Source organism: Cetorhinus maximus, chromosome 1 (assembly GCF_964194155.1).
Source record: "Cetorhinus maximus chromosome 1, sCetMax3.hap1.1, whole genome shotgun sequence".
NCBI lineage: Eukaryota > Metazoa > Chordata > Chondrichthyes > Lamniformes > Cetorhinidae > Cetorhinus > Cetorhinus maximus.
Window position 1 is genome coordinate 169,782,965 of NC_135879.1, and position 72,089 is coordinate 169,855,053.

The 72,089-nt window shown below is 44.2% G+C and overlaps 1 protein-coding gene across 1 annotated transcript; it reads right to left on the reverse strand.

The window, feature by feature from the left end:
* Window positions 1–11,233: 11,233 nt before the first annotated feature.
* LOC144690133 (granzyme K-like) lies at window positions 11,234–40,574 on the reverse strand. The gene is made up of 5 exons (XM_078557624.1): window positions 40,481–40,574; window positions 31,453–31,615; window positions 23,736–23,877; window positions 13,915–14,190; window positions 11,234–11,545 (listed from the first exon to the last, which is right to left on the reverse strand). The coding sequence occupies exons 1-5, from the start codon at window positions 40,539–40,541 to the stop codon at window positions 11,363–11,365; spliced, it is 825 nt and encodes a 274-aa protein (XP_078413750.1). The 5' UTR covers window positions 40,542–40,574; the 3' UTR covers window positions 11,234–11,362.
* Between the last annotated feature and the right edge of the window lie 31,515 nt (window positions 40,575–72,089).

Sequence of the window (72,089 nt, forward strand, 5' to 3'; positions counted from 1 at the left end):
AGAAGGTCCTCAGCACCTCAGTTGTGAACCTCATGGCACTCAACTTAGATGAATGCCACCACGTTACTCATTGCTGCGCCAAGGGGAAATGTTGCCTTCTGGTCACTCGGTCTATGCCCCTCCTTACAGAACGAAGGGCAATAATACGACCTCTCAATCTCCTGAGTTCGGCGGAAAATGACAGAACTGTTTGAAATGTTTCCTCAGCAGCGCAACTATCCAGGCAACAATGCATCCACATCAGATACCTCTGCACTCTCCCCACTCCTTTGGTTCTTTACAAGCCATGTGCCATTCATGAGGCCATCTAACCAGCCTGTTTGCATGTGCGTTTAATGCTTGGGGCTCGTCTTGACTCATTTGGAACTCACCAATGTTCTTCGTTTAAGGGTCTTTAAGGGTGAGCTACTTATGAGGGTGGGGGGAAAAGGATGAAAGGTTGAACTGACTGTACGCTAACTGATGGACTGTCCTTGTTGTTAATTTCAGCATCACCACCAAAGTGACCCGCACGTCCTCAACACAGCCCTCCCTCCACACCCGAGGGGCAACATGTGCAACTTGTGGCACATCATTTCAGCCAGCCAGGCACCAGCGCAGACACACACACCTTGGTGGGGACTTTACCGTCGGCTAGTGTCCCGGGTCACAGTGGAGAGGGCACATCACAGTTGCGGCAGAGAGTGCGCCGATGGCTCCAGCAGCCGGAGGGCTGTAGAGGACGAGGCACAAGCTGAGTCCGGCACTGATGACGTGCCTCTGGAGTTGTCCCCTTTACAGCAGCTGCACGACAAGCGGCAGGAAGCACGTTTGCATCTGGCAGGGTTGCATGAGGGTATGCTTCAGTTGCTCTCTGCGACGGAGGAGTCTAGGCAGAATGCACGTGAAGAATCTGCCCTCAGGGCAGAGCATCAGGATTCTTTCAATGAGCGACTGGTGACTCTCATAAAGAGGGCCTTCCACCAAATGGATCAAAATATAATTGGGTTACGCTCTGATCTGAAGCCCTCACAGCGGTTCTGGCCACAGGTGGTGTTTTCCATTGTGGGAGATGTTGTGGACACCAAGTGCCGGCACTCGGTGCCCATGCATATGCGGTGAGCAGGGAGGTAGATTTGGACCTCACGTCGGCGCAGCAGCTGCCTGTCGTCGCTGCGAGCTCTCTCTCAGGGAGCTCCAGATGAGGGCAGCAGCTCCTCCACCCCTCTGCCAGTCAACGTTGCTTCCGTTGAGGCTGCGACAACTGGGGAGGTGCCAGTTTTAGAACTGGCCACTCCCTCCCAGGCGGGGCCAGCACAGGCTCCACGGGCCAAAGGACGGCCGCCAAGGTCATCGAGGCCAATAGGACAGCAGAGTCAGCAGGCTATCTCTCAAGCCACTCCGAGCAATGGGGCGGCCCCTAGACGTAGAACCCGCAAACGTAAGCATAAGGCACGTTAGGCACTCCACGGGTATGTCACTGGTGATTTTGTGTTGGCCTTAGAATAGGGACCCCTTTTTGTAACATTGTCGAATAATCATGTGGGCTTTAATTGTGGACAGAATAAAGTCCACCTTTGTTACCATGGCAGAGCGTCTTTTCATTGTGGTACTTTTTTCATTTTGACAAAATTATCATGAGTGTGAGAGTGGAGATTGATGTTTCTGTACCAAAGTCTTATTTGTAGCTGATCAGGTGCAAGAGGTGGCACCTAAGTGCCACGTGTGGAAGTTCCAGGCAATGCTGCTCCTGCTGATCCATGTGTGTGGAGCTAGCTGAAGGTTCTTTGGATTAAATTGTCCCGGGTATCCCTGCCTCCTTGGTGTAAACGCGGGTCATCGTTGTGGCCCTCATCTTCGCCCTGTGCTTCCTCATCCTCTGAGCCATTGCTGGATTCATCATGTGGAGCCTCATCCAGGGCATCAAGGTCTTCATCATCAATTGCATCCCCCCTTTCCAGTGCAAGATTGCGCAGGGCACAGCAGACTACCATGATCAGAGGGACTTGATCTGGGGGGTACTGGAGTGCGCCCCCTGAGCGATCCAGGCAATGGAAATGCATCTTGAGAAGACCGATGGCTCTCTCCACCACAGTCCTTGTGGTGCCATGGCTCCTATTGTACCGCTGCTCAGCTTTTGTCCTTGGATGGTGGAGAGGCGTCATGAACCACCTTCGCAGGGGATAGCCCTTGTCACCCACCAGCCAACCATCCAGCTGAGCCAGAGCACTGAAGAGCCCCGGCACCTGGGAGTGTCTGAGGATGTAAGCGTCATGGGAGCTGCCCGGGTACCTTGCACAAACTTGTAGAATCTGCATCCTGTGGTCACACACTATCTGCACGTTCATGGAGTGGAAGCTCTTCCTGTTGACAAAGGCACCGGGCTCACCTGCTGGCGCCTTGATGGCCACATGTGTACAGTCTATAGCACCCTGGACACGGGGGAAGCCAGCAATGGCCGCGAAGCCTCTGGCTCGCTGTGCCTGACTGGCCTGGTTGCAGTAGAAGTGGATAAAGGTGGATACCCATCTGAACAGAGCATCTGTAACCTGCTTGACACAAGTGTGGACAGCTGATTGGGAGACACCGCAAAGATCACCCACCGAGCCCTGGAAGGAGCCAGAGGCATAGAAGTGGAGGGCAACTGTGAGCTTTAGAGCCACTGGCATGGGGTGTCCACCCACACAGTTAAGGGAGATCTCAGGGCCAATCATCTGACAGATATAGTTGACTGTCTCCCTTGAGAGTCGGAGTCGGAGCCTCATTCGGCACTGCGCCTCAGTCATATTGTGGAAGCTGCTTCGCCGCCTGTATACCCTGGCAGCAGGATAGTGGCATCTTCTGCAGTCCCTTGCACCTTGGACAACCTCTTGGCCCTGCGCCCCTTGTGCCTGCGCCTGGACACCCAAAGGTGTCTCCCTTGTCCAGTTCTGGCCTCCTCCTGATTCTATCCCCCCCTTCCTCCTCAGGGGAGCTGCCTCCACTGGAGAGGTCAGAACCCATAGCCCCAGGCTAAATGGAGGCCTCCGGAAAGCTGCAAGGCTGAAAAAGAATGCTGCCTGCAGACTGGTTTCAAATTACACAAAAACCTCTTGGACATCGATGAGAACTACTAACAATCACACAGGTATGTTTTAAACACTTTCAGCAATTATAACTTCGTGAAAAACATGAACAACCCCTCTGAGTCCACATATCCCGACATTGCAAAAGTTTTCTTAAATAATCTCCTACCTGCCTTCCCGTTGGGCCCATGCGCCGACCCAAAGTTCGCACGGGCCCCTCAAAATCGTACACAATTGGCAAGTTAAGGGGCTTAACGAACCCTTCAATTAATGGCGGGTGAACTGATCGCGGCTGCCCACTGAAATATCGTGATGGCGTGCGCTGACGTCGGCACGCTCGCGCGACATCAGCGCACGTCATTTTAAATGCTGACGTGCGGGCTACACCATCCACACGTCAGCCGGAAAATTCTGGCCTATGTGTTTGTGCTAAAATTCAAGCGTAATGTGTGGCTGAATTTCTGGTATGTGCCATTTGGCATATCACACTACAGCCATGCTGTTCATTTCCTTTATAATTTACTAAGGATCATACCAGACTCTCACCAGTCCCCCTCTCTCTCCATCTCTGGATGTGGATTTTTCAGTCGCCCTCTCTCAGTGACCTTTCAATCCTCCAACCCCATTTCCCAGTCACCCTTTCTGCTCCTGACTCCCGACTCCTTGCCCAACGCTTAAATTCCATGCGCCCTGATTGTCCCAGCTCTCTGTGGCAGTGGGTGTGGTGGTGAGGATGAGTGGAGGAAGACATCGGTGAGGAGGAGGGTTTCTGACAGTGGCAGTTGATGATGTGACAGAGTAAGGGGCCACCACTGCAATGGGAAATTTGAAGAGCAAAGATCTCCCAAACTCTGAACTCAGGATGATTGGCAATCCTGAGATTGCACCTACCTATCATGAAGATGATGCATATCCTCCATAACCCTGTGAACCTGGGAGAATTGATATTGTGGCTGCTCCCAGTCTATCTCGCATTACATAAGGTCCAGATGTTTCCAATGCCCCGTAGGCTTTTGGAGGATTTTTAACCCCCAAAATGGTTATAAAACTGCTGTTGTTGTCAGGGCCAGCTTCTATTCAAAAGTTCAATAAGATTTACATGATTCTTTAATGTAGGATCTATTAGATTCTATATTAGGCAGGACTGTATATAATAAACAACAGACCTGCCGTTACTAAAATTTCACATGAAGAACTTACCTACCAGGGCTGTTTGACTCATCTTCACACTTCATTGTTTCCAGGATTGTCAGCAACCTCATTTCCTCTGGAGATCTTCTCTCTACAGCCTCCCACCTCATCCAACCCTGTACAGCCCACTTCTACCTCCTTTCCAAAATGCACAAACAGAACTGTCCTGGTAGACCCATCATTTTAGCCTGTTCCTGCCCCACTGAACTTATTTATTCCTGTGTTAATGCTATTTTCTCTCCGTTTGTCCAGTCTGTTTCCATCCATATTTGTGATTCTTCTGACGGCCTGTGCCATTTCAACAAATTCCAGTTTTCTGGCCCTAACTACCTTCTCTTCAATATGGACGTCCAATCCCTCCATATCTCCATCCCCCACCAGGATGGTCTGGGGATCCTATCATTGAACAGAGGGCCAACCAAACCCCATCCACTGACCATAGCACCATGGTACAGGAGGCCATCCAAGCGGGGAGAGCAAAAAGGAATGTAATGGTAGTAGGTGGCAGTATAGTGAGGGGGATTGACACTGATCTCTGCAGCAAAATAAAGAGTCTAGATGGCTTTGTTGCCTGTCCCTTGCCAAGGTTCAGGACATCTGTTCAGGGCTGGAAAGGAACTTACAGTGGGGGGAGGATCCAATTGTTGTGGTCCATGTAGGTACCAATGACACAGGTAGAACTAGGAAAGAGGCTCTGCATAGAGAATATGAGGAACTAGGCACTATATTAAAAACCTCAAAGGTTATAATCTCTGGATTATTACCTGAGCCACTTGAAAATTGACGTAGGGTACACAAAATTAGAGAGATGAATATGTGGCTCAAAGACTGATGCGGGAGAAGTGGGTTTCAGTTTGTGGGGCACTGGCACCAATACTGGGGAAAGTTGGGGCTGCACCTCTGGGACGGTCTACACCTGAACCGAGCTGGGACCAGTAGTTCTAGTGAACCATGTAACCAGGAAAGTAGAGAGGGTTTTAAACTGAATAGTGGAGGCAAGGGATCAAATGTGGGAAGATGTGGCATATCAAAGAGTGGAGACAAGACAGGAAGGTATTAATATGGGAAATGATAAACAGACTGTGACAGGAAGGGACAGAGAGTACAAATCTGAGAGTAAATCAACAGATAAGGCTAGACACTACAAAAATGATGAAGGGACAAAACTTAAGTCTCTGCATCTGAATGCACATAGCATTCAAAACAAAACAAAAGAACTGAAAGCGCAAATAGAGATTAATGAGCACAATCTAATAGTCATTACAGAGACATGGCTGCAGGATAACATAGATCTGGACCTGAATATTGAAGGGTGTGTGACTTTTAGGAAGGATAGGAAGTTAGGACAATGTGGAGGGGTGTTTCTGTTAAATAAAGATAACATTAGCACGTTAGAGAGGGGTGACCTAAGTTCGGGAAACCAGGACACAGAAGTGGTTTGGGTAGAAAAGAGGAATGATAAAGGCAAGAAGTCACTTGTGGGACTGGTGTACAGGCTCCCTAAGAGTAATCACACAGTAGGACAGGGTATCAAAGTAGAAACAACGGGAGCTTGTCAGAAAGGTGCACCAATTATCATGGGGGATTTTAATCTACATGTAGACTGGAATAATCAGATGGTCAAACCTAAAGCAAATGACGAATTCATAGAATGTTTTCAGGATAATTTCTTAGGTCAGCACATTCTGGAGCCAACCAGGAAGCAGGCTATACTAGACCTGGTATTGTGCAATGAGATAGGATAATTAATTATCTCATAGTCAAGACGCCCCTAAGTAGCCATGATTACACTATGATTGAATTTTACCTTCAGTTTGAAGGAGAGAAGAGTGGGTCTAAGACTGGTATTTTAAACTTAAATAAGGGTAATTATGAGGGCATGAAAGCAGAACTAGCGAAAGTGAACTGCCAATTTAGGTTAGGAATAGTGATGCAGTGGCAGATATTTAAGGGAATATTTCAGAATACACAGAATAGATACATTCCAACCAGAAAGAAAGATTCCAATGGGAGGATCCATCATTTGTGGTTAACCAAAAAAGTTGAAGACAGTATCAAACCTAAATAAAAAGCATATAATTGCACAAAGATGTGTGGCAGGTCAGAAGATTAGACAGAATATAAAAAAAACAGCAAAGAATGACTAAAGATTAATAAGAAGAGAAAAATTAGGGTACATGAGAAAGCTAGTTAGAAATATAAAGACTGATAGTAAGGCCAGAATTTTTCACTCTTTGGGCAGGCATGTATCCGACCAGAATAAACATAAAGTGACGTGCGATGACGTGTGGCGAACATCCCAATGTCATTGCGCGCTTGTGCGATATTTCGGTCGGCAGGCCATGCGGGGGAGTCGGCGGCAGCCTGCCGACAATTAGCAGGCCTATTAAGGCCATTAAAGATCTAACTGAATTACATTTTTTGCTGCCTGTCCAACCTTACGGTTGGCGGGCAGGCGAAAAGGCCAAGCGGCCTTTGGATGTTTTGCGAATCCTCATCCACAGTTGGGGTAAGGTTTCGATCCATCATCAAAAATAAAATTTTCAAACTAATTTCTAACATGTCCCTGCTCATGTGACATGGGGGCATTTTATTAACATTTTTAAAATCCTTGTTTCCTATTTTTCAAAATCTTCATCTCCCCGAGGCAGTTCAGTGCCTCAGTGAGCTTTCCCTGTGCGCACCTGTGAGTGTGCGCATTCGCCCTCTCACCGCCCGCCACCCCCCCACCCCCCCTCCCCCCACACAGACAGTACTGAGCACTGCAGCGTATGCTTCATGCCGGGCAGGCCTTAATTGGCCTCCAGTGTGAAATCACGGTCGGGCCCCGATCACGGATGGCGGATGTCTTCCTGACTGCTCCTGCTCGCCCCTGCCGAGCCCGCCCAACGAGGGCAAAATCCTGGCCTAAGAGTTTCTATAGATATTTAAAAAAGAGGAGTTAACAAAATGAATGTTGCTCCTATAGAAAGTGAGGCTGGGGAGTTAATAGAAAATTAAGAGATGACAGATGAATTGAACAAGTATTTTGCATCGGTCTTCACAATAGAGGATACCAGTAACATCCCAGAAATAGCAGTAAATCAGGAATTGGAAGCAAGGGAAGAACCTAAGAAAACTACAATCGCCAGGGAAGTGGTACTAACCAAATTGTTGGGACTGCGGGCTGACGAATCCCTGGGTCTTGATGGATTTCGCAACAGAGCCTTAAAGGAAGTGGCTAGTGAGATAGTTGATGCGCTGGTTTTAATTTTCCAAAATTCACAGTATTTGGGGAAGGTTCCATTAGATTGGAAAATGGCTAATTTAACTCCTCTATTCAAAAAGGGAGGGAGACAGAAAGCAGGAAACTATAGGCCAGTTAGCTTAACATCTGTCAGAGGGAAAATGTTAGAAGTTATCATTAACAATGTTATAGCAGGGCACTTGGATAAATTCAAGTTAATCAGGCAGAGTGAACATGGTTTTGTGAAAGGGAAGTCATGGGGAGGATTTTTCCCTCGTTGGGTGGGACCGGTCATAACAGTAACATATTAGCATGGATAGAAGATTGGCAAGCTAACAGGAAACAGAGAGTTGGCATAAATGGCTCACTTTCTGGTTGGCAGGATGTGACGAGTGGTGTGCCACTGGGATCAGTGCTGGAGCCTCAACTCTTTACAATTCATATAAATGAATAGGATGAAGGGGCTAGTGGTATGGTTGCTAAATTTGTGATGACACAAAGATGTACAGGCAAGTAAGTTGTGAAGAAGGTGACTACAAAAGGATATAGATAGGTTTGATGAGTGGGCAAAGATCTGGCAAATATAGTATAATGTGGGAAAATGTGAGGCTGTCCATTTTGGCAGGATGAATAAAAAAGAAACATATTATCTAAATGATGACAGACTGTAGAGCTCCGAGATGCAGAGGGACCTGGGTGTCCTAGTTAATGAATTGCAAAAGATTAGTATGCAGATGCAGCAAGCAATTACAAAAGCTAATTAAATGTTATAATTTATTGTGAGGGGAATTGACAACAAGATTTGGGAGGTTATGCTTCAGTTGTACAGGGCATTGGTGAGATCACATCTGGAGTACTGTGTACAGTATTCATCTCCTTGTTTAAGGAAATATGTAAATGCATGGGAAGCAGTTCAGGGAAGGCTCATTAGACTAATACCAGGAATGGGTGGGTTGTCTTATGAGGAAAGGCTGGACAGGCTAGGCTTATATCCAATGGAGTTTAGAAGAGCAACTTGATTGAAACATATAAGATCCTGAGGGGTGTTGACAGGGTGGATGTGGAGAGGATATTTCCTCTTGTGGGACAATCTGGAACTAGGGGTTACTGTTTAAAAATAAGGGGTCGCCCATTTAAGACAGCAATGAGAAAATTTTTTTCTCTCAGAGGGTTGTGGGACTTTGGAATTCTCATTTTCAAAAGGTGGTTGAGGCAAAGTCCTTGAATATCTTTAAGGCAGATGTAGATAGATTCTTGATAAGCAAAGGGGTGAAAGGTTATCAGGGGTAGGCAGGAATGTGAAGTTGAGATTAAAATCAGATCAGCCATGATCTTAATGAATGGCACAGCGGGCTCGAGGGGCCAAGTGGCCTACTCCTGCTCCTAATTCATATGTTCGTATATATGTTCACCACAACCCTCTTTTGCCTGGCTGAACTTGTTCTCTCATTGAACAATTCCTCCTTTAACTCATCTCACTTCCACCAAGTAAAAGGTGTTGCTATGGGTACCTGCATGGGCCCTAGCTATGTCTCTCTTTTTGCTGGGTATGTGGAAAATTCCTTGTTCCAGGCCTACTCAGGGGCTCCTCCCATAACTTTTTTTCTAGTACATAGATGACCTTTGGTGCAATTTCCTGCTCTCTCCCGGAACTGGAAAACTTCATCAACTTTGCTTTCAATTTCCACCCTTCCCTCAACTTCAGATGGTCCATCTCTGATACTTCCCTTCCCTTCCTTGATTTTTTCTGTCTCCATTTCTGGTGATAGATGGTCTAATACTCATTATAAGCTCATGGACTCCCACAGCTACCTCAACTAAACTTCCTCACATCCTGCTTGCTGTAAGGCCTCTGTTCTATTCTCCCGGTTTCTCCGTCTACATTGCATCTATTCCAAAGATATAATCTTCCACAACAGCACTTCTGATATGTTTTCTTTTTTCCTCAACTGAGGATTCCCACACAACTTGGTTGACAGGGCCCATTTTCCACCCCAGAATCCTCCATATTCATAGGATCACACTGCACAATCTTTGCACCTCCAGCATGATGCCCCCACCAAACCTATCTTCCCCCCAGTCCCCTGTCAGCATTCTGAAGAGACCATTATCTGCACGATACCCTGGTCCACTCCTCTATCGACCCCAACACCCCTTTCCCTTCCCATGGCACCTTCCCATACAATCACAGGGGTGCAACACCTGCTCTTGTACCTCATCCCTTCTTACCATCTAAGGCCTCAAGCACTCCTTCCACATGAAACAGTGATTTATTTGCTCTTTGTTCAATTTTTATATGTTGTATTTGCTGCTCACAATGCGGAATCCTCTACATTGGAGAGACTAAAGGTGGAATTTTGCCCTTGGCAGGCAGGTTTGACGGGGGCGGGTGGGGGCAGTCGGGGAGCCAATCACTGCCTGCGAGCGGGGCCAGACCACGATTTCACGCTGGCAGGCCAATGAAGGCCCACCCAGCGTGAAATACGAGTGGCAGCGTTCAGTGCTGCCTGTATGGGGTAGGGGGAAGGAGGGCGAGTAGGGCGAGTGCAAACTTCGGACATGTGTGCGATTGAGCACAGAGTTGCCTCAGGGGGATAAAGCATTTTTGTTAAAAAATGGTTTGAAAAATGTAATAAAACATGTCCCCTCATGTGACTCTGGCACATGAGCAGGAACATGTTATTAATTCAATTTTAAAACTTTAGAAAAAATTTTATTTGCTTTTGGAAACCTCATCCTGCCCGTGGATGAGGTTTCCAAAAAAAATGCAAAAGGCCATTTGGCTTTTTCACCTGTCCGCCAACCATGAGGTTGGAGGGGCAGTGAAAAGTTTAAGTTAATTTATTGTTTAATGGCCTTAACAGGCCTTTTAAATGTCGGCGGGTGCACTGATGCCCCCGCCGACCACACTATTGCGCGACTGTGCGTTGACTGTGCACACTCGGCCGACGTCAATGGGCGACATTTAACACTTGAGTAGGTCGGGCGTGTGCCTGCCCGCCGAGCTAAAGATTTTGCCCCAAATGTAACTTGGGTGACCACTTTGTGGAAGACATCTGTTTAGTCTACAAGTGTAACACCGAGCTTCTGGTTATTTGCCATTTTAATTCGCCACTTGCTCTCACACTCACATTTATGTCTTCAACCTGCAATGTACCAGTAAGGAATGACACAAGCTTGAGGAACAGCACTCGTCTTTTGATTAAGCATTTTGCAGCCTTTTGTATTCAACATTAAGTGCAACAATTTCAGACCATAAACTCTGTCCCCCGTTTTATCCTTTTTTTTTTGTCATGTGCTGGCCTGAATCCTGATTTTCATAGGGTGGATTTTATGGGGATGGATTACCCACCCCAACTTAAAAGTTGGTTGGCACCTCACTGACGTGAAATGCAGCTGCCGGGCAGCGATAATACTCAGGGGCAGTCTATATTGGTGCAGGACGTTTTGTTTCTTTGCTACAACGATTATCACTCCTATTGCCTTTTGTTCCACTTTGTCATTTAATCTCTCCTGTCACCTACCCTATCCCTGACCTCTTTTGTTCTTCCTCCCCATCCGCCATTCAATGACATAAAACCCATTACATTTCTACTTTCCTTCAATTTTGAAGAAGAGTCATTTTTGACTTGAAATGATAACTGTTTCTCTCCACAGGTCCTGCCAAACCTGAGTATTTTCAGCAGTTTTTCATTTCACAATTCATAACCCTGGCTGAGGATTTAGTTAATGAAACGTGACACATTTCACATTAAGAATTTCACATTTCAGGTTTTTATTATATTTTGTAATAAATGCTGCACAATGTACTAAAGGTATGGGTAAAAGCATGCTGGTCTTTCTCTGAGCAAAGCAATTCAGCAAGTTATTAAAGCAACACAGAATGGCAGTGAGACAATGCTCAGTAAAATCCTTCAGTCGTCATATTGTAAGTTTGGATGCCAATTATTTTCTGAATCCAGTCAAGGTATTTCTTCGATATGAGAGTGTAAATCCCAGGCTTTTTGGCAGTTGGCTTTCTAGGGCCGTATGACACAATCCCTTTGAATTTACTGTCGCATATTAAAGGACCACCTGAATCACCCTGGAAGAAAAATGAAAAGGACAATAATTAAGTGGAATTGGCTACATTTGAACCTGTTCAGTTTGCAATATATTCATGCCAAATTGACCTGTACTCAGTATTTATGCACGCGTTAAGACTTTCAAGAATGTCAGAATGTAGACATCTAGAAAACACCATTGCAATTATTCTGACTAGTACAGGAAACACCATATGCCATGATTACCTCTTCTATCCCTCCATCAAATATACTATCCAGTCATTAACCAACCCACTCTTGAATTTGTTGCTATAATCAGCTCTTACCACCTAACAGTCCATTCCTCTCTTTGTTAATGTAGTTAAAAATAAATAATTTTTACACCACCAGAAGGCTGCTTCTAGAAATAGGAAAAAAAAGGCTTTTGTTTACAAAATTGCAATTCAGTAGAAGAACTTCCTCTATGATCTGGGCTATCATGAAGCCTCCTATCTCTCTCCATTAACAATGGTTTTTGTCCACAACCATTGTGTCCCTGCATTTGCACTTTCCACAGTACCAGCAGCCTCTGAAAGCATGTAGTACTTTTAAAAATTTGCTCACAGGGTTTGGGCATCAAAACTACATCACATGTCCATCCTTAGTTGGTCTGAGAAGATGGTGAGTTTGCATTTGGGAGCAAATTATTATCTCATTTTGTGTGTTCAAACACATGCTCATAATTGAATTCAGGAGAAGGTATTTTAAGTAGAGGAAAAATTTGAAATATTCATTTAATTGCTGTCTGGAAAACATCATAAATAAACGCAAGACATACTAAAAATAAAAGTCATAACTGTTACAAACTCATCAACACTTGTCATTTCATGGAATCATAGAAACTTACAACATAGGAGGAGGTCATTTGGTCTGTTACATCTTTGAAAGAGGTCCCTAGCTGCTTTTGGCCAGTTATCCTCTAACTTCCTCAACCTCAAATAACTCTCTAACTCGCTTTCAAAATTATTCATGGAATCAGCTTTCACGATCTTTTCAGGTAGAACATTCCAGATCCCAACAACTCTCTGAATGAAAGACATTCTCCCCTCTTGATCTATTGTCAATGATTGTGAATTTATGACCTATGGCTATTGGCCTACTCATTCTACAACTATCCTCAGCAAGATCGACTATATTTGCAAGTTTCGTACTTTCTGCAAACTTTATCATGTGCCTTCCTATGCACTTTAATCTAGGTCATCTATAAATCTTAACAAGAGCAAAGGATTCAAAGCTAACCTTTGGGAATGCCATTGTAGACCACCTCCCAGTCTGAAAAACATCGCACCACTTTTTCTTCCTGTTACTAAATCAATTCCATATCCATCCTGTCACTCTCCCCTTAATCCCATGGGTTTCTAACTTCTTAACAAATCTCCTGAGAGGCACTTTTTTGAATGCCTTCTTTAAGGGTTTAAGGCTGTCTTCCCTGCTCAACTCTATGACGCTCTTCAGTAGTAGGTGTCACTTAGTCTTGGCTTGAGAGCTGAGCTGGGGCCATTTGAAACAGTTGAACCTCTGGGCCCTGCTACAAGATCAGAAACATTCCCCCGCCTCAGCAAAACATTTGTCGGAATTTTACGCTGGTGGGATTTTATGGTCACGCTGAAGGCAATGGACTTTTGAATGGCTCTCTGCATTTTATGGCTCCACGCCTGCTGAGATGGGGCTGTAAAATTCTGCCCATTAAGAATTATCTTAATTATTAAAGGGTTTTTTTTTAAGCTTTTAATCACTTACAGCCTGTAAATAAATTACTTTGAACAAAGTCACAAACAATCTAGATCACCGGACCTCTCCTATGGTGTTTCGAACCTAATACTGGAATCTAATACTGCTACCAGTGGCAGAATTTAATGGTATCCAAAACTTGGAAAGTCACGTTACTATAGCGATAAGGAACCAACTTGATACAGGGCATAGACATGAAATTCTAGAAAGTTACATGAGCTATATGAAAGATGGCTCCTCCATGATTAGTGTATCCACACATGTAACACTGCGGACCATTCACTACACATCGTTTTATCAGTTTTTAAATTAATTCTTGGGGTGTGGGTATTGCTTGCAAGGCCAGCATTTACTGCTCGTGCCTAGATGCCCTGAGAGGGTGGTGATGGTGAGCGGCCTTCTTGAAATATTTTGGCGAGTTTTATATCTATTTTGTCATAGCTGTGTGGCTTAAGACCACTTGACGGGCAGTCAAGGGTCAACCTCCATGATGAGAGCTTGGAGCTACACATAGGCCAGACCAGGTTAGGACAACATGTTTCCTTCAATAATATATGTTAATGAACCCATGGGTTTTTACAGAAATTCTAAAAGTTTCAAGGTTACTTTCACTGTTAGCAGCTAACCCAATGCCACTCACCTTGGCTGCATCTTCTCTACCTTTGCTGTCACTAGCACAGATCATGTCCTTGGTTACGACAGGTTTACGATTGTAATAATCCTTACTGTTGCATGTTTTACGATCTATCACATTTAGCATCACTTCTCGAAGTGTGTCAGATGGAGAATTAGATTTTGCAGTTCTTACTCCCCATCCTGCCACTGTACAACGTGTTCCGGGTTTCACATCTGCATCCTTATCTTTTGGTAGTTGGAGCAGTTTCACATCTTTGTTGATCTTTGCATCATTGGACAGCTGTGGTACAATAAGAATAAATTAATATTTTTGCTCCTCAAAACATGAAGATTTTACAGTATTGATCTATTCCAAAGGAGGACAGTAATTTTCTCCTTGTAAGGAACCTGCCTCAAAAATGCTTCCCTTCTTGGACTGAATACTCTGACCTGGATCAGGCAACGGTTCCATGGGCACTGACCACCCTCTGCTATGGCTCTCCAGATGTTGTTCATCATGTATGGACCGTGAAGAAAAGGAATTTGTGGAATGTTTACGAGATGGCTTTTTGGAGCAGTTTGTGGTGGAGCCCACTAGGGAACAGGCAATTCTAGATTTAGGGATGTGTAATGAGGCAGATTTGATAAGGGAGCTTAAGGTGAAGGAACCCTTAGGAGGAAGTGACCATAATATGATAGAATTTACCCTGCAATTTGAGAGGAAAATGCTGGAATCAGATGTAATGGTATTACAGTTGAATAAAGGCAACTACAGAGGCATGAGGGAGGAGCTGGCCAGAATTGACTGGGAGATGAGCCTAGCAGGAAAGACAGTGGAACAGCAATGGCAGGAGTTTCTGGGAGTAATTTGGGAGACACAGCAAAAATTCATCCCTAGGAAGAAGAAGCATACTGAAAGGAGGACGAGGCAACCATGGCTGACAAAGGAAGTCAGGGACAGCATAAAAGCTAAAGAGAAAGCATACAATGCAGCAAAGAGCAGTGGGAAACCAGGGGATTGGGAAGCCTACAAAGACCAACAGAGGACAACTTAAAAAGAAATAAGGAGAGAGAAGATTAAATATGAGGGTAAGCTAGCCAGTAATATGAGAGAAGAATGCAAAAGTTTTTTTTAGATATATAAAGGGGAAGAGAGAGGCAAAAGTGGACATTGGGCCGCTGGAAAATGACACTGGAGAAGTACTAGTGAGGAACAAAGAAATGGCGGAGGAACTGAATAGGTACTTTGCGTCAGTCTTCACAGTGGAAGACACGAGTGACATCTCCAAAGTTCAATACAGTTGGGAGGCAGAGGTGAGTATGGTGGCCATTACCAAGGAGAAGGTGCTAGGAAAACTGAAAGGTCTGAAGATGGATAAATCACCTGGACTAGATGGATTACACCCCAGAGTTCTGAAGGAGATAGCTGAAGAGATAGTGGAGGCGTTAGTGGTGATCTTTCAGGAATCACTGGAGTCAGGGAGGGCCCCAGAGGAATGGAAAATCGTTAATGTAACCCCCCTGTTTAATAAGGGAGTGAGGCAAAAGACAGGAAATTAGCCTGACCTCGGTCGTTGGTAAGATTTTAGAGTCCATTATTAAGGATGAGATTTCAGAATACTTGGAAGTGCATGGTAAAATCGGGCAAAGTCAGCATGGTTTCATCAAGGGGAGGTCATGCCTGACAAATCTGTTAGAATTCTTTGAGGAGGTAACGAGTAGGTTAGACAAAGGAGAGCCAATGGATGTTATCTACTTGGACTTCCAGAAGGCCTTTGACAAGGTCCGCACAGGAGGCTGCTCAGTAAGATAAGAGCCCATGGTGTTAGAGGCAAAGTACTAGCATGGATAGAAGATTGGCTGTCTGGCAGGAGGCAGAGAGTGGGGATAAGGGGGCCCTTCTCAGGATGGTGGCCAGTGACTAGTGGAGTTCCGCAGGGGTCAGTGTTGGGGCCACAACTTTCCACTTTATACATTAATGATCTAGATGAAGGAACTGAGGGCATCCTGGCTAAGTTTGCAGATGATACAAAGATAGGTGGAGGGACAGGTAGTATTGAGGAGGCAGGGAGGCTGCAGAAGGATTTGGACAGGTTAGGAGAATGGGCAAAGAAGTGGCAGATGGAATACAACGTGGGGAAGTGTGAGGTCATGCACTTTGGTAGGAAGAATAGAGGCATAGACTATTTTCTAAATGGGGAGAGAATTCAGGAATCTGGAGTGCAAAGGGACTTGGGAGTCCTAGTCCAGGATTCTCTTAAGGTTAACTTGCAGGTTGTGTCGGTAGTTAGGAAGGCAAATGCAATGTTGGAATTTATTTCGAGAGGACTAGAATATAAAAGCAGGGATGTGCTGATGAGGCTTTATAAGGCTCTGATCAGACCACATTTAGAATATTGTGAGCAATTTTGGGCCCCATATTCAGGAAGGATGTGCTGGCCCTGGAGAGGGTCCAGAGGAGGTTCACGAGAATGATCCCAGGAATGAAAGGCTTAACATATGAGGAACGTTTGAAGACTCTGGGTCTATACTCGATGGAGTTTAGAAGGATGAGGGGGGATCTGATTGAAACTTACAGAATACTGAAAGGCCTGGATAGACTGGACGTGGGGAAGATGTTTCTATTAGTAGGAGAGACTAGGACCCGAGGGCACAGCCTCAGAGTAAAGGGAAGACCTTTTAGAATAGAGATGAGGAGAAACTTCTTTAGCCAGAGAGTGGTGAATCTATGGGATTCATTGCCACAGAAGGCTGTGGAGGCCAGGTCATTGAGTGTATTTAAGAGGGAGATAGATAGGTTCTTGATTGGTAAGGGGATCAAAGGTTACGGGGAGAAGGCGGGAGAATGGGGTTGAGAAACTTATCAGCCATGATTGAATGGCAGAGCAGACTCGATGGGCCGAATGGCCTAATTTCTGCTCCTTTGTCTTATGGTGATGGTGGTTGTTGCTATCTGGAGTATCACAACACAGCCCAACCCAATTCTCATCAAACATCTGCAGAGCAGGAAGCACTGGCCAATCTGGAGCAGGATTCCCAGTTGATTATTTTTCAAAGGGTGCTTGAAGCCATTTATAGGTTACCAACCACTGTCCCAGCTGGCAGTAATGAACTTGAACCTGGACTGTTCCTGATCTGTATGTGTGATGTATTTAGTCTTTTCATCCACATGTATATGAATTTTAACATCAATCTTTGGCTCTCCTTTGACATTACATTTGATAGTTTGGAATATATATGATTTTCTAATTATTTTTAGAAAACCAAACACGGGATGCAGGAATCTGGGAAAAAGCATTCAATAGAATTCAATGTTGATTAAGTGCCAAGTGCTATGTTTTGGCTTAAAAAAACTTGTGGGAACTATCCAGACACAAAGCTGTGGGAGAATGGAAGGATATGGTTCACCTGGCATGACATGTCTTTGGGTAATATTGATAAAATGCTTAAAAAAGTTGATGGAATTCTAGGTCTTATCACAAGCGGTATAAAACTAAAAGCCAAGGGGTAATAATAAGTCAACATAAGACCTTGATGAGGCTTCAATTAGAGATGCAGAATTGAGCTTTTTTAAAATTCATTTTGTGGGATGTGGGCTTCGCTGGCTGGGCCAGCATTTATTGCCCCTCCCTAATTGCCCTTGGGAAGGTGTTGGTGAGCTGCCTTCTTGAACCGCTGCAGATCATGTCCACAATATAGGAAGGATATTGAGCCTTTGGAAAGGGTACAATGTGGAAACATATTATAAAACATCCAGTGGAAGAATAATAGGACGGAATTTTCCGAGCCCGTTGGCAGCAGGTGTGATAGGCGGCGTGCGCGGAAAATATGGCGTGATCTGTTTCACAACGGGAAGGCAGGTCATGATTGTCTGCTCAGCCCGCCGACGGCAGGTCACGTTTCCTGCCATAGGTCAGTGGGGAGCTAATTGTAATACATTAGCATATAACTAAAAGGTCATCCCACCAGGCTCTTGGAACCCCGCTGTATCGTCCGTCCACGTTGGCGGGAAAGCACACCGATGTGTTTCACAACAGCACGCAGGCGACGTGCACTTGGCGGCCTTCACTTTGGGGGAACTGAGGCGAGTGAGCAGCGGCGTTCTCCACAGCTCGTCCATTGTTTACAGGCCACAGGGTAGCTGGGGGGCGGGGGCAACTGATGCCTGGCCCCGGAGGCAATTGCTGGGGGTGGGGTTGTTGGGGGTAGTGTCCGGGTGAAAGTGCTGGCCAGCCTCGGAGATGACCATTGTCGGTGGGGGGGGGGGTCGAGTGCTGCCCTGGTGCTGCATCCGCGCACAGGTGATCGAGATGGAGGGGGAGGGTAAGCGAAGGAAATGGCCACGCATTAGGGACACCTGTATAAACTGACCATGCCTTTGCAACTAAGACAGATCAGGCACAGTGATATGATTGGGGTCGGGCTCCTAGCCTGCCCACTCATACAAGCAATGCAGAGGCATCGAAGAATCACCAAGCTCTCCATACCTTACCACCCCCCCGCCCCCCGTCCCCACTACCACCCCACCACCCCTCTGGCACCGACTTCGAGAACACTACCACTTTATTGGACTGCGGAGCAGTTGGACTGCACACGTTGTACAATCTCCTTGCCAACGCTGGCCATGTTGCAGTCACTGCTGGAGGTGCTCACAGCCCCTTGCAATCTCAGCATCCTGGTTTGGACCAATGTCCGCCATGTCGCAGGCTGACAGGGCAGCCATGCAGCGCACTCATCTCTGGCCATCCAAGGGGTGACCAGCACTCTCCGGGAAGCATTAAGGGGTGGTCACACAGGGTCAGGAAAGGTGCTAAGTACACCTATGATAACCACGTCTCTCTCTCTTTCATGCTGCAGGAGGACCACGTCAGGATCGTGGATCTTGGTGACCTAGCTGTATGCCTGATGGCCAACAGAGACCATAGAAGATGGAGGAGAAAGCAACTGAGGCTCCTGGCTGCGCAAAGACAGGAGCAGCAACCTCATGAAGAAGGGGCAACAGGGCTCCCGCACACGCTGCCCAGGAGTGACAGTGAGCCATGGCTGGTCGGCGCCTAGCGACACCCAGGGTCCATAGATGCCGCCTGCCATTCCTGCAGATGACTGAGAGCCAGTGTCGCTGACGACTGCGCATGTCTAGGGACTTGGTGACTCACATCTACCACTTACTGCAGGACTTGGTGCCAAGGGGACATTGGGAGCATCCACTGCCAGTGGCTATGAAAGTGACCACAGCGCTTAATTTCTGTGCCAGTGGCTCCTTTCAGTACTCCACAGGTGACCTCTGTGGGATTTCACAAGCCACCACCCACAAATATATCCATGAGGTCATGGATGCCATCTTCTCCATGGCGCACAACTTCGTGCATTGCACCCGGGACTGGAACAGCCAGGATGCAAGGGCCATTGGATTCGCCCTGATCTCGGGATTCCCACAGATGCAGGGTGCGATTGACTGAACTCATGTGGTGCTCAGGTCTCTGTTGCTGAACTCAGTGGATTTCATCAACCACAAGGGCTTCCACTCACTGAACGTGCAGCTGGTATGCGACCACCAGAAATGCATCCTGCAGGTGTGCACAAGGCCTACATCCTGAGTTGCTCACATATCCCTGCAGTCTTCCAGGGTCCACAGAAGCTGCAGGGTTGGCTCCTTGGGGACAAGGGCTACCCGCAGAGGCCGAGGCTGATGACACCGTGTGGTGGCCTCAGACTGCAGCAGAGCGACGCTATAATGAGGCTCATGCAGCAGCTCGCAACTTGATGGAGTAGACCATTGGGATGCTGAAGACACGGTTCTGGTGCCTGGACCGGTCTGGGGGAGCTCTGTAATACAGCCCGCAGAGGGTGTCACGCATCATCATCACCGTCTGCTGCGCCCTTTACAACCTGGCGCTGCAACGGGGAAAGGAGCTGCATGTCTCCTCCAATGAGGAGAACACCTCCCCCCACCACCCGCACAGGCAGCACTCAGCGCCGCCGCTCACAGATCATGCTGGGCAGGCCTTAATTGGCCCGCCAGCATGAAATTGCGGTGCGCTGTCTAACGCGGGCAGCAGTCAGCTTCCTGACCGCCCCCGCCAATCCCGCAGGCCAAGGGCAAAATTCTGCCCATAGAAACTCTTACTTTGTGTTTTTATGTTTCTGTCTAGCTTTCTTTCGTGCTCTAACTTTTCTCTCCTTATTAATCTTTTAGTCATCCTTTGCTGTTCCTTATATTCTGTCCTATCTTCTGGCCTTCCACCTATCTTGGCATAATTATATACTTTTTCTTTAAGTTTGATACATCTTTAAACTTTCCAGTTAATCACGGATGGTGTGTCCGAACCTAGGGCTTTTTCTTATTCGTTGGAATGTATCTATTTGGTGTATTCTGAAATATCCCCCTAAATGTTTGCCACAGCATCTCTATTGACCAATCCCTTTGCCTAATTTGCCAATTCACTTTATTGGGCCTTGGTATAAAACTGCACTAAGAAGCATCACAAATTTTCTTGATCTTTGGCACTGAAGTCAGTATAATGCCATACCTAATGATGTTGCACTGAAAACTTTGTGGAAATTCCATGATGGGGCTGTGCTGACATGAGTTAGTTTGGTTAAATGATCTGTTCTGTGCTGTAAGTTCTAAATATTTCTACAATTCTGTGAGGAAGCCCTGATAGCAATCATTGGAGCAGAGCAAGAGATCCTATAATGCCTCTCTTCTTGCATCTTGGTCTCATCCATACTGCAGCTCTTCTTCCGCTAATCCTCTCCCAGCATCAGAATATCCTTCTCGCTCCCTATTCTCTTTCCTGAACAACTCTTTCTTTTCAAACGGATTTTGATTGCTTCTTCCTTTTCCCTTATTGAATGGTGGAGCAGGCTCAAAGGGCCAAATGGCCTACTCCTGCTCCTATATTCCTATGTTCCTTAGCCCTGGAAAGCTGTTACTCCTTCTTTCTATCACCCTCAATTGTTTCCAAAACAAACTCAATCTGTCCTTTTCTCTTCCCAAATCACCTTCTCCCCTGAGTAGCACAAGGTCTGCTGCCAAGAGGGAGTCAGAGGTCATTGGGCAGGGCGTCAGTGGAAATATCTACAAAGCACCCTGAATAGCAGTAAGAACCTTAAAGAGCAAAGCTCCCCTCTACTTGGGCCCCTTCCTCCATTTGAGAACATCGACATCTTTGCTGCCACCAAAACAGTCCTGAGGAGTGGTGGTAACCGGGTGAAAAGCAGTGAAGTGCAATAGGTGGCTTGGTCATGTTCCCTTCCAGAATCCTTTGCACTGGGTGGGAAGGGGGTGACCAGCAATGATCTTGGAATGAGTAATGGAGAGAAATTTAAGTCAGGGTGGGAATGTGACAGAGAACCACAAAGAGAGAGAGAGACAAGAATTTTCATTGCTAACCAGTCATGGAGATTGTGTTATTGAAGAATTTTCTGATTATGAGCATAGCCAAACTAATTTAAAGATTTTAAACTACATGATTGATAAACAAAGAAAGTAAAATTCTTAAATGGAAAGATGAAAATCAGAGGCTTATCCGATAAGCAAGAAAAAAAAAAACAATATGGGCCCAAAGAAAATATGAATGTATGCCATATTCCTTCTCTGAATTCCCTTTTATGTATAAAGATTAAAGTTATGAAGCCACTAAACCATCATATATGCACATTAGGCACAGGAAGTTGGAGAAAATTCAATAATGGAAACTTTAACATGGCATTTTTATACTGCCAAAATGTTGATAACATTGAGGAGAAATACAGAAAACACTTAAAATATCACCATAAAACACCATAAATATTTTGGGCATAAATTCATATCTTGCTCGAAACAACTGGAATTGCGGGAAGCTCTCGTTCTCGAGTCTTTTGCGTGAGGGTGAAACTATGTTAATGAGCAGCAGAGGGCTGTGATGGAAGTTTTTCAGTTTCATTGTAAAAGCTGAAAGTAACAAGTCCAGTTTATAAACTGTAGCACATTTGCACAAATTTTCTTAACATTCGGAACTGAAAATTGACGTAACGCCATAGTTACATTGTTGTTGCACTGAAAAATGTAAGCAAATAGCGGGAAATGCTGTCATGGACTGGTTAGGCTGAATGGCCTGTTTCCATGTTGTAACTTCCAAATATTTCTACAATCTTGCTAAGGGAGCCCTGATAGCAATCCTAGCAGCAGAGCAAGAGGTCTTGGAACTTGTTTATTCTTGCATTTTGTTCTCTTCTATGCTTTAGCATTGTCTCTCCCTCCACCATTCTTCTCTCAGCAACAGAGTACCCTTCTCTCTCCCTGCTCAACAGCATTTTTCTCTCTTTTTTTCCCTGTTTGCCTCTTTATTTTCCCCTAACCCCTAAAAAGCGTTCACTCTTTCTTTCCATCATCTCTCAATTGTTTGCAACCAAAAGAACCTCAACCTGTCTTTTCGTCTTCCCCCCCATTTCCTTGGCTCGTCATGGCAGAAATCCTGCTGCCAAGAATGAGCCAAAGAATATTGGGAAGGTCTTCAGTGAGAATGAATGACAACCCAGAATGGCAACAAGAATCTTAAAGGGGAAAATTGCTTCTGCCTTCACGGAGCTCTCTCACAGCGCTCAACTGCACTAGTGGTGACATCATCACCCACCCTCTTCCTGCCTCCATCTGGCAGCGCTGAGCTTTTCAGCTGGCCAGCCAGCGTGAAATTGTAGTCGGAGTCCGATTGCGGTTGGCGGTCTGTATCCCGGCCGATCCCGGGCCCGCCGATTGCACCCGCCCACCAAAGGTAAAATTCAGGTCCATGTTATTTAAGAATCTTTTGGTAGACTGTCTTTAGGAGCATAGCTAAATTAGTTGAAAGATTTTTTAGCAATATGATTATAAAAGAAGTAAACAGGAAATAAAATTTACCAAAATGAAAGGTGTCAAACCGAAGCTTAACCAATGAGCAAGAAAATCAGTCAGAATGATTATTGCGTGGATGGTGATAAGATGCTCAAGATGAACACAAAAGACTCCATTGTAAAGGTTCTTTTCCTTCTTGCTACCTAACTCTTTCTTCACTGATTCTAGGAATCCTGTGATGAATAACTCACCTCCTGACTCCCCAAAGCCTGTCCACCATCTACAAGGTACAAGTCAGGAGTGTGATGGAATACTCCCCACTGGCCTGGATGAGTGCAGCTCTAACAACGGTCAAGAAGCTTGATTGGCACCACATCCACAAACAATCACTCACTCCACCATTGATGCACAGTAGCTGCAGTGTGTACCATCTACAAGATGCACTGCAGGAATTCACCAAGGCTCCTTACACAGCATCTTTCAAACCCATGACCACAACTATCTAGAAGGACAGGGCAGCAGATAGATGGGACCACCACCACCACCTGGAAGTTCCCCTCCAAGATACTCATCATCCTGACTTGGAAATATATCGCCGTTCCTTCACTGTCACTGGGTCAAAATCCTGGAACTCCCTTCCTAACAGCACTGTGGATGTACCTACACCACATGGACTGCAGCTCCCCACCACCTTCTCAAGGGCAATTAGGGATGGGCATTAAATGCTGGCCCAGCCAACGAAGCCCACATCCCGTGAATGAAAAAAAAAATTCTGTTGATTTCACCTCAGAGTTACATGACATTGCATAGCAAATACTGTAATCTTGTGTGTGCCCGAGTCTCAATCTTTGGCAGTATGTGAACCAACAAAACTATTGGTGGACCTCACTAATTTTTTTTCGTAAGCTTTAGTCAAAGAGATTGAAGAGGTAAAGCTGTTATTTTTCTGTGAAATAAAAAACTTCTGTCTTTCTAAATTACAAGTTTCAAACGCCACGAACAAACCAGAATGAAAGAAATAAAATTCATACTTCAAGTAGCATGATGTCATTTTCTTTAGTTTTCTTGTTAAACTGTGGATGGGGGTGTTGCTCCTTGACCTGAAGTTTTTGTTGACTCTTCTCATTCCGTGAAAGAGAATGTGCTCCAAGAACTACTCGAATAGACCCTTTCCTGCATTTCATCAGAGAGATAATTATCCTTTGCTTCCATTAAAGACAGCAATTTTCAGAAATTTGTCAATCAAAGAACAATCAAGATCACAAACAGTGTTAAAAATATCAAGCTGAGCAAAATTAACCAAGTCCCTTACTATTTACTATTGTTTACATTCCCAATCAAACAATTCAGGAAAAGGCCACTCGATTCAACTGGTCTATGCCAGTGTTAATGCTCCACATGAACTTGCTCCCACTCTTTCTCTCCTCTCCCTGCTTCCATATACTCCCTATACCCTTCTCCTCCATGAATGCAAAGCTTCTGTATTTCATGCCAAGTACAGGAATGCAGATTAGCATATTAAGAAAAGCACAAATTATGGGAAATCAATAGCAGCTCAGTCAATATCTGTAAAGTTGGCATTTTAATGGAATATGCTGACTGATCTGTTCATCTATTCATCTGTTCTGCATTTTTAGAATTTTACCCCAGATTTCCATTCACTGCATCTTTTCTTCTGATCTCTAGTATAAGTGCAGTAGTTTAGTTATTTATAAAGAAAAGTGCAGACAGATGGAGGTGTGGCTTTTAACTGGCGGATGAAAATGAAATTCAAAACATTTGAAAAATATTTATTCTAGAAAATCTAAGTGAGGTTAAACACCTGTCGGGGAGCAGTTCCAGTCATTGACTATGTAAAGTTTGCAAGATCAGGTGGTCATTCCTTAGTGCCTGTGCCACTGGTGCTCTCCCACTGCATTAGAGGCACATTTAAGTACCTGCCATTCTACAGAGGCTACATACTGTAGAAGAGTGGCCAACAACAGGGTTACTGGGGGGCAGGGCAGAACTAGGAACCCATCCCTCTGAAAGGTCGCACCAGTGCTCCAATGCCCCTTTCTAAATAGGTTTCAGCTAAATAATATTGACAAATGTCCTTTTTGTTCTGTGACCTGGACTCTCAGATGGGTCACACATGCCATTTGGTGGATGGTGAGGTGCACAGTTGTTCACACTGATGGATCACAGAAACTCCCAGTGCGCAGAGTCAACATCCTCCTACCTCACAGGCCTTGCAAAAAGCAAACAGATGTTCTATCCATTACACGGCCCCACAGTATCTCCAACATGAAGCCCAATATATCCAGGTCCTAAGTCTATTTCTGGCTCTCCATGTGCACTCCTAGTGAAGGGTTGCAGACGTTCTACCCTCGTATGCTCAGTTCTGCTCTGGCCAATTTTCTAACTGCACGCTACTGTCAGGGACCCTTACTTATGTTTTCTTGATACTTGCAGCTTGCAGTAAGGCTCCCCACCAGGAGGACATATTCAGAAAATCAGCCTTATTGAATACTTATTGACAGGCTTTAATTTGATAAGAGGAATGTTGTCACCGGAGCATGAAATCGTATAAGTTATCAAAACTTAGATTTCTCTACATTTGTTTTGTTTCTCCTGCAAGTACTCAGGATGTTATTAAAGTAATCCTGTTTCTTACAATGTTGACATGTGAGAACATGGTGAGCTCATTGTTTGGACCTGCAGGGATAGAACTAATATTAAGGACAATAATTCCTGCCACTTGGACCCATATAATCCTGCAAGCCAATGATCTAACAGGCATGTTCCTTCTAGCTGGGCAAGCAGTGGGGGACAGAAATACTCTTGAGGGCACAGCCTTGGGTTTGCATTGATATCAGATGACTGGCTGATCAAATAAAATCATGCACACAACCAGATTACCATATTTTTTGCCATCTAACAACCAGGTCATCTATGTGTGGTATAAGGGTCTGGCACATATAGAGTTAATGTGGGACTAAGTACAGTACCGCCCACACAGTGCTGTAAGAAGGCACATGACCCAGGTCCAGGGGCAGTGCTGTGTTGAGCAGAGACACGTGTAGACCTAAGCATGGTGAAAATTCCTAGCTTGTACCTTTACTGCATGTGTTAATAGTTCTAGTAGTTAATAAAGGCTTGCTGTTATGGAAGAATAGGGATACTTCATTAAGACATACCAACCTGATACCAACACCCCAAAACATGTTGGCAGCTAGAGGATAAATACCCAGAAACTTGCCAAAATGCAGAGACAAGCCAATATGCTAGAAGACTGAGAAAATTACAACAAAGCATTCTGACCTAAAAGAAGATCCAGGAGAGGCAGAGGGAAAATCACAGAGCTCCAGAGAAAGGCTTGGAAGCTGAAGGCAGAGTTTTAAAAATTTCTTACTGCAACAGGAGACTCCATTGAACCTCCCTTTGGAAGTCCAAATTCAGAGTGCAGAGTTGGAAGAACCTGCAAGGATGAGCTAAATCTTTTAAAATCCCAGGTTGCAGCAAGTTCTGAGATATCTTTAAATAATTCAGTGTCAGAAGTGCTGTTTGAAACAGAAACATTACGAAAAACTGGTCCCTGAGTCAGAGCCTTAACACTAAGCACTGAAGTCCGAGCACTGTGAGAGAGCTCCCTGAAGGCAGATGGCTGCCTCAGGGAGCTGCAGACCTGCAAATGATTTAATAAGGGTTTAAAAAGCTGCCAAAAAATGTCCATGCATCACAATCAAGCCCCTGAAAATATATGTCATACAAATGCTGTCCACAGATTTAAAAAATTTTTTATTTCATAACAGAAACCTCATTCTGCTCTTGGATGATGTTTAATGAAAAATACAAAGGCTGCCTGGCCGATTTACCCGTCTGCCAACTGTAAGGTTGGACGGGCCATGAAAAATCGGAGACAATTGCACCATTAATGGGCTTAATTGCCCTCTTAATTGTTGGCTGGTGTGCTTCCGACTTTGGTGCGTGCCCGCCGAGCGAAATGTAGCACGAGTGTGCAATGACACTCGCCCGACATTATCTTGCGCAATTTTGTGCCCAATCGGGTCGGGTGTGTGCCCGCCCTTGGGACGTAAAATTCCGCCCATGATCTCTCTAAACATTTAACAATCTGCTTCTTGTCGTGTCATTACACCTTCCCTCGACACTGTTCCACACAGGCTCTGGCTTGAGAGTTGAAGATCTCCAGATCTTCAGGGCTGCATGGTACTGATAGTAGAGGGAATTCTCAGAGATCTTTCGCCATTTGGAAAGCTCTCAACAGTCACAGTCAGAATTTGTTTGGCCAATAAAAAAATTTGGGACTTTGGAGGAAAATATTCTTAAGATACAGCATCGCTTCAGGTTTGAATGAAAAGTTAGAAGACCTGCAAGCAAAGGAAGACTAAACCCTGGAAAAGGCAATCCAGATAGACAGTCAGAACTTTTGTGAGCAGCACAGGACAATCTTAATAGGAGAGAGTAAAACATGGTGCAGAGGCCAACCCTCAGTTCAGCTAGTTAAGCCACAGAGACACCAAGTCAAGGAAAGCAATGGCGTGACCAAGGGGCCAGCAGAACGACCATGTTAGCGCTGTGGAGTGAAGCGCCCTCGCAAGCGAGATCAATATCTTGCAAGTGCAGCCCAATGTTTTCAATGTAACAGGAATGGAAAATATGGCAAACTGTGCAAGGCAAAAACTCCGAAATGCACGGAAGGCCTAAAGATTATCCATAAGGTCGAGACTGCAAACACAGAAGACAGAGCCATGAGGTCAACGATCTTTGTTTCTCAGTTTGGAATGCAGACATTTCTGTCAATGGCCATCCGAGAAATTTTAAATTAGATACAGCAGCCAGCGTGACAGTTCTGTCAGACAAAGAACCGTGGCTGGCAACCCAACGGCTGATGCCACCCAAGACACCTCTGTACACAGCAGGAGGATTATAACTGCCGGTGAAAGGCACCCTGCAGGTGACACTGAGGTGTAAGGGCAAAGCAATCCGAGAGTCTCTGTCCATCGTCCATAACCAGGTCTGCTCACTATTAAGCTGCAACACCAGTGTTGAGCAGAACCTCCTACATGAGATTGATGAGGTCAGCCAGCAAGGGCCTGGCTGCAAATACAAAAGTGAGTTCCTGAAGCTCTTTGCAGGTCTGGGGCATCTGGAAAACGCCTACAGGATCACACAGAGAGAATGCTAAACCTGTGTACCTTTTCACCCCACTCTCTCAAGAAGGACGTACAGCAGCAGCTGGATGAAATTACAAACATGGGAGTCATCTCCACAGCCACACAACCGACCGCATAGTGCTCCTGAATGGCCCCAGTCCCAAAACCGAATGGTCCCTCTGAATTTGCGCTGACCTGACCCAGCTTAACAAGGCCGTAGCCAGAGAAGTCCATCCCATGTCCTCAGCAGGCGAAAGCCTGACTAAACTCTAAGACCACGGTATTTTCAAAACTGGATTCAAACAGCAGATTCTGGCAACTTCCTCTTGATGAGGAGCCCTGGCCTCTGACAACATTTATTACCCTCTTCGGCAGATTCTGCTTCAACCGCCTGCTGTTTGGAATCACGTCAGTTTCAGAAATATTCCAATGAATGATGCTGGCCATTTTACAGGCCTTCAAGGGGTCATTTGCCACATGGACAATGTCTTGGTTCATAGTGCAACAGTGGAGGGACATGACAAAGACTCACAGCTGTCTTACAGCACCTGCAGGAAGCAGGGCTGATGCTGAACGACAAGTGCGAGTTTTCCAAAACATCAGTTTAATCCCTGGGCCACATCTTCAGCAACAAAGGCATCACGGCAGACCCACAAAAATCCAAGGCTATCAGCAAGTTCCCCACCCCATCCTCAGTCCTTGACCTCCAGCATTTCCTGGGATGGTGAACCAACTGGCAAAGATTTTACCGAATTTGGCACAGATCACAGAACCCTTGAGGCACTTAAGAAAGGCCAAGCATGGTGCTGGGACTCACATCAAGAGCAAGCATTCACTCGCATTAAGACAATGCTGCTTTCCATTAACTTTCTGGCCCACTACGACCCAGCCCTGCCCACTACCATATCAGCAGATACTTCATCCACAGACCTTGGAGTGGCCCTGTTTCAGGAACATCTGGATGGAAGTCACCAACTGGCATACTACATTTCCCGAGGACTGTTGGACATGTAGTCGAGATACACTGTCATAGAAAAGAAAGCCTTCGCAGTCACATGGGCATGCAAGATGGTTTCTGACTACATCATTGGCCTCAAGGTCACAATTGAAATGGAGCACAAATCACTGGTCTCCTTATTGGATGAGAAGGAGCTGGAAAAGATGCCTCCCAGAATCCAGTAGTTTTGCTTATGCCTCATAAGGTTCGCCTATGAGACAATTTATGTCCAAGGTAAAAACCAGACAACAGCAGGCACACTTTCAAGGGCCACAGTGGGCCTCCCAACAAAACAGGATGTCTTTGTTGAAGAAGTGGAAGCCTACACCCAATTAATGAAGAGGCATTTGCTAGCGACCACACGTAAACTCCAACAGATCCATCAGGAGTAAATGTGCGATGAGGAATATGCTTATATCTGCAAAAACGGCCGACAAGGATGGCGTCAACAGAGACTGAATGGAAGGACCACAAAAACTTGGTTCAAGCAACAGAAGCACTTCACGGTTATTGATGACCACCTGGTCTACATCGAACAGCTGGTCACCCAGTCTATCTGTTGGCCAGAGATCCTTCAAAAAAATACACCAGGGCCATCTGGGCATCACCAAGTGCAGAGCATGGGCCCAATCTGCTGTCAGGTGCCAGGCATCTCCAAGGCGATCGAAGAGACCAACGGGAATTGCCAGGTTTGCGCGTTGCACAGGCAGGACCAAAGGGAGCCCCTCATCCACACACAATTCCCTAACAGGCCTTGGGAAAGGCTGGGCATCAACCTGTTTGTCTTCAACAGCAAATCGTTCCTTATAGTGGCGGATTACTTCTCCAGATGGGTGGAGGCGAAGCAACTACATGCGACTAACACAGAAGCAGTAATTAAGGCGCCAAAAGAGATGTTTGCAAGCTACAGCATTCCAGATTAGTTTGTGTCTGATAACAGCCCACAGTTTTCCATTAAATGCTTTGCACAGTACACCACCTCTTACAGCTTTTGCCAACGCACCAGTTTGTCATGATTGCCATAGCCAAATGGAGAAGCTGAAAGAGGGGTCCGTACAGTAAATGCCCTCCTGAAGAAGAATGAGGACTTTCCCACAGCACTGCTCACATGCAGGTCTACCTCCTTACAATGTGGCCTGTACCCATCTGAACTGCTGATGGACAGGAAACTCTGCACACAACTTCCAATCCTGCTGAAAAAGTTAATGCCAGGGTTGGTTATCAAGGATTACCTGGACACCCAATCACAAAAGCAGTGCCAGAGGGGAAGGGGTGGTGAAGTGGTATTGTCACTGGACTGGTAATCCAGAGACCCAGGGTAATGCTCTGGGGACCCGGATTCAAATCCCACCACGGCCGATAGTGGAATTTGAATTCAATAATATCTGGAATTAAGAACCTAATGATGACCACAAAACCATTGTTGATTATCATAAAAAACCCATCTGGTTCACTAATGCCCTTTAGGGAAGGAAATCTGCTGTTCTTACATGGTCTGACTTACTTGTGGCTCTGGAGTCACAGAAGCGTGGTTGACTCTTAAAAATGCCCTCTGGGATGGGCAATAAATGCTGGCCTAGCAAGTAACACCCACATCCCACGAACGAATAAAAAAGGTCATACAGAAGGCAGTGTACCAGACGCTTACCACAACTACGCATTGGTGACATGGTGAATTAAAGACTCTGAGAGAGAAGGTACTGTCATTAAAAAAAGAGGACTAACCTCTAAAAGAGGACTAACATGGGCATGATCAGGCAAAACAGGAGGAGTCTCTATCCCTTGACTGAACACTCCCACTGCACAGTGGGGAGATATTGACAAAGGTACCAAGATGCTAGACCAGCAGGAAGAACCAGCAATAACAGAGCCTACCACTCCTCTGACAGAACTGCAAATGAGATTTAGAAGGGTTATAAGGTCTCCTGACCGCCTGAACCTTTAAATTCAAGGACTTTAAGAGGGGAGATGGGGTAGTGATTATGTAGCAATGGTGAGAATGTAGTAACAACTGTGTGAATGTATGGGACTGATGACAATGTAAGACATGAAGTAAACTGGTATAACTCCAAATGCATTGGATAAAGACTAGGGGGAGATGTAGTATAAGGGTCTGGCATATACAGGGTTAATGCGGGACTGAGTACAGTACCGTCCACACAGTGATGTAAGAAGGCACATGATCCAGACCCAGGGGTCAGTGTGGTGCTGAGCAGAGATGTGTGGAGACCTAAGCATGGAGACAGGTCTTAGCTTGTACTCTCTACTGCACATGTGTAAATAGTTCTCGTAGTTAATAAAGACTTACTGTTAACTTATGGAAGACTACAGAGGCTTCTTTAAGGAATACGGACCTGTAACCAACACCCCATTATACTATGAAAGTAAATAATTAGACTTTTTATCATTTCAAAGATTATAAAAACAGGAATATATCTCAATAACCCATGGTGCTTTATGTAACATTAATGGTATGGCTATAGTGTTTGAAAGTAATTATTTTATATGGGTTAGTTGTGGGAGTTAAACTGTTTGTAACCTAGAGTTAATAGCCACAGTAATATTTCATTAATACATGTACACACTATAACTTACGATTGACAGTGTGCTGCAGTCAGTACCCATCCACTTCTGATCAAAGCTCCTCCACAATAATGTGTATTGCTCTTCTTTCCACATTCATCTTTTTGGATAGATACCATATAAGGTTTTGAATGGGGTTCAACTTCATGGCCTCCAATAATTTCCACACCATGATCTGTATTAAAAAAAAAGATATTGAAAGGCTATTTGATCATTTGAAATGGATATTGAATCACTATAGTAAGATCATGATATAGGTGAATATGGAGGTAATCCTATATTTAAATTTAACATGATTTTATCTAACTTGTAATGTAAATGAAGTATTCTAATGAAGGTGAAGTGAGAGTGACTGCTCTTGACATCAAGGCAGCAACTGACTGAATGTGGCATCAAGGAATCCTAGTAAAATTGAAGTCAATCTGGGTCAGGCTGAAAACTCTTCACTGGCTGCAGTCAGACCTAGCATAAAAGAAGATGATTGTCATTGTTGGAGGCTTATCACCTTGACCCCAAGCCATCAATGCAGGAGTTCATCAGGATGATGTCCTAGGTCCAACCATTTTCAGTTACTTCATCAAAGGCATTCTCTCCTTGATAGGGTCAGATGTGGGGGTGTTTGACAATAATTGCACGATTTTCAGTTTCACTCCAGTTCCTCTGATAATGAAGCAGTCAGTGACTACATGCAGCAAGCCTTGGCCATCTTCCAGGCTTGGGCTGTTAAATGGCAAGTAACTTTCTTGTCATGGAGCACTGGGTGGTGACCATTTCCATAAGTGAGAATCTAACTATTATATCTTTCATTGACAGTCAATGACGTTACCATCCTCATATCCCCCATCTTCAGCATCCTGGGGTCACCATTGACCCGAAATTAACTGGACCAGCTTGTCAGGAAGATACAATAAATTCCAATAACATTATGATAATTATTACAAGTTAGAAATTGTGTTTGTGTGTGTGTGTGTATGTGTGTGAGACTTAATTGAATTAGAAACAGCTGGTCTGGAGGCTTTGGCGTATCAAGAAGAGAAGCTAGGTTTCAAATTTTAAATAGGTAGACTTGGCTGGAGTTTTAGAATGTGAGGTGTAAAGGGAACATTTACATTTTTAGATAAATTAGAGTAGTGAATTTCAAAGAGGCAGTAAGGTGTTACACCTAACCAACAGAGGCAAAGCCAAACAGTGTGTTTATTTTTCCCAAAGCTTCCTGATAAAATTGACTATGAAAGATTTTTATTATTAGAAAGGTAGAGTTGAAAAGACCTATCGAAATAGTAGGATTTACATTGAAAAGGGAGAAATCTGTAAAAAGGGAACGAGGTTATGTGTAAGGGGCAGGCATTTTAAGAGCTAACACAAGTGTGAAAAGCCTCAAGTTGCTGTCTACAAGGAACCAAAGCTGAGGAAAACTCTCTTTGAATTTGACTGTCCAGGGTGTGTGCTTTGCCTGGGTCTGTTTAAATCTGTGTGTTTTACTGTTGCCTTAACGGATGTGCAACTGGGAGTGAGGTTAATTAGGGCATTTAGGAGTTATTATAGTAGTAATTCATAGACATATGTATGTGCTTAAAATCTTTTTCTTTTATTAAAAAACGTTTAATTTAGTTTTGTAAAAAACCTCTATGCCTTGGTGGCCTTCCTTTTACTAAATTCAAAGCCTGCATCTTGAAACGACTACAAATTGCAAGTAGTTGCGGCAGCTGCTTCAAGTTTCCCTCTGGGATTTGAGCAGCTTGGCATTTACCATCCGCTTGCCATAACACAGCTACACAAATATTGTGACTACAAGAACAGGTCAGAGATTGGGTATTTTGTGGTAAGTGACTCATCTCACCTTTCTACCACCCTCAAGGCATAAATCAAGCAGTTGATGGAATATCTTCCACTTGCCTGAATGAGTGCAGCTCCAAAATCACTCGAGAAGCTCAACATCATCCATGACAAAGCACATCACATGATTCGCATTCCAACTACCACATTAAACATTCACTCCCTCCACCAGTGGTGCAGACTGGCTACAAGATGTACTGCAGTAACTCGTAATGGCTTCTTTGACAGCACTGCCCAAACACATGACCTAGACCATGGCTAGGGAAGCTTATTTACCTGAAGAGCCTTTTTAAAAAAAAGGCCTGAGACACATATTCAGAGCTGCAAGACAAATATTTGGCATTTCTAAACCAAATACCTGACAAATTATTAAGTGTCTCAGGTACAATGTATAATTTGCATATATCATGAAGAAAATACATGCATTGAATCTTGTCAGTAAAGTCATATTTGAAACAAACCGCAACTTAAGATGCATAGAACTAACAGCTTTTATGGCTATTGATTCTCAAGATAAAAATAGATTATAATAACACATTCAGAATAATTTATTATCTCAGGTATGTTAGAAATGATAAGGGTAGCAACCATAAAACCTGTACCTCGAATCAAAGGCAATATTCCTACCCATGGTGCAGCTATACCATACAAACAGGTTCATTTAGAGCATCATGATGTTTTCTGTTGAAATAATCATTTGAAACTGTAAAACTCAGTATAATGATTAACCTTTTATCCTGACAATAAAAGCACGACTTATTTTCCTTGATTTTGTTTATTTTATGTAGTTTCATGTTAATGTGATCCAACTGGAGAAGGTTGGGAGCCACAAATGAGGTATTGAGGAGCTACAAATGGCTCCAGAGATGTAGGTTACAGATCCCTGACTTAGACCATCTTACAGGTTATTGGTCCCCCCCCCATTGAAGGGAAAATGAGTAAAAACCAGGGAATAAGAATACTGGTTCTGAACTGGTCTTGTATACCTTAAAATGGAGCACCAGTAAAGTCTGGGAAATAAGAGTACTGGTGTGAACTGTTTTCCCCTTCTGGGCTGCGGGGAGAGGCTTCTGGGGCCATGGGGAGGACTGGCCGTTGGGTTCTGGCAGGAGAGGCTGCCAGGGCCATGGGGAAGACAGGCTGCTGGGGTCTGGGAGGAGAGGCTGCCAGGGCCTGGCATGAGACGCTCGCTGCCAGGCCTGGGGGTGAGATGCTGCGGGGCCCAGTGTTGATGGGGTGGAGGCGGGGGGGGTGGGGGGGGGGGGGGGGGGGGTGGTGTTGGGGGAGTGGGGTAGAGTGGGAAAGAGGCTGGCTGATGTGCGAGAGAGAGAGTGTGTGTGTGAGCATGTGAGGGAGAGAAAGTGTGAGAAAGTGAGTGAGTGTGCGTGAGAGAGAGAGTCTGTGTGTGTGTGTACGCGTATGTGAGTGTGAGAGAATGAGTCTGTGTGCGTGTATGTGAGTGACAGAGAGAGTGAGTGTGTGCGTGTGCGTGTATGTGAGTGACAGAGAGAGTGAGTGTGTGCGTGTGCGTGTATGTGTGTATGTGAGTGTGAGAGAGTGAGTCTGTGTGCGTGTGCGTGTATGTGAGTGACAGAGAGAGTCTGTGTGTGTGTGTATATGAGTGTAAGAGAGAGAGTCTGTGTGCGTATGTGTGTATGTGAATGTGAGAGAGTGAGTCTGTGTGCGTGTGTGTGTATGAGAGTGTGCGTGTGCGTGTATGTGAGTATGAGTATGTGAGTGTGAGAGAGTGAGACTGTGTGCGTGTACGTGAGTGACAGAGAGAGTCTGTGTGTGTGTGTATATGTGTGTATGAGTGTGAGAGAGAGTCTGTGTGCGCGTGTTTGTGAGTGTGAGTCTGTGTGCGTGTGTATGTGTATGTGAGTGTGAGAGAGTGAGTCTGTGTGTGTGTAAGTGTGTCTGCCTTACTCCCAGTCTCATCCTCATCCTCACAAACTAACACATACTCACATCCACTCACAAAGTGGATGAGTGTGAGTGACTGAGCACCCTGAGACTGGGAGTGAGCCGGATACATACACTGTGACCATCTCGCACTCTAATGGTCACTTTTATTAATGACTTTTCTTTTAGCTGAACAATTTATTGCTATGACATTTCTTTATTTTTGTCAGCAAGTTGTTTCGTCCATTCATACCTCAACTTTTAAAAAAATGTAATGTTTAATGTTGTGCCAAACCTCATGTTTATGAAATTTGCTCATCAGCTCCTTCCCTGAGTGACAAAAAAATGGAAATGTGGCCACCCAAGCAGAAAGGTTAGACAAGTTTGAATCCAGAAAGACAAGAGCAGCAGATGCACTGGAACACCACTCTTCCGAGCTCCCCTTCAAGTGAGACAATTGACACAGAAATAGCAGCACTGTGGGAGTACCATCATTACACAGAATGCTTTGGTTCAAGAAGTCAGTTCACCACCACTTTCTAAGGGCAATTAGGGATGAGCAATACATACTGGGCTTGCCATTGATGACCACATACTGTTAATGAGTACAAAAAAGTAAATCCTTCTAGAATATTCAAATTTGCCCATTCTCAGTGCTCAAAGGTCACAGTGAGTTATTTATAGTTCAGAACGATAAGTTAGTTCATGATATAGAGTATGAAGACTAGTTAGGGAAATTAGGTCAGACTTTGGGTGGAACAAACCCAGTTGAAAACTGAAATCTGGAAATTGGCTGAGCACTTGGGGTAAATAAGCTAGCAGAGCTATAAGGATAGGGTGGGGAATGGAATTGCTGTGGGCGAAATAGCCTCCTTCTATGCTGTAATCATTCAATGGTTCTATAGACCAATAGATAACACAACTTTTTTCTGTTGAATATTATCAATAGATAAATTTAATCAGACAGGTCAGACTTTGGGTGCAACAAGCCAGTTGCTAAGCCTTAGTTGTCCCTTTGCTGTTCTAGTTCCAACACTCAGCTACCTCTAGCTGTTTAACTAGCTATAAAACCAGCTGTGAGAAGGTGCAGAAAGGCAGCCAATGGTCTTTTACTCTCTGAAGATCCAAGGAAATCGCTCCTGGCAGTCACAATTGATGTGGAATGGAGGAGGGAGGGCAGGGATAGCTGGGGTTGGTGCAGGATCACAATTGGGAAAGATAGTCGCTCGTAATCCTAATAGCACAACTGGAAATCTAAAAAACAACCTACCTGCCAGGACCTTTTCTGCCCCACAATTCACCTTTGGAGAGGTTTGGCCTGCTGAGGAAGCTGTCACTGCTTCCAGGCTCAGGCCTCAGGCTAAAATTGCAGTTGGGTCAATTGATCATAAAATCATAGGACTATAGAATGATTACAGCACAGAAAGAGGCCATTCAGCTTGTCATGTCTGTGCTAGCCCTCTGAAGGGGCAAATTACTAGTGCCTCTCCCTTGCCTTTCCCCTGTAGCCCTACACCTTTTTCCTATTCAGATAATAATCCAATTACCTTTTGAATGCTTCATTTGAACCTGACTATCACATTCTCAGACACTGCATTCCAGATCCTAAACACTCACTGCTTGAAAATGATTTTCCTCACAATGACATTGCTTCTTTTGTCAATTACCGTAAATTTGTGTCACCTGGTTCTTGATCCTTCCACCAATGGGGATAGTTTCTCCCTATCTACTTTGTCTAGACCACTCATGATTTTGAATACCTCTATGAAATCTTTCCTCAACCTCCTCTTTTCCGAGGGGAGCAGTCTCAACTTCTCCAATCTATCTAAGTAACTGAAGTTCCTCGTCCCTGGAACTATTCTTGTGATTGTTTTCTGCACTCTCTTCAATGCCTTCACATTCTTCCTAAAGTATAGTGCCCAGAACTGGATACGGTACTTCAGTTGATGCCGAGCCAGTGTTTTGTACAGGTTTAACATAACTTTCTTCTTTTTGTTCTCTATGCTAGTCAGGAAGAAATAATCATTCTCGTAATATTATTGGAATTTATTGTAAAATAGAATAATATGGGATGTGTCTTTATGTGTTTGTGTATGTGTGTGAGACTTAATTGAATTAGTCTGGGTTCTTTGACGTAAGAAGAGAAATTAGGTTTGAAATGTTAATTAGGTAAATGTGGGGAAGTTTAAAAACATAGGTGTCAAGGAAAACATTTACATTTTTAAATAAACCAGACTAGATTATTTTCAAAAGAGGGAGTGAAATGCGTCACCTAGCCAGGTGAAATTTAGAAAGAGTGTGTTATTTTTCCCAAAGATTACTGGTAAAACTTAGTGCTATGAGAGTGCTTTATTATCATGAAGATAAAGTCCAAAGGTATAGGAGAGAATTATCCCCCTGCCGGGGGGTTGAGTATGGACGGGCGCAGGCGAGCGCGGACGCGATCAGCGCCCCCGATTGGGTCCGTGTCGCCATTTTACATGGGCGGGCCAATTAAGGCCTGCCCAGTGTGATGCACACCCGGAAGCGCTATGCGCTCCCTGTGTGGGCGGGGGGTGGGTGGGTGGTGGAGGTGGTGGTTCCCTGAGTTGGGAGTGCGCTATTTTGTGCATGTGTGCAAAAGAGCGCAGAAATCTCCCTGAGGCACAGAGGTGCTTCAGGGAGATAAGTTTTAAGTTTTAAAAATTTTAATAGAGAAAAAAAGGTTTAAGGCATGCCCCCTCATGTGACAGTGTCACATGATCTGGGACATGTCAATGAACTTAAATGAAAAAATTTATTTAATTTATAAACCCTTCCTGTTCCATGAAAAATGCGAAGGCCGCCTGGGCTCTTCACGTGCCCGCCAACCTTAAGGTTCGACAGGCAGCTTTCTCAATAGCCTTAATTAGGTAATTAATGGCCTTAACAGGCCTTTGACAGTTCAGTGGCCGCGCAGTCGGCTTGGCTGTGCACCCGCCGAACTGAAAATCTAAATGACGCGCGGTGACATCGGGACGCATGCCTGACATCACCCCACATTATTTTATGCCTTGGCGAGCAGATGCCACCTTTGCCTGCTGACCGAAGATTCAGCCCATAATGAAACAATGGGTACATGCATTTAAAGAAGGAAATAAAGGAGAAAAGACTGTTTGTAAGGGAAGGCATTTTAGGATCTTACAAGTGTGAAAAAGCTGTCAGCATCACTGCCTCAAGCTGTTGTCTTCAAAGGACGGAAGTTAAGAAAACTCAATTTGAATTCGACTTATTCAGGGTATCATGTTTCTTTGCCTGGGCCTTAAAAAATCTATGTGTCTTACTGTTGCCTTAACAGAAGTGTAACTGGGAGTTAGATTGATTAGGGGATTTAGAAGTTATCATAATTTGTAGACCTATGAATGTATCTAAAAGTAATTTCTCTTGTTAATAAATGTTAATCTAGTTTTATAAAAACCGAAAAGACTTGGTGGTCTTACTGCTGCTGAATTCAAGGTGCGTATCTCGAAATTTATACAAATTGAAAATTAGTTGTGACATTTGTTTCAAGTTTCCCTCTGGGATTTGAAAAGCTCAGCGCTTACCATCTGCTGTGTCATAAAAATGCACCTATCTGTAAAGACAAGATGCTGTATACTTTATTAACCACACTCAACCTGTCCTACCACCGTCTATGATTTATGCACATATGCACCCAGGTCATTCTTTCCCTTTTGGAATTGTGCCCTTTATTTTACATTGTCTCTCTGCATTCTTCCTACCAAAATGAGTCACTTCACACTTCTCTGCATTAAATTTCATCTGCCACTTGTCCATCCATTCCAACAACCTGTCTATGTCATTTAGAAGTTCTACAGTATTCTCCTTGCAGTTCACACTTCCAAGTTTTGTATCATCTGTAAACTTTGAAATTATGCCTTGTACACCAATGTCCAGGTTATTAGCATATACTAGGAAAACCAAGGGTCCTAACATCGACCTCTAGGGAACTTCACTATAAATCTTCCTCTAGTTTGAGAAACAACCCATAAGCACTACTCTTTGCTTCATCAGCCAATTTTGTATCCATATTGCTACTGTCCCTTTTATTCCATGAGCTCTGACTTTGCTCAGAAGTCTATTGTGTGACACTTTATCAAATGCCTTTTGGAAGTCCATGTGCACTACATCAACAGCATTACCCTCTTCAACCCTCTCTGCTAGCACATCAAAAAATTCCAGCAAGTTAATTAAACATGATTTGCCCTTGTCAAATCCATGCTGATTTTCCTTAATTAACCCACATTTCTGAAGTGACTATTAATTTTGTCCTGAATTAGAGTTCCCCACCATTAAGGTTAAACTGACTAGATTGACTGACAGGCTTATCTTCACACCCTTTTTTGGACAAGGATATAACAACTGCAATTCTCTAGTCCTCTGGCACCACCCCTGAGCCTAAGGAAGGATGAAAAATTATGGCCAGTGTCTCTGCAATTTGCACTCTCACTTCTCTCAGTATACTTGGACGCATCTCGTCTGGTCCTGGTGCCTTATCAACTTTAAGTACAGACATCCTATCTTTATCAATTTTAAACCCTTCAGCACCACTGAGGTGAGATGTATAATGTGCAAATTGAACATCCATGAAACTGAAATCTGGAAATTGGATGGGTATTTGAGGTAAACTAACTTGCAGAACCTGGACATAGAGCAGGGAATAGAACTGGCTGCATTGCTATGGGCCAAGTAGCCTCCTTCTGTGCCGTAGTCACTCTGGACAATGGTCAACACAAAGCTATTTCTGTTGAGTATTATCATTTCATCAATTTATCACACAAGTTGGTGGTAAAATATATTACTTCTCTACAAAACTTTGAGATCGTTTACTTAGTTTGACAATTACTTTTGCACTTAATAAAATTAAGAAATATAAGTACAGGAAAAGGTAGGCAAGTAGATATTTATGGCAGCAATGCAAAATCAAAATGCTGCAGATGCTGGATATCTGAAATAAAAACAAAAATTGCTTGAAATGCTCAGTAGGTCAAGGGGCATCTGTGGAGATAAACTGAGTTAATGTTTCAGTCTGAGACGTCCTTTCATCAGGACTCAAAACACAGTGCTGATTAAAGGTCATCTCAACCTGAAGCATTAACTCTAGATATTTATAATAATAAATATCGTAAGGAATAAATATTAATTGATTAATATGTCACTTATTGAGAGTTTAGCTTAATTGTGATAAAAATTCTTGACACATACTGGTTACCACTTAAAGATTATTCCAATACAACCCAATATAAATGCGCTAAGTATAAAAGATGCATGTTTTGTTACTTACAGGTTGGAGTTAGGGAAACAACAATCAAAGAAACGAACAGAGTATGTTGCAATGATTTCATTGTAGATTCTCTTGTGATTACAAGCGAAGTTCTCATGTAATTTATAATTAACTCAAAGGGATGTGGTTTGTTCCCTTTGATGTAATCTCTAAGAAGCTGAAGCCTTTCTATTGTGAATCTATTCCATTTACAGCAATCCACGTGACAGCACCCAAAGTTGACCCAGAGTATTGTAACCAAAATGAAGGCATCAGTAAGGGGAAACTGTGGTTTCACTGAGGTTATTTAAAAATATTTGAATCTATCATCATATATAGTTTGAATTTGCAATGAAATATTTTGATGACACACTTGACATATTTAGTGTCCTATTTGCAACTCATCAGATATAGAAGCCCGTGTCCATATGCAGCAAGAACAACATTCAGGCTTGGGTTGATAAGCGGTAAGTAACATGCATGCTACATAAGTGCCAGGCAATGACTATTTCTAACAAGAGTGAAACTAGCCATTTCCCCTTGACATTCAATGGCATTACCATTGTCATATCTTCCACCATAACATTCTGGGGCTCACCATTGACCAGAAACTTAACTGGATCAGCCATATAAATACTAGGGCTGCAAAGGCAGGTAAGAGGCTGGAAATCTGAGCCGAGTAACTCATCTCTTGACCCTCTAAAGCCTGTCCACCATCTATAAGGCACGAGTTAGGAGTCTGATGGAATATTCTCCACTTGCCTGGATGAGTGCAGCTCCAACAAAACTCAAGCTGCTTGATACCTTCCAGGAAACATCAGCCTGTTTGATTTTCGTCCCATCCACCAGCTTAAACATTCACTCCCTCCACCACAGGCATATAGTAGCAGCAGTGTGTTCCATATAAAAGATGCACTGCAGGAACTCACCAAGGAGCCTCCGAAAGGACCTTCCAAACCTCCAACCTGAAATGATAAAGATGCACATTCCCCTCCAAATCATACACTATTCTGACTTGGAACTATATCGTTTTGCCTTCACTGTCCTTGGGCCAAAATCTTTGAATTCCTTCCCTAACACTACTACAGTGGTTCAAGAAGGTAGCCCATCACCACCTTCTCAAGGTAAAAAGTATAATAGATCTTTCTAAGTTCAAAGCTAAACTAAGATCTAACCTAATAACACCGAGACATTGAATGAGCTAAACAGGGTGAGATTAATTGTGATGAGTGAAGTTAAGTATTTTAAATGCTTATTTGAGAATTAGTTGGGTCTGATTGGGTTGGATTTCATTATCACGTTAGGTTTTTTTAGCAGAACAGATATGCTCGTTTTTTTCAATGAATGAAAGCAACTATTTCTCTGGCATTATGTGGCTGAAGGACATCTTTTTGAAGGAAGATTTTGCAAGTCATTGACTGAAATCATAATCATCAATCATAGCCAATGAGTCAATGAGACTAATTTGTTGCATCAAAGCTGGTGAACATATAACTGTTAAATACTCCGTAAGTAACCACCCTTTTCTTTCACCCATAGAATCCTCATACAGCTTTCCATCAAGAGGGCTAATAGGTTCTCATATAAGTTGGGTTCACTTTCTGCAGCAAGCTATGACACATGAGTTATTCTGCTATCTTCCTAAATTTTACCACAGTATAGATGAATCATATCAGCACATGCTTGAATTCTATTTTATTCAGTAATTTCTGCAGTTGTTATACAGGAATGTTTCTCAGTTATTTGTTTGCATTCATTTTCAGGTGAGATTCCATTATATCAATGGAATTTTTACAATCAAGGTTCTGCAACAAAATTCTGTGATAGTGTGTTCAATCTGGTAGATTTTTCTCTTGTATCAGTCCATGCCCATTCCTGTAAATGAGCCCTTAGTCCCTATGAATTGGTTATGCCTGCAGGGAGGTGACTCAGCATTGATTCTGGCACTAGTGCTGACTCCCAACTCCCTCAACAGTGCAAGGAAGCATGCCGCCACACTTCCTTATTCTTCCTGCCTAGTCTCGAGGCATGACTACATTTCATCCTAGCAACACTCATACTACTAACTCTTCACACAATATCGTGACTAAGGATGCCTTCAAGTCCCCCAATACGCACCAACTACCTTTCACAACCCAACAGCTCCCTCCCCCACTCATTTCAAACCTCACATCTCTCTCCCAACATAATTTCCACCCACTCCTTAACTGAGCAGCTTCTCCTTACAAACACAACCTTTGAAACATAGAAAATCTATGGCACAGAATGAGGCTATTTAGCACGTTGTGTTTGTGATGACTAAGAAAGGACTATCCAGCTTAATCCCACTCCCCAGCTCTTGGTCTGTAACCCAGTAGGCTACAAGTCCAGATCCAAGTATTTTTTAAATATGGTGAGGGTTTCTGCTTCTACATCCTTTCAGACTGTGGATTCCAGTCCCCCATCACCCTTTGCCTGAAATAATTCTCTTCAAGTCCTCTCTAATCCTTTTAGCACTTTCTTAAAATCTATGGCCCCGTTTATTGACCCCTCTCCTACCCATCTATCCAGACCCCCCATAACTTTATACACCTTAATTCAAACTTCCCTCAGCCTCTTCTGTTCGAACCCCGCCCGCCTCAACACCCCCACCACCCCCCAGCCTATCTAATCTTTCCTCATAGCTTAAATTCTGTATTCCTGACAACATCCTTATAAATCTTCTCTATACCATCCCTAAAGCATATTACTTTCTGCCTCTAACACAAGGACCAGAACTGCACACCGTACTCTAGCTGTGGCTTGACTAGTCCTTTTTGCCTCCCTGCTCTAATATTCTATGCTTTGGCTAGTCAAGGAGAGTATCCCGTATGCCTTCTTAACTACCTTATCTCCCTGTCCTGCTACCTTGAGGGATCTGTGGACATACACTCCAAAGTCCCTCTGTTCCTTTAAACTTTTCATGGTCTACTGTTTAATGTGTGTTCTCTCGCTTTGTTTGCTCTTCCCAAATTCCCAAATGCATTATGTCACATTTTTTCAGGTGGAATTCCATTTGCCACTTCTCTGTCCTTTGGACCTGTCCATTGATATCGTCCTGCAGTCTACAGCTTTCTTCCTCACTATCAATCACACGGCCAATTTTCATGTCAACTGCAGACTTCTTAACCAGACTACATTTAAGTCTTACTAAGTGATATAGATCACAAAAATCAAGGGACCAGGTACTGAGTCCTGTGGAATCCCACAGGAAACCACCTTCTAGTCACAAAAAAACCTATTGACCATTACCCTTTGCTTACTTCCACTGAGCTAATTTTGGATTCAACTTGCCACTTGCCTTTGGATCCCATGAACTTTGAATTTTCTGCTTGCCAAAAGCCTTGCTAAGCTTCATAAGTTAGTCAGACACAACCTTTCCTTAACAAATCCATTCTGAATGTACTTCATTAATCCATGCCTTTCTAATGAGGATTTATACAATCCCTCAGAAATGATTCCCTTAATTTGCTCACCATTGAGGTTAAACTGATTGTCCTGCAATTACTCAGGCTCTCCCTTCCTCCTTTTTTAAATAAAGGTACAATGTTAGCAGTCCACCAGTCCTCTGGCACCATGCCTGTAGCATGGAAAATGATGACCAGACCCTCCTCTATTTCTTCACTTGCTTCTCCTAGTAACCTGGGATACATTTCATCTGGGCCTAGTATTTTATTGACTTTCCAGGATCCCTTGAGACCTCCTTCCTCACTATGTTTATCTCATCCAATATTCCTTCTCTTTGACTATAATGCCTTCATTGTCCTCTTCTTTTGTGAAGACAGATGCAAATTATTCCTTAAGAATATGTTCCCCCTTCACCCTTTCCTTGGTTATCATTTTGGTCTTTGTTATAGAGTTGATCTTGAGGCAACTTTTCTTAGTGGAAACATTTAACTTCATTTACAAGACAGCAGCAGCAACTACATGTGTGCATCAAAATCCATAACTAAAGAAGAACTCTCCTGTAGAGGTTCCCTGCCTTGTTAACACATTGGTTTACACAGGTCATGTGATATTACAACACAGGATTATTCTTAAAGCTATAGTCCTACATTTCCTGAAACTATAATTACTACATTCCTCCCCCTTTAACTTTTCTGTATATTTAGTATTTACAAGGATATTTATCTCATGGCATTACAATATTTACACAGGTCATGAAATTTCAAGTTCAGTCTTTCAGGTGGTTTCCTGATCCGTGTGGGACATCGCAGCTCCACAACTTCAGATTCTTCTGTAGAAAACACATTCTCTTGAACCGCAAAAACATCAGGTACCTCATTACGCACAAGCAGTTCAGTGTCTTGCACTCCGACAGAGATATGTCTGTCCTTGGTTGAGCAACTTCAACAGGAACTATTGGTTCAGTAATGGTTACAGGTGGAAAATCATTTTTGTGGGGTATCTCTCTTTTTCTTAAATGATTCACATGCTTAAGGGTGACCCGGCCTTCCACTTCCACATGGTATGACAATGGTCCGGTCACAGAACTCACTTTAAAAAGTAACCATTTCGGTCCTCCATCGAAATTCTTTATATATACTGCTTCTCCAACAGTAAATTGTTGCTCACGACAGTGCAAATCATGAGTCGCTTTTTGGTTCCCTTGACTTTTCCCTACCTTCCCCCCAAATTGGGAAGTATTAGGCTTAGCCTTGTCTGAAGACGGCGCCTTGGTAAAAAGACAGGGGCATTTTCGGAACGCCTGGCTAAGCAAATGATGCAAACTGGTACTTGTATCGCTGGATTGACTTGTGTTTGACCAGCGTTCGTATATGGTAATTCCAGTGGTTGCAAGTGAACAAATGGCACAGTCATGGGTTGCCTCTGATCTAGAGTTCTAGAATGATTCACAAAATCAGGATGTTGAGCAATGCTGAATCCCACACAATATGACATTTTTTTTTACTCAGTGCTTTATTCAGCATCCTCTTTCTAAGCATCGTCTTCTTTTTACTGCAGAGTTTAGTACCGGCCTTCTTTTTAACTTCATTGTTGGCAGGCTTCTCTCAGATGCAATCTCAACTTTTCTTAGTTCAGTGGTTGAGCTATCCATGACTTCGTTATCTACTCACATCTCGGAAAGTTCTTCCACTTTTGCTTTCAGAGCTTCTTTAGCTTCATTTAGCTGATTCTTCAGGTCCTCTGTCTTCTTCTTGTATCTGTTGGCTTCCTCCTGGAGCCTTGAGCACTACTGCATCTTCTTTGCCAACTGGCTCTTTAGTTTGTTCAGAGAGAGTTAAATTTTTCATGTTTCTCTTCATAATTTTTTAGAGGTACAAATTTTGATTGGAGGGATCCTTGTTGTGTGTGGAAGCCTTTCAACAGATTTTTCTTTTCTTTGAGAAGTTCACTCACTTCACCTTAAACTCTGTCATTCAGCAGAGGCTCTTTGTGTTTCTTCTGCTGTGCTTCCATGTCATTGTTTAAAACATTCTCCATTTCTTCAGGTTGCTGAATGTTTACACATTCCTTTTTCATCCTGCTGCGGTCCTTGGACTCTCCAGGCTCTTTCTGAAGTACTTTGCCTTGTTCTCTTTTCAAGACAGGAACTCTTCCAGCTTCCTTTTGAAATTGCACTGGCCAATCAAGATTAATTTCCCTCAACCAATTTTGACCTAGAAGGCTTGGTCCTCTACCTTCTATTATCATGACTGATAGCTGAGCCGACTGGTGTCTATAATGAACAGTTGCTCTGGCGATACCTTTTACTTGGATTTCTTCACCTGTGTACATTTTCAACTTGGCAGATCTTTGTTCCAAATTTAATTGTTGATCACCTTTATTTAAATATCTGAAAGTGTGTCCTCCTATTACAGTGGTAGAAGCACCCGTGTCTACTTCTATTTTTAATTGTTTACTATTCACTTGCACTGTAACAAATATTGGCTCTGTCTTCCCAGCTTTCACATTGAATAATGAATAAATGTCAGAATTAGTTGTTTCTGGCTCTTCTATTCTAGACTTTATTGAACTTCATTTGTAGTTTGGAGGCCTGTTTAAATCTCACTTTGCACTGTCTCAGTATGTGTCCACTTCTGTGACAAAAATAACATTCTACTTTTTTAAACTGCCAATCGCTAGAAGACTGATTGTTTCCATGTTGATGAAAGTTATTTTTTGATTTAGTTGCTAAGCTGTTTCCTCTCATTTTTTGGTTAGCGGGGACTGTTTCCCAAGTCCCGGCTTTTCGCACCACTTTTGGCTGACTGTTCCCACCTGACTAGGAGAAAGGCGCCAATTTGCACCTCTTGAATTGCTTGTGAATCCCTTACAGCACTTTCCATTGCCAACGCTATTTCTAATGCTTTCTTAAAATCAAGATTTACTTCAGCCAGCAATCTTTGCCGAATAGTGTGTTCCTGCACACCACATACTGAACAATAACAACAACAACAAAAATACCTGGAAAAACTCAGCAGGTCTGACAGCATCTGCGGAGAGGAACACCGTTAACGTTTTGAGTCCGAATGACTCTTCATCAGAGCTAAGGAAAAATAGAAAAGAGGTGAAATATAAACTGGTTTAAGGGGGGGTGGGACAGGTAGAGCTGGATAGAGGGCCAGTGATAGGTGGAGATTGCCAATTGATGTCATAGACAAAAGGACAAAGAGGTGTTAACAGTGGTGATATTAGCTAAGAAATGTGCTAATGGTGACATTAAGGGATGAAAGCAGGACGAGCAAGGTACAGATAGCCCTAGTGGGGGTGGGGTGGGGAGAAGGGATCGAAATAGGCTAAAAGGTAGAGATAAAACAATGGATGGAAATACATTTAAAAATAATGGAAATAGGTGGGAAAAGAAAAATCTATATAAATTATTGGAAAAAGGGGGATCGGAAAGGGGGTGGGGATGGAGGAGAGAGTTCATGATCTAAAGTTTTTGAACTCAATAATCAGTCCGGAAGGCTGTAAAGTGCCTAGTCGGAAGATGAAGTGCTGTTCCTCCAGTTTGCGTTGGGTTTCACTGGAACATTGCAGCAAGCCAAGGACAGACATGTGGGTATGAGAGCAGGGTGGAGTCTTGAAATGGCAAGCGATAGGGAGGTCTGGGTCATGCTTGATGACAGACCGGAAGCTGAACACTCACACAAAGATGCTAGGCCTGTCCCCCTCAACCCCCCAGCCCCTTGACCAAATGCTGCCTACACCACACGGTCTAACCTTCCATAGCAAGGAGGCGCAAGCACGTGGAGCGCAGAGGGCAGCAGATCAATTGGTGCCATGCCACCTTGAAGCTCCCCTCCCAGCATGTCATCACCCTGACTTTGACATGTCCTGGAGTTCCAGCACTGCGCCTAGGTGCAGCTCCTCCAGGTTGCACCCAAAACAGTCATGTGGGTCTCAGTGTACCACATGCTGCGGGGGCAGAGCCCATCTCTTCACCATCCACTCAGGGTGACCTCAGCATGGGCAATACCTGCTGGCCCATCCAGCAAAGGACACATGCCGTCAATGACTCAATGCAGTAACTATGCTCAGACTTGGGGGATGGGGGCGTGGTGCCAGGGGGGAAAGCCTACCTGCTGGGTTAAATGACTAATACCAACATGGTACTCATCCTCCCTGAGTGCAACAGGTCGTTGAAGCACTTACAACACTGGATCCAGGTGCGCTGCACCACGTCATGGGAGCTCACCACCTCCGCCACCTCCTTCCAGGCACATTTGGCCATGTGGGGGGGTCTCCGCCTCCCATCCTGACGTATAAGCACCTCCCGTTGTGCTGCTACTACCTTGAGGAGGGCAGCAAGGCAATCATCACAAAAATGAAGAGCATAGTGCCCCCCTACCCTACCCTCCTGCCTGGCCTGCTCTCCAGCAGCGCTCTGGGAAGCCCTTCTGCTGGCCGTGATTCACAACCTTTGAAAGGCTGCAGCAGCTTTTTAAACAGGCCGCGGGGTCACCATTAGACCCAGCAGTCATAGCAGTCCCGCCACCGCCTGCCTACTCCCGCTGTCCCTGGGAGTCGTGTTTCATGCTGGGTGGGCCTTAATTGGCTTGCCCGCGTAAAATAGCAGCGCAGACCCGATCGCAGGCTGCGATCAGGTCTGTGCCCACCCGTGCCCGCTTCTGCACCGCCTGCCCGACAAGCAGAAAATTCTCCCCTTCTGCCCTGACAACGGCAACAACTACACGTATGCATCAAACTCCATGACTAAAGGAGAACTCCCTTGTGGAGGTTCCCTGCGCTGTTAACACATTGGTTTACACAGATCATGTGATCTTACAACACAGGCGTATTCTTAAAGCCACAGTCCTACATTTCCCAAAACAATAATTACTACACTGTTTATGCGTTTATAAATTATCTTGGGGTTTTCTTTGATTTACTTGCCAATATTTTTTCATGTTCTTGCATTGTTTCTTACCCTCTCACTCACCCTCTCACTCACCCTCTCACTCACCCTCTCACTCACCCACTCACTCACCCTCTCACTCATCCATTCACTAACCCCCACTCATTCATGAAAAATATGAGACCTTTAAAAACTTATTTGAATAAGGCAGCTAGTGCTGTTAAAAAGTGACTGTGTCCTCTACTTCCTTCAACTCTCTACACTTGTTGGACAAACCCTGGAAAGACTGCACTGGACCATTTCTGCTTCAGCCAGAATCAAAGCCCCAGCTGAAAATGGGCAGTGCCTTTGGGTGCAGAAAACTGCAGGCAGTGGCAATGTGCCCAGCAATGCCGCTGACTGGAAGATCTGGGCCATTGTTTACATTAAACCTGTCTTCTTGGCCTTGAAAATTACTTTGAAACAGACCTTATATCTTAATAAATTGTCCATGACAGTGCCTGATTTCATTTGCTATTTAAGATGTTGATAGGCAGAGAGAGCTCAGAGACTGAAATGATGGGGCCATTTAGTGGCTGTAGCTTACAGCTGCACTGTGGTCATTGATACACTAAAAGCGAATGGGAAATGTTGATGCAGAAATATTGATTGCATCCCTGAAATGCCAATCTTTGGGGTAGAGAATTTACGTAATATGAACAGTTGAGGTGGAATTTAGGGCAGGGCACAGCTACACCAGACCTCCATGCCATTTTTCTCTGTTAACATTTCTGCAGAATGAGGGTGCAGTGTTTTTTTAAACACCGATAGTAACGTCACTAGACCTGATCTTGGTGAATATACGGCCCATTGTCGTTTTGTGAAGATCGGACTTCATCTCCAGAAGGCATGTGTGGTGGTTACTCCTATCAATATTGTCAAGGTCAGAGGTATCTGTGACAGACAGATTGGTGAGGCTGAGGTTAAGTAGGTTTTTCCCCTTGTCTTTGCTCTCTCATCACTGATGCAGGCTCAGACTGGCAGATACACCCTTCAGGACTCAGCCAGCTCAGTCAGTAGTAATGCTACCAAGCCACTCTTGGCGATAGACATTGAAGTTCCCCACGCAGAGAACATGTTGTTCCCTTGCTTCAGGGGTTTCTTCCTGTCTTGCTCAACATAGAGGAGCTCTGGTTCATCCTTTGAGAGAGGGTTGTAGGTGGTAATAAGCAGGAGGCTTCCGTGCCCTTGTTTAACCTGATGTCATGAGAATTCATGGAGTCTAGAGTTCATGTTGAGGCTTTCTAAAGTCTTGCTAAAGCTACACAAGGCACTAGTTAGACCACACCTAGAATACTGTAAACAGTTTTGGTCCCCTTATCTAAGGAAAGATATACTGGCTTTGGAGGCAGTCCAGAGAAGGTTCACTAGGTTGATCCCAGGTATGGAGGGATTTTCTTATGAGGAGAGGTTGAGTAGGCTGGGCCTGTACTCATTGGAGTTTAGAAGAATGAGAGGCAACCTTATTAAAACATATATGATTCTTAGGGGGTTTGACAGCGTAGATGCTGAGAGGTTGTTCCACTTGTGGGAGAGTCCACGACCAGAGGGCATAATCTCAGAGTAAGGGGTCACCTATTTAAAACAGAGATGAGGAGGAATTTCTTCTCTCAGAGGGCAGTGAATCTGTGGAATTCTTTACCGCAGAGGACTGTAGAGGCTGGGTTGTTAAGTTTATTCAAGGCTGAGATAGACAGATTGTTAATCAGCAAGGGAATCTAGGGTTATGGGGAAAAGGCAGGAAAGTGGAGGACTATCAAATCAGCCATGATCTCATTGAATGGTGGAGCAGGCTCGATGGGCCGAATGGCCTAATTCTGCTCCTAAGTCTTATGGTCTTATGGTCTTTCCAGGGCCACTCCCTCCTGACTGTATACCACTATGCCACCGCCTATGGTGGGTCTGTCTTACTGGTGTCACAGGACATACCCAGGGATGGTGATGAAGGATCTGGGACATTGTCTGTAAGGTATGTTTCAATCAGTGTGACCATGTCGGGCTGTTGCCTGGCTTGTCTGTGGGATAGCTCTCCCAATTTTAGTATAATTTTGGTTCAACGTTATTGAAGATGACTTTGCAGGATCGAGTGAGCTGGGTGTGCCTTCATCATATTCGGTGCCAATAAAGTATTTCAAAGCTAAGTCATTTATATTTTAACCAGTTTGGCAGCGAGTATCCTTTTTTTTCCATTTTGATGCCAAAAATTCTGATTTCCTAATGCGAATGTTTCAGATTATATGTGAGTTTCCAACATGTTGACAGTTTATGAAAACTCACCTTTGACCCTCTGTCCTTGAAAACTGTCACTCCATTTTCAACCAACCTTTCCTCTCCAAAGTCCTTGATCCTGTTGTTGCCTTCCAAATCCTTGTCTGAAACTCCAGTTTTGAATCTCTCCAATTAGGTTTCAACCACTACTACAGCATTTAAAAGGCCCTAATTAAAGTCATAAATGACCTCTCCGCATGCTTTGACATGGTTAACCACTCCATCCTCCTCCAACACATCTCCTTTATGTTGTTGTGGTCACTTTGACAAATGGACCACAGGAGTCTCAGGTACCAGTCACAATCATTTATTCGAGCAATTGCAAGGGGTGAACCATCTCAATGCAGCTTGAGATAGCATTCTGCTAAATTACAAGTGTTCAACATATTTATACGTTATTGGTCACATACAAGAACAGTTTCCAGATTCCAATCTCGTCAACATATAGGTTTACATTAAACAGACATCTCTGGTAACATGCTTCATATGTCCCTATTTTCACCCAGGCAGAGACCTTCCCTCCTATCTAAACTGGGACCATCTGTCCTTCTCCTATCTGTTGAAGAGCACACTTAATCTATGTTATTGCCATCCTTTGACTCCAGTCCGGTTCCCAAAGCCTTCCTGTTGCTTACAGGCCCTAAGGCTGTGCAAGGTTCATCCGGTAACCTTTAACTGTTAATGCGCTTGGTAGCCCTGGCTGCCTGGAGATTTTAAGTAATTCATTCCCTTTCAATAAATTCTCCCTTACCATAAATTCTTACTTACTTTCTTCCCCCTAACAATGTCAAGGTCAGTGAGACTGCCCATACCTGCTTCCACTCTTAGATCATACTCAGAGCATCTCCAACATTAGCTTCTCTCCATCACCCACTCCTGCATCATTAACTCCACAGAACCTCCCAAGGATCTATTCTTGGCACACGCCTCAGCCTCCTTTTGATCCTGTTCTGCAGCAACATCATCTGAAGAATTGGGCCAGGTTCTATATATCCATTAATAACATGCAGATCTACCTTGCCCTATCTCTCTTGACCCCACGACTGTCTATGCATTGTCAGAATGCTTCTTTGATGATTTGTAACTACTGTAACTAAATATTGGAAAGACCAGGGCCCTCTTCGGCCTGATTCCATCCTCTTCACAGTCACTGTCTCAGGTTGAGCCTGTTTGTTTACACCCTTGGCATCCTACCTGACCCCCAGCTGAGCTGCTGACTCCATATCCATCACCATCAACAGCTACAGGTTAGCTGCTGTGCAAATTGTTACCTCCAGACCTTATTTTTCCAATGCTCTCCTGGCGAATCTTCCATTCTCCTAAAACTTTTCTGCCAATAGCCAGTACTCAATCCATCACAAATCCTGCTCATCCATCAACCCTGTGCTTCCAAATGTGTCAAATTTAAAATTCTCATCGTTCTGTTTTGTGCACCTGCCATGCCCCTGATTCTCCAGTCCTGCTACTAAGAACTCTGTATCCTTCCAATTCTCCCCTCACTCCCTTTGCCCCTCTTAATATTCCCTCTTTGACTCTTTTATTTTCATCTCATGTACCTTGGCACATCTTTTGCATTAAAGTCATTATATAATTGCAAATTGTTGTTGAACTATTGTACTGACTAAGATTATCCAAGAAAGCTGGAGGTGGCATTTTTGTGACATGGGCCTGAATTTTACCCTTGGTGGGTGCGCACAATCGGCGGGCCTGTGGGCAGCCGGGAAATGGACAGCTGACTGCGATCGGCCCCCGACCACAATTTCACGCTGACTGGTCATTAATTGGCCAGCCAGCATGAAACACGTGCAGAATAGCTCAGCGCTGCTGGGGTGGGAGCGGGAAGAGAGTGAGTGATGACGTCACTGCAGAAGCGGGTGAGTGCCGTGAGAGAGCTCCCTGAAGGCAGACAGCAGCCTCAGGGAGCTGCAGACCTGAAAATAATTAAATAAAGGTGCAATAAAATGTCCATGCAGCACAATCAAGCACCTGAAAGCATGCCTCATAAAAATGCTGTCCACACATATTTATTTGTTTTTTATTTCATAATGGAGATTTCATCCCACACTTGGATGAGGTTTGATAAAAAATGTAAAGGCCGCCTGGTAAGCTTGGATAGGCCATGAAAAATCGCAGATAATTGCGCTGTTAATGGGCTTAATTGCCGAATGAATTGTTGGTGGGCGTGCTTCCGACTTTTGCGTGCGCCTGCCAAGCAAAATATTTCGCAGGATTGTAAGCTCGATCGGGTTGGGCGCGCGCCCGTCCACGGGCCGTAGAATTCTACCCATGGCGGTTGAGTCAAGATTACTGGAGCATTGAACGTGCACATACATCAGCCCCAGTAATATTGCCTCACCTTCCCACTATCAGCTGTAACAACAAAATAATATGCAATAGAGAGCACCTCTAAAATGTGTTAATTCATAAATCCCCAATATTGAAGTATTTTTTTGTGACGCAAGTGTGATGTTCCAAACTGATATGTTCAATTTCTTAACATGGGGTTATCAATTTAACGTCAAAATGATATGTCCATCTATTCGCTGCAATTTGATTGACAATGTGTAAACATGCTTCACCTCTGACCTTGAAAGGTGTTCAGAAAATAAGCAGATTTCCCAGTGCACTGCAAAATCAATATTTTACTTACTTTTCACTGTTGGTCAACAATCATTGCACTAAAACCATTCTTCGATATGGGATAATTGCATTACATTTTATTCATTTCTTGTTGACACCACAAGCGTTTTGCAGCAAGCCAGCATGAAATGGATGGAGCAGGTCTTTCTAATTGGGTGCATCAAGGTTGGACATTGACACTTTATCAAGCTGATCAAGCCAGGGAAGGTTCTCTCAGTTTGGAAAACCAAACACCACTGGAACTATTACCTGGAGTACTTAAGCTCCTGGTCTGCTGGAATACGCTTTGCCATCTTTTCCTGTTTTTATTCCGCTCACTTCTCAGTTATTCACATTTTCTCTGTGTGTTTTACATCACTTTAATTTATTTATTATGCTTCTTTCTATTGTAATGGACAAGGGAGAGAGATAGACAGAAACCCACAAGTCCCTTTCCCTTCTGTCCATAATCAGTGTACAGTAGTTTAATTTTGATAACGCAAGATTACACAATCTTTCTTTGCAGCTGTGATGTTGTTGCTAGTGTTCTGCAGACTGCCTGGTCTCTCTCGCTCTCAGTTTTTTAAGAAAAGGATTTCAAAATCAGAGGGCAGTTTCAATCACATGATGAATGGCCATTGATACATGGTAGAAGGCAAATGATGGTCTTTCATAGTGAAGGAGCTTTAGTCACATGGCCAAAAGCCAATGATTAACAATAGAAGGTGGTCTTTAGCACTTCATTATAAATACTCAGCATATGTTGCCCATCCCTGAGTGACTTGTTAGGCCATTTCAGAGGGCAGTTAAGTGTTAACCACATTGCTGTGGATCTGGAGTCATTTGTAGGCCAGACCAGGTAAAGATGGCAGATTTCCTTCCCTAAAGGACATTCTTTTTTTTTACAACAATCAATGGGGCCATTACTGAGACTAGCTTTCAATTTCAGAATTTTAAAAAAATTTATTGAATTTAAATCCCACCAGCTGCCATATTGGGATTTGAACCCATGCCACAAGAGAATTCATCAGAGTCTCTGGATTACTAGTCCAGAGACATTTCCACTACACTACCATCTCCCCCAAGCCTTGGAAATAGCAGGTGTGAAATTCCACTGAAGGGTGCTGTTTAGGGCTGTCCATTCAAGGGAGACCCCTGCCCAATATAATCCAATTTGGAACTTTCCGGAAAGCTTGCTAGGCTGTTGAAGTTGCAAAAGTCAGGTAACCCCTTGGCAACCAGCTTACAGATCATCAGGGTCCAACTTAAAACAAAACAGTTTTTAAAAACATTGTAGTAGCTTCCTGCCTGCACTGGGATGACCCAATTGCCTTATGTTCATATCACTTCAGCCATTTAACCATCCCCAGTTTTCCATTTAAGCACTTGACAGGCCATTCTACTTCTCTCTTGAATTCTTACTTCACTTTGTTCCAGTTTTTTAATAAATTTTTTTCTGTTCTATTGAAATCTTCACATCTGAAATATTAAATCCCTGATCCTTTGACAAATGCTATCTGGCCAACTGAGTGTTCTCATCAGCATTTTCTGTTTTTGTGTCAGGTTTGTCTTAATACCCTCAGGACCAAAAGCTACAGTTATCTGAGGGGTGGGGGTGGGGGATCTGGGTTCATAATTTGATTGACTGCTTAAACAGGCTATTAAAGGACTAGGGCTATGAGCAGAAGTGTGTTTTGTTTTTATAAGAGATTAACCACTTAAGGAGATTCAAAAGCATTGATGCTTTCATGAATGGGAGACTTTTTTTACTATCAAGTCCATATAGTGAGAACTGTATTAGATTTTCAGAAGTTTTTTTTCATCTCCACATGGCTGCCGCGGTCTGCTCTTGGTGGATACTGGGTGAGTTGGTATTGAGTTGGTATGGGGGCTATGAGGGGCCATGGGAGGTGGGTTCGGGGTGGGGGGTGGTGAGAGGTTGTCATGGGTAAGGGCTGGAGGGCCTAATATCTTCTAAAACGATTGGTACCAATTTCCAAAGAACCAAGGTGCGCCTTCTAACCAGCAAGTATTAGCATTTGCCTGCCTAGCATCTCCTAGCATCTGCTTCCGGGGTCAGCAGGCCTGACTTCATCCCACACTTGCCCCCCACCCCGAAGTGCAAATCTTGCGATTCAGCACATGTTTTACGGAGGCAGGTATGGCAATTTGGGAAATTTCACGACTCGAGCTATCTGCCTCGGTAGCCAAAATGCAGCCCATAGAGTAATTACAGCATAGACACAGACTATTGGGCCTATTCAATCCCTGCCAGCTCTCTGTACAGAAACCCAATCAGTCCCCTCTCTCTGCTCTATCCCTGTTATCCCTGTAAGTTTATTTCCCTCAAGTGCCCATCCAATTTCCTTTTCCAATCATTCATTGTCTCTGTTTGCACCATCCTTGTAGACAACAAGTTGCAGGTATTACCGCTCATTTTGTAAAAACTTCTTCCTCACATTCCCCCTGCACCTCTTGCTCAAAACTCTAACTCTGAGTCCCCTAGTCCTTGTACCATCAGCTAATGGGAACAGCTTTTCTTTGTTTACCTTTTCTAAACTTGTCATAATATTGTGTGCCTCTATCAAGCCTCCCCTCAATCTCCTTTGCTCCAAAGAAAACATGCCCAACTTCTAACCTTGTAGCCAAAATCTCTCATCACAGGAACCTTGTTGGTAAATTTCCCCTGCTCCCTCTCAAGAACCCTCACATTCTTCATGAAGTGTGGTGACCAGAACTGGAGGCAATGCTTTAGTTGTGGCTCAACCAGAGCTTTATAAAGGTTCAGCATAACTTCCTTTGTTTTGTACCCAATACCCCTATTTATGAAGCCCAAGATCCCATATGTTTTGTTAACTTCTCTCTCAATATGTCCTGCATTTTCAAAGATCAATGCACATGAACCCTTTGGTCACTCTGTCCCCTTGTACACTTTGGTCACTCTGTCCCCATGTACACTTTTTATAACAGTGGCATTTAGTCTAAGTTTCTCTTCCCTATTCTTTCTACCAATATACATTACTTCACACCTCTCTACATTAAATTCTATGTGCCACGGCTGCCCATTCTGCTGGCCTACCTATGTCCAGTTGCAGTGGTTTGGTATCATCTCACCGTCAGTCGCTCTCCTGCTGATTACCACTGACTGCTTCCCCTCACCGCCAACACCACCACCACCCATCCCCCTGTCCCCCACCCCCAGCTAATGAATCAATACTGCTTAATGTTGAACACCAATTGGAAGAACGACTGAGGGTGGCAAGGGCAATTAATGTGCTCTGGTTGTTAAAAGATGGGGACATCAATGTCCATCAGTAAGAGTGGTTCAGTAGCACAAATACTGACTGAACTGGCTGGGTCCTAAATGACATAGCTGCCAAACTGGGTCTGCAACAGGTGTTGAATGAACCAACAAGAGGGAAAAACCTACTTGACCTCATCCTCACCAACCTGCCTGCTGCAGATGCATCTGTCCATGATAACATTGGAAATCGTGACCACCGCACAGTCCTTGTGGAGACGAAGTCTTGTCTTGTGGGCCATCTGCAGCAGCAGGACTGTATTCAACCACAATCTGTAACCTCATGACCTGGCATATCCCCCACTCTACCATTCCCACCAAGCCAGAGGATCAACCTTGGTTCAATGAAGAGTGCAGGAGGGCATGCCAGGAGCAGCACCAGGCATACCTAAAAATGATGTGTCAGCTACAACACAGGACTACATGCGTGCCAAACAGCAGAAGCAGCATGCGATGCACACAGCTAAGCAATCCCACAACCAACAAATCAGATCAAAGCTCTGTAGTTCTGCCACATCCAGTTGTGAATGGTGATGGATAATTAAACAACTAACAAGAAGAGGAGGCTCTACAAATATCTCCATCCTCAATGATGGGGAGCCCAGCAGATCAGTGCAAAAGACAAGGCTGAAACATTAGCAACATAATCCAGAAGTGTCGAGTGGACCTGGACCTCTTCCTGAGGTACGTATACCACAGGTACCAGTCTTCAACTAATTCAATTCACTCTATGTGATATCAAGAGATGACTGAATGCACTGTCAACATCCTGGAAATAGTGTTGAAGACTTGTGCTCTAGAAATAGCTGCACCCTTAGCCAAGCTTTCTAGCACAGTTACAATACTAGCCTCTACCTAGCAATGTGGAAAATTGCCCATGAATGTCCAATTCACAAAAAGCAGGAAAATCCAACCCAGCCAGTTGCCACCCCATCACTCTATTCTCAATCATCAAAGTGATGGAAGATGTCGTCGACAGTGCTATCAAGCAGTACTTAATCAGAAACAACTTGCTTACTGACGCTCAGTTTGGGTTCCTCCAGGGCCACTCAGCTGTTGACCTCATTACAGCCTTGGTTGAAACATGCACAAAAGAGCTGAACTCCAATGGTGAGGTGAGAGTGACTGTCCTTGGGATCAAGGGAGCATTTGACTGAATAAAGAATAAAGGACTCCTAGAAAAACTGACCATTTCCAACAAGAGGTATTCTAACTATCTTCCCATGATATTCAATGGCATTACCATCGCTGAATCATTGAATCCCCCACTTCAAAACCCTGGAGTTACCATTGATCAGAAACTGAACTGGACTAGTTATATAAATACTGTGGCTACAAGAGTAGGTCAAAGGCTTGGAATTCTGCACCAAGTAACTCACCTCCTGACTTCCCAAAGCCTGTCCATCATCTACAAGGCACAAGTCAGGAGTGTGATGGAATACTCTCCACTTGCCTAGATAAGTGCAGCTCCAGCAATACTTAAGAAGCTCAACATCCTTAAAGACTGGAACCCCATTGATTGGTACCCAATCCAGCACCTTCAATATTCATTCCCACCACCACTGATGCACAGTGGCACTAATGTGTACCATCTAAAAGGTGCACTGCAGCAACTCCCCAAGGCTCCTTCAATAGCATCCTCCAAACCCAGGATCTTTATCACCTAGAAGGACAAGAGCAGCAGATGCATGGGAACACCACCATCTGCAAGTTTCCCTCCAAGTCACACATCATCCCAACATGGAGCTATATTGCCATTTCTTCACTGTCACTGAGTCAAAACCCTGGAACTCTCTCCCTACCAGCATTGTGGGTGTACCTACACCACATCGACTGCAGTGGTTCAAGAAGGCAACTTACCACCACCTGCACAAGGGCAATTAGTGATGGTCAATAAATGCTGGCCTACCCACATCACGTGAAAGAATAAATAAAAAAAATTTGGTATCATTGGCACATTTATAAACTTTGATCTGCATTCCAATATCCAAATCATTTATATATATCTAAAAAAGCAGTGCTTATAGCACTGACCTTTGGGGAACACTACTGTCGACCATCTTCCATTCTGAAAAACAACCATTTACTATGACACCCTATCTTCTGTTCTTCAGCCGATTTTTTTATCCAAGCTGACATTGACCCTCTAATTCAATAGCGTCAATTTTGTTCATTTTTTAATATGTGGTCCTTTGTTATATGTTGTCTTTAAATTCATACAGACAATATTGTTACAAATAGTCGTTTGATAGTAGACAACTTGAGTGTTGCTGATAAAAGAGATTTTTTTGGTGAAGCTTTTCATCTTGCAATCATCAGGACAATTCTCAAGTGGACTCTGATTGATAGAGGTATTGCCATGGAGAATGCATCAGTTGATTTAAATGCCTGGTTTAAATTTCAAATAATGCTTGGCAATAGGGTTACTAATTTCCATGACTGGACATTTGCTAAACAATCCTCAGAGTGCTAAGAATTACACCGACAACCAATTTAAGATTGTCAGACAGGCTCGCAATGTGGTGCCTTTGCGTGTGCTGGAAGCTACATATATTAGTACACATGACCCTGTTTTTGCAGATGGAAAGAACAGGTACACGCATTGCACCTGTTTCATCTAAACAAATTAAGTGATGGCCATTCACTGGTTCATTCCTCAGGGCAATGCCTTGGCCAGCCAGAGTCAAGCTGCCTGGTTTAAATGTTAAACAATGCTTGGCAGTTAACTGTCAGTCACCATGAACTGGTGCAATCTCCATGGCAACTCCTCTATCAATCAGAGTCCACTTGCCGACCAAACAGCACTCTCTTCTCATACAGTAAATATTTGTTGTTTTCCCTTACATTGGTATTTTTGAAAATTGTCCTGATGTGTGCAAGATGAAAAACTTTGCAGCAATTATTACCTATGTGAAGTTTATAAGATTATTATGTTTTGGGACGTTGTCTTTAATTTAGGGTAAAATGAAATGGCAATGTGAACTGTTCTGAATTCTGCCTGACAACATGTTGGCTGATGTGGTTGTTAAAGATTAAAGGAAAGCCCAGGCTGTTGTGCTGGAAATATGGTATAAAGTGTTCACACTTGGAGACAATGGGAGCAACATCTGTGTTTACAGTGATTAGACTGCTTGTCTCCAAAGTCTCAGGAAGGTGTTGAGAATGTCAGGTTGTAAATGGTTATTCTTTCCATTTACTTCAAAGAAAGAATCTAAAGAATAGCTAATCTTCTACCTGGATACAATGCCCATGTAATTCAAGTTGCCATGGAGATGGGCTTTGAGAAGGCGAGAGCCCTTAGGAAACCATTGAAGGATCGAGTTTCAGGCTTTCCTAAAATACCACTGAATTTCAAAGACAAGTTGGTCTACCATGATTTGGGAGAGAGCAACTAGAAACCAAAACTCTCTATAGTTCACAATGCAGGAATGCAGATGAGAGCTTGCATTTGGCTTGAAAAGTTCATATTTGAAATGAGGCTGGAAGATTTCCCTAGCTTGTACTGGAGTGAGAATTTCCAGGAAAGGCCCTCAACGTGAAGGACAGTTCTGGGGCTAAAAGTTATCAGGCTGGGAAATGAAAAGAACAGAAGTAAACTTTCAGGAGTTAAGAATCTATTTGGACTTGTTCCGGGAGAATTTAATGTACACCTTAGGGACAGTGTAAAGTATAATTGTGAAATGGGACTTTTGGTTGTGTTAAAAGTAAAAGGGGAAAGTTCTGTTCTGTAGTTAGAATATAAGTTGCCTACTGAAAGAGTGTTTAGTCAATGCTGCTTGTTGGGTGATCCTTCCAGCAATTCACTGGAAATTCAAATTTCTTTTTAAAAAAAGTTATTGGTCACAACGAAGATCATAACAATATCCATTACATTTCTTTCATCAACCTTTTCTGTTACTTCATCAAAAAATTCAATTAGATTAGTCAAGTACGATCTGCCTTTTACAAATCCATGCTGGCTCTCCTTAATTAACTCAGACCTATTCAAGTACTTGTTGAAATTTCCCTGATCATTGTTTCGATAACCTTATCCAATACAGATGTTAATCAGACTGACCTGTGGTTACTAGGAATGTCCCTACGCACTTTCTTGACCAAAAAATATTAGAATGGGTACATGTCCTGGACATAATCAACTCCAGGGCCTGAATTTTTCAGTTGGCAGGCGGGCTCAGCGGGAGCGAGTGGGGGTTGTCTTGAAGCTGACCGGCGCCTGCGATCCGCTCTGCGCTGCCATTTTACGCGAGCGTGCCAATTAAGGCCTTTTTGCTGTAACCATTCTGTGATTCTGCGTGATGCAAAACCTAAACTGTTTCCTGTATATCCAAGGTATCCTGAGCCTGAATTTCTCCGTCGGCATGTGGGGGTGGGCCCAACACGCCAGCGTGTAAAATGACACGCGATGACATCGGGCGAGTGGTAGTGCTCAGCGCTACCTGTGCGGGCGGGGAAAGGAGGGAAAGCTGGGGCCAGCACACGTGCGCGAAAGAGCGCTTCAAACTCCCTGAGGCACGGAGCTGCCTCAGGGAGATTTAAGTGATTGTTAAAAAAATAAATAAATGGATTAAAAATTTAATTAAACATGTCCCCTCATGTGACTGTGTCATGTATGACATGTTTTTATATATTAGAAACTTTTTAAATTTAATTAATAAAAGCTTTAGGAAACCTCATCCTGCTCATGGATGAGGTTTCCTAAAAAACGTGAAGGCCGCTTGGCCTTTTTGCCTGCCCACCAACCTTAAGGTTGGATGGGCAGTGTTAACAATTAGATCAATTATTCCCTTAATGGCCTTAATAGTCCTATCAGTTATCAGCGGGTGCGCAGCCGACTCCGGTGCATGCCTGCCGAACAAAACATTGCAAGACAGCGCGATGATGTTGGGACACACGCCCGATGTCATCGTGCGTTATTCTACACACCGGCATGTCGGGCCCGTCCCCACACACCGACAGAAAAATTCAGGCCCAGGATACCTTTTATACACAGGAAATAGTTTAGGTTTTGCATCACACAGAATCACAGAATGGTTACAGCAAAAAGGAGGCCTTTTGGCCCATCATGTCTGTGCTGGCTCTCTGAAGGATCAATTCACCTAATGACTCTCCCCGCCTTCACCCCTTAGCCCTATACATTCTTCCTTTTCAGATAATAATCTAATTCCCTCTTGAATGCCTCTATTGAACCTGCCTGTACCATATTTTCAGGCAGTGCATTCCAGATCTAACCACTTGCTTTGTGAATAAGCTTTTCCTCATGTCGCCATCGTATCTTTTGCCAATTATCTTAAACCTGTTCTGTCCGGTTCTGATCCTTTCACTAATGGGAACAGTTTCTTTCTATCTGTTCTGTCCAGGCCCCTCATAATTTTGAAACCCGATATCAAATCTCAACCTTCTCTTCTGCAATGAAACCAGTCCCAATTTCTCCAATCTATCCATGTAACTGAAGTTCCTCACCCCGGGACCATATTTGTGAATCTTTTCTTCACTCTCTCTAATAACTTCACATCAGTCCTAAAGTGTGGCTGCCAGAACTGGCTGAATCAGTGTTCTGTATAAGTTTAACATAACTTCCTTGTTTTTGTGCTCTATGATCCTATCATTAAAGCCCTGGATGCTATGTACTTTATTAACTACACTCTCAACCTGCCTTGCCACCTTCAATGATTTATGCACGTATATACCAAGGTCCCTCTTCTCGTGCACCCCGTTTAGAATTGTACCCTTTATTTTGCATTGTCTCTCTGCATCCTTCCTTCCAAAATAAATCACCATGGTTCTCTGATTAAATTTCATTTGCCACTTTTCCTCCATTCCACCAACCTGTCTATGCCCTTTTCAACTTCCACACTATCCTCCTCACAATTCAAAACACTTCCAACATTTGTATCATCTGCAAATTTTGAATTTTGTTCACCGAGATCTAGGTCATTAATACATATTAGGAAGAGCAGGAGTCCTAACACTGACCCCTGGGAAACTGCACCATAAACTTCCTCCAGTCCAAGCACATTCATTAACCACTGCTCCCTGTCACTCAGACAACTTTGTATCCATGTTGCTACTGTCACTTATATTCCATGAGGAGGGGATGGAGGACCTGCATGTCTCCTCCGATGAAGAGGACGCCGACGGGGATGAGGGTGAGGGGGTCCTTGGTGGTGACGATAATGGAGATAAGCTCTCACACTGGTTAGATGAGGCAGGCATGCTCGGGAGGCCCTCATATCTGCCAGATTTGTGGAGGATGATGACGACATGCAGTGAAGTGTCCCCATAGATCCTCACATCGCAGTTGTGAACGTTTGACTCCAGTCTGGCTTTTGGCAGGGCCAATACCCTCTGTGAGAATGCTCCTGTCATGGGGATGCAGTGGAGGCCCTGATAGTCACTCGATTGCAGGAGGATGATGACAACATGCAGTGAGGACACTCCATAGATCTTCACATAGCCTCTGAGAATGTCTGGCTCCTGTCTAGACGAGGGCAGCTCACTTGCGCTCCATGATCAAGGCCATCTCAGAGACGCAGCCATGCATCTGGTGCTGTGTCCGCCTTCAGCACCTCAGCCCTTCAGGAGCTGGTGCACAGCATCACTGGTCGTAGATGCTGGTGTGATTGGGGCCAGCCCCACCTTAAAGGTACTAAGAGCACACAGAGAGAATGAGAGAACTCTGTGGTTCCTGCCCACTACGTTCTAGCAGCAATGACCAGCACTGCCGAGGTGCAGGCATCAGTAATGTTTCCAGGGAGTGTGAGACTGGGCCATCACCGTGGTCTGAAGGCCTCACAGAGCACAGGGAAGAGGCTCTGGGCTGAGACATCTACCTTTTATCTTGTGCAGAAAGGTTTCACATCTGAGTGACAAGAACACTGCTCATCACAACAAGGAGCCACAGGCAGGGAGACATTCTTAGGAGTTTATTGACAATAGTGAACATTATGTACAAGTGATTAACACCCATGCCCACGCTGTGCAACTCATTCTCCTTAACTTTCCTAACCCTGCCGCTACGTCTTGATGCTCCCCAGACATCCACAGCAGGGCTGCTGACTGCAACGCCCTGTCTGTGATGACTTTGGCAGGCGTCGTCTGGAGGGCCGACACTTGGAGGGTCCCAGCCTGCTTTCAGGCTCCTGCTATGTGGCAGTGGCACCGTCCTCGGCCTATGAAGCTGGATCTATGGAGGTCACAGGAAGAGGGGAGTCAGATGGGCCAGTCACTCTCAGAGTCACCTGGGTGGATGGCCCCAGATGGGCTCCTCCCTATGGGTGCCCGAGGGCCCCTGCCTGACGCCGTGAGTGGAAGGGATAGCTGGAGTAAGATTGAGCTGCCCAGCACTCATCCCACGTACACACTGCTGGAGGCCAACTGTGGCATCAGCAATGGAGTTATGCCCGCGCAGCAGTGCAGGAGTGAAATCCTGGACCAAGGTCTCCATGGCGGCTGCCATCCTGCCAATGTCGACTTCAGTGCGTTGCCGGTGCTATCACCTCAGCCTGAAGATGGACGGACTCCCCCATTGTGCCTTGAAATCTGAGGAGTGCAGCGGACATCCCTTCTTGATGTTCCCGAGCTTGCCTTTGCAGCTCCAGCAACTGTGCCATGACCGGGTCCTGAGGCTCGTCATCTGACTCGGACTCAGCGATGTTCTGGCCTCCAGCAGTCCTCCGAGTGCTGGGGACCAGGGAAGTCCCTGTCTCTGCCTGCTGTGGATCAGGCAGTGCGATGTGCTCACCAGACTGATCTCGAGGCTACTCTAAAGCTAAGTCCCACTGAGGTGTGTGTCTCTGCGCTGGTGGAGGGTGTGGGTGAGCGCTGTGACGGGACTTCAGGGAGGGTGCCTTCAGATTCATCTTCGGAGGTTTCTTCAGAGCTTGCTTGGAGGCTCTGAGTCATGGACTCCATCTGTTGCTTCCCAGATGTGCCTGTGAAAGCAAGAGGAGATAATTAGTGCATGGCAGTGGCCTGTGAAACAGGACCCATCACTCACGGCATGGTTGTCTGATGGATGTTGCACTGTTGTATCCTCACTTGATAGAGCAGCACCGACCTCACCATTAGCACAGGACCGGTCCTGGTCATTGCCGGCCAGCTGGATGGCTCTGTTTTCAAATTCTGTCAGAACTTTGAATTCCAGCATCCCTCCACCCGTCTGCGACCTTTCCTTCCTGTTGTGAGCCAGTTTGTTCTGCATGGATAGAGACAGGGTGAGTGTATCAGGACACCTGCTGGGTCAGATGATAAGCATGCCTGGCCTGTGTGGGTGGTGAGTGGTCCCATGGACGTGATGAGGACAATGACGGTGTATGTAAGAGAGTGAATGGTGCTGCCCCTTGAACTGGCAGTGAGTGAGGGCCCTGTGGATGTGTGATGGGTTTGTGAGTGTGTGAGTTGAGAGTGATGAAAAGAGTGACTTACCCTGGCAGAATGGAGGAGATCATTCATCCTTTTGCGACACTGGGTAGCTGTCCTCCTCTGAAGGGCGTTGGTGCCGACCACCACTGCCACTGCCTCCCAAGCCGGGTTGGTGACATTGCTACCCATCCTGTGGTCAGAGCGGGGGTAGAGCACATCCTGGTGGGCTTCTTTGGCATCCAGCAGTCACTCGAGGGACCCGTCATTGAAGTGGGGGGCTGCAGTCATTTAGCCTTTGTTGACCATGTCTCCCAGGCAGCGGTGGTGAGCTGGTGACGATGAGCGCTTTGCTGGCGGCTGCCTTTTAAAGATGGTGGCCGGCGTGATGCAACAGCGGGGTGATGGTGAGCGGGCAAATGAGAGCCCACCCGCCATGGAAACGGCATGTTTCACGGGAGTGAATAAATAATGAGGCGGACTCAGGAAGATACAGCGTGAAAACCCATCATTTTCATCGGCGGGTAGGACTCCATGTTACCCGCCTGCTATCGCACTTGGTGCAATTCTGGGAAAATTCAGCCCAGACCGTGATTTTCCAGCTCCGCCGTTGACGGGAAGTCGATTAACTTTGGGGGGACTGGAAAATCCCGGCCATAGTTTAAAAATTATTCCATCAAGCAACTGAGTTTAATGGTATCTTTTGCCAAGCTCGTATCAGTTATTTAGTGATCTCAAAATAATTTTCAGTGACTAAAGGAAAACGCAAAGTAGAAGAAACTTTAAATAAAACCAGCAAATGCTTCAACTACACTGCAAGTCTGTTAGCGCTGAAAGAGAACGATGAGTCACTCTTTCGGTTGGAAAACCTCTTCAGAGTTGTTTACACTGTTTCTCACCCCATAAAATATCACTTGGTTAAGTTATCATGCAATGTTAGATAGCAAGTGGTTTTCAATGCTTTCTGTCGTTAAACATTCCAGTTATAAAGAAACTCACCAAACCCACTATCCAGGACTTCATGAGTGAGTCTTGTTACAAGCGTGCTGAGAGATATAATTTAAACAATCCTCTTGACAACTTTTAATGAGGTTTAAATTTTTCATTGTTTTTGTTAAGATTTTTCAAACTGTATTTTTACGTTCCCCACACAACAATCTCTCCTAAGCACAGATGAGACGTATGTACCTTGAAAAGGCTTAGTCCCTTCAAGATCATTCCATTGAAGACCAAGCATTAGAATTAAGATGTTGCTTTAATTTTGATTATAAAGGCTAAGGGGCATTTGAAGTATGATTCATACAGGCCCAGTTTTTAATCTTAATGCATAGTTTTTTAGAGTTGAGGGTTTTCACCTCTGATATACAGTCATAATGCCCGAATGGTGAAATTTGAGTGAACCTTAAGGTGGTTAAGCAGTTAATCAGATACAAATTTGTTTTTAGCTGCAAGGTCTCATTATAGCTGCATTGGGTTTAGCAATAGCTGCGCAAAAGATCAGTGATATGCAAACCATGCATGCTATGTTTACTTTACAAACTATGGCCCAGATCTTTGAGATTGGACGTACAATCCAAGATGCACATCGGAACTCCCAGTCTCTGTGGGAATTGCTCAGGAAGTGTGAACTGCTGATGGGCAATTCCCCTGCTTCCCAGGATCCTCCGAAAAGGTCTCCGGCTCTGAATTAGAGCCGGAGACTTCAGAAGTTTCCGACTTATTTGCCTGAATATTTACCCTGGAAATGTTAGAAATATTCTAGTCCACTCCTGGGTAACTATACAACTGACCCCTACCTGCCTCCTCCACCCTAGTCACTCACACTGACCTCCTGACCCCCCTCTACCAGTATTTTGCAGATAATCAGAATAAGAAACTACATAAGCTTTTATATACTTGCAAAATTCTGTTTGAAACAAACATTTTCAATCATATTTATGATTACTTATGCACAAAAATACTGCATTGTCCTCCAAAGATACATCACAAATAATGATCAGAACTAACATTGTCATGAACACTGAACTTTACAAGACAGTTATGTTCCTCAGAGGAGTGTAGTCAGAGGCAAGTTTGTGGCACCACGAGCGGCCCGGCTGTACAGGAAGGGAGGAAGAATAAAGAAAGAGCAATAGTGATAGGGGATTCATTGGTTGGGGTGCAGACAGACATTTCTGTGGCCATAGACGTGACGCCAGGATGGTATGTTGCCTCCCTGTTGTCAGGGTCCAGGATGTCACAGAGTGGCTGCAAGACATTCTTTTAGGGGAGGGTGAATAGCCAGAGGTCATGGTCCACATTAGTACCAATGACTTGGGTAACAAGGAGGATGTGGTCCTGCAATCAGAATTTAGGAAGCTAGGTAGAAAATTAGCAAGCAGGACCTCAAATGTCGTAACATCCAGATTACTCCCAGTGCCACGTGCCAGTGAGTATAGAAATAAGAGGGTAAGGCAGATGAATGTGTGGCTGGAAAGATGGTGCAGGAGGGAGGGCTTTAGATTCCTGGGGCACTGGGACCAGCTCTGGTGGAGATGGCACCTATACAAACCAGACGGGTTGCACCTGAACAGAACTGGGATTGAGTTCCTTGTGGGCCGTTTTGCTAGTGCTGTTGGGAGGGCTTTAAACTAACTTGGCAGGGGTGTGGGAACCAAGAGAAAATATTAGAGAGCAATACCAGGGTGCACAAAATACTGGGAGGGACAGATAGCATTAGTATAGAGAATAGTAAGTTAATAGATAAAGTCTGGGTAAGGAAGAAAGTAATAAAATCTAAATCAGGGTTACTATGCACGAATGTGAATGCATGGTGTATAGTAAATAAGATTGGAGAGTAACAGGCACAGATTGACACGTGGAAATATGATGTTGTGGCGATAACAGAGACCGGGCTAAAGGAAGGGCAGAACTAGATGTTAAGTATTCCTGGATACAAATCGTTCAGAAGAGATAGGAAAGGAAGGGAAGGAGGATAGGGTGGCGGTATTGGTTAAGGAGAGCATTGCAGTGCTGGAGAAAGAGGATGTTCCAGAGGGTTCAAGGACAGAATCAATTTGGCTAGAGCTAAGGAACAAAAAGGGTGCAATTACATTGCTCGGTGTAGTCTATAGACCGCCAACTAGTAAGAAGGACGTAGAAGAACAAATCTGCAGGGAAATTACAGAGAAATGCAAGCATTATAGAGTAGTTATAATGGGTGACTTTGATTACCTGAATGTAGACTGGGGCAGTGGTAGTGTAAAGGGCAGAAAGCGGCAGAAGTTCCTGGATTGTGTTGAGGAGAATTTTCTACAGCAGTATGTGCCCAATCCAATAAGAAAAGACACACAGTTGGACCTGGTTCTTGAAAATGAGGTGGGCCAAGTAGATCAAGTGTCAGTGGAGAACATTTAGGAGACTGTGATCATTGTATTGTACGTTTTAGGATGATGGTAGGAAAGGGTGATAGACAATCCAGAGTAAGAATAATTAACTGGACAAGAGCCAACTTCGATGGGGCAAGAATGGAGCTGGGCCAGATAGACTGGAACGAAAGATTGGTGGGAAAAACTGTAGCTGAACAACCTTCAAAAAAGAATTGGGTTTGGGCACAGTCAACGCATATTCCATCAAAAGGGAAAGGTAGGGCAAACAAATCCAGAACACCCCAAATGTAAAGGGAGACAGAAATGAAGATACAGAAGAAAAAGTGTGCTTATGACAGGTGTCAAGTGGAAAACACAATTGAGAACCAATAGGAATACAGAAGGTTCAGAGGGGAGATGAAGAAGCATATTAGCGAAGTGAAGAGGGATTATGATAAAAAACTGACAACCAACGTAAAGGGGAATCCCAAAGCCCTCTACAGGCATAGAAATAGTAAAAAAGTGGTAAAAGGAGTATGGCCAATTAGGGAATTTATTCATGGATGAAGGGGCCATGGCTGAGGCATTAAATGAATACTTTGCATTTGCCTTTACCAAGAAGGTAGATGCTACCCAGGCCATGGTGACAGACAAGGAAACTCTGTCACTAGAAGGGTTCAAAATTGATAAGGAGGAAGTGTTGATTAGACTGTCGCTACTTAAAGTTGACAAGACACCAAGACCTAACGAGATGCATCCAAGGATATTGAAGGAAGTGAGAGTAGAAATTGTAAGGGCACTGGCCATAATTTTTCAGTCTTCCCTAGACACAGGGGAGGTGCCAGAGGACTGGAGAATTGCAAACATTACGCCCTAGTTCAAAAAAGGTTGTAAGGATAAGCCCAGCAATTACAGAGCAGACAATTTAACTTCAGTGGTGGGCAAGATTCTAGAAACAATTATTCAAGATAGAATTAGTAGTCACATGGAAAAATATGGGTTGATAAGGAAGAGCCAGCATGGATTTCTGAGGGGAAATTGTGTTTAACTAACTTTCTGGAGTTTTTTGAAGAGGCAACAGAAAAGGTCGATGAGGGTAATGCTGTTGATGTGGTGTACATGGACTTTCAAAAGGGTTTTGATACAATGCCACACAACAGACTTGTGAGAAAAGTTATTGCTCATGGAATAAACGAGACAGTAGCTACGTGGATATAAAATTGGCTGAAAAATGGGTGGCAGAGAGTAATGGTCAATGGATATTTTCAGGCTGAAGAAAGTTTTGTAGTGGAGTTTCCTAGGGGTCAGAATTGGGACCCTTGCTTTTCCTGATATATATTAATGATCTAGATCTTGGCATGGAGGGGACATTGTCAATGTTTGCGGATGATATGAAGCTTGGGAGTGTTGTAAACTGTGAGGGGGACAGTGTAGAACTTCAAAAGAATGTAGTGTTATGACGCAGCAGATGATGTGTGCCAGGCAGATCAAATCCACATGGGAAATTTGATCACGTGGACACAACATTTTGCAATTTGTACTTCATTTCAAGATGCGCCCTGAATTCAGTAGTAATAAGTCCACCAAGACTCTAGAGATTTTTACAAAACTAAATAAAACATTTATGAACAAAAGAAAAGATTTCAAGCACAGGCATACTACTATAATAGATTCTAAAACCCCTAATTAATCTGGCTTCCAGTTACACCCCTGTTAAGCAACAGTAAAAACAAATAGATTTAAACAGATCCAGGCAAGTCAACACAATACCCTGGACAGTAGAATTCAAAGTGGCTTTTCCCAGCTTTGGTTTCTGTAGACAGCAAGCTTGATGCACAAATACTGGAGGCTTTTCACACTTCTGATAGATCTTACAATGTCTTCCCTAACACATAGCCTCAATCCCTTATACATGGTTCTCCGTTTTAATATAAATCCTATTGTTCCCATATGTCTTTGGAACTTTGCCTTTCCCATAATATAAATCATTTCATGGTGCTAGTATTATTAGTAACCTTTGGGGAAAATAAACTCTCTACTTGGCCTAACTTCTCTGGCTAGGTGTAACATCCTACCATCTCTGAAATTCAAACTACCCTAATTTATCTAAAAATGCAAATTTGCAAATTTGCAAAAATGCAAAGAGGGCTCCAGATTATTGATGAAACTTCATCCACTGGCGGGATGAAATTTCATGTCCGTATTGTAAAAACGTAATAAAGTATATGTGGTCTTTATTAACATATCCCATCTCGTGTGACATTGTCACATGAGGGGGACATGTTAATAATTTTTTAATGTTTCTATTTTTAATGTTTTTGACACTGTCAGTATTCTCCCTGAGACAGGGCTTTGCCTCAGGGAGAAGTGCGCTCTTTCGTGAAAGAGCGCACTTTGACAGCTGGGGATTCCCTCCGCCCCCCCCCCCCCCACCCCGCACAGGAAGTGCATAGCACTTCCCATCGGGGATGCTGCTGGGTGGGTCTTAATTGGCCCACCCACTTAAAATGGTGGCGGGCCCCGTTTCAGTGCCAGGGGTCGGCTGCCCGCCTGCCACCAAGCCGGTGGCGCCCGCTCGCCATCCAAGGGCAAGATTCTGCCCCTAGCTTCTTTTGATGAGTCAAGGCCTCCAGACCAGCTGTCTCCAATTCAATTACATCACACACACGCACATACACACGCGCACACACAAAAATTATCCATACCCCACTATTAACCTACCTTTTACAATAAATCACAATAAAAATGAGAATTATTATATTTTCGTGATAATAGACAAATTGGTGGAGTGGGCAGGCAGGTGGCCAACGAAGTTCAATGCGGAGAAGTGTGAGGTGATGCATTTTGGTAGGAAGAACATGGACAGACAATATAAAATGAGGGGTGAAATTTTGAAGGGGGTGCAGGAGTGGAAAAACCTGAGTGTATATGTGCATAGATCATTGAAGGTGGCAGGACAGGTCAAGAGAGCAGTTAATAAAGCACATAGTATCCTGGACTTTATTAATAGGAGCATAGAGTACAAGAGCAAGGAGGTAATGCCTAATTTATCTAAGACACTTGATAGACCTCAGCCGGAATATTGTGTACAGTTCTGGGTGTCACATTATAGGAAAGATGTGAACACCTTGGAGAGAGGGTGTAGAAGAGGTTTATGAAAATGCTTCCAGGGATGAGAAACTTCAGTTACGAAGATGGATTGGAGAGGTTGGGACTGTTCTCTTTGGAGAGCAGAAAGCTAAGAGGAGATTTGATAATGATGTTCAAAATCATGAGGGGGCTGGACGGAATAGATAGGGAAAAGATGTTCCTGCTCGTAAAATGATCACGAACGAGAGGGCATAGATTTAAAATGATTTGCAAAAGATGCAAATGTGA

What these genes read in the sequence shown, in the direction of transcription:
- LOC144690133 (XM_078557624.1), bottom strand. Translation starts at nt 40,541, where the DNA reads ATGAAATCATTGCAACATACTCTGTTCGTTTCTTTGATTGTTGTTTCC. An exon ending in TGTTTCCCTAACTCCAACCT is followed by an intron (nt 31,616 to 40,480) that starts GTAAGTAACAAA and finishes TTTTTAATACAG; the next exon opens with ATCATGGTGTGGAAATTATT. An exon ending in ACTGCAGCACACTGTCAATC is followed by an intron (nt 23,878 to 31,452) that starts GTAAGTTATAGT and finishes GATGAAATGCAG; the next exon opens with GAAAGGGTCTATTCGAGTAG.